This window comes from Pseudochaenichthys georgianus, chromosome 10 (assembly GCF_902827115.2).
Source record: "Pseudochaenichthys georgianus chromosome 10, fPseGeo1.2, whole genome shotgun sequence".
Taxonomy (NCBI): domain Eukaryota; kingdom Metazoa; phylum Chordata; class Actinopteri; order Perciformes; family Channichthyidae; genus Pseudochaenichthys; species Pseudochaenichthys georgianus.
The window spans coordinates 24,268,250-24,323,169 of record NC_047512.1 but is presented as its reverse complement, the minus strand read 5'-3'; the positions used below and the strand labels follow the sequence as shown (position 1 = coordinate 24,323,169).

Sequence of the window (54,920 nt, the reverse complement as noted above, 5' to 3'; positions counted from 1 at the left end):
AGGATTCAAACCAATTTAGAACTGTTTCCGAAAGTCCCACCCAGTTTTCCAGTCGGTCTAGTAATATGCTGTGGTCAACAGTGTCAAACGCAGCACTGAGATCTAGTGAAACTAACAGTAAGAACGTGTAACGTGTAAGAACGTGTAACGTTGCTGCCTTCTTGGCCAGGTCAGCATTGTAAATGAGATTTGTCTCAATGTTTTCATCTAGTTAAATAAAGGTTAAATAAATTAAAACAATGTGTTATAAAGCCATGGAAAGAGATGCTCGATGCAACTTAGAGACAAAATGAGCAAAGAGAGAGGAGAAAATAGACGCAACAAGTCCACAAAGAAATGCAAAATGATGAGAAAGAGGCATGGCGCCACAAAGAAGTGCTAAATTACTTCATAAAGATGCAAAACAACTACAAAGAGACCCAGACAGACTCTAGATTGTTATACAGGCCGACTGCAAAGCGATAAAGACTCACAAGACAACTTTGCTCCGATGAAGAAGGGACTTTTATGTCACTGTATCTCAGATTCTGTGCATGATGTGAAAGATTCAAATGTCTTTACCTACTCCTATGTCAACACAAGAGGGCAGCATTGTTGTTTTTTCATGCAGATGTAACACAGACAACTCTCAGAGAAGATTTGTTGGGCTTGATGCACAATTATCCAGTTTTTAAATAAGGTTACAGCTGGTACTGGTAGTCTACATCCAGGGTGAGATACTGATTTGAGTCTACAGAGAGTGCATTAACCAGCCTTTACAGAAATAGGGTTAGTTTAGTTTAATGTTCAAACTGTTCTTCATATAACATATTTTACATTCAGTAGCTATGTTTTATTTCTCTGTCTCTGAGCTGTAGTGGATTAGAAATGAAAGTCACTCCCACCACCAAGAGCTGAAGATGCATGAAGTGACTGCTGTATGGGAGCTAATGTGGGCCTCATTGAGTCATCCAAGAAACTCCCTCGTATGAAACAGCGTACGATGCTGAGCTGTGACCTGACCTGAGGTTCTGATACGCACCACCGGCACAGATGCACAGAAACTACATGAGCCCCAGTCAGAGGGGAAGTGAAACTCAAATGTTCCCCTTTCCTAACCCAGATGTTCAATTATATACATTTAATTGATTTATTTAAAACAAGGGACAGTGTACATTAATCAACATATTAAAAACATGTAAAAGTACTCGAATTAGCCAAAAGGCTAGTTTTCATCGATAGTCCCTTTGCCAGATGGTGATAGACATCCTAAAAGCAATAATAAAAATACCACAACATTGTTATACCATTGTACACATTTACAATAGATTACATCACTGAATACAGATAGAAGCAAGTTATGATAATAAATAAATAAAACATTTACAATACACACTCATACACACACCTACACCCACACATCAGTGCTGACACTGTTGATTATTAATGAGCCACTTTTTAACACTGTGCTTGAATGTGTAGTAGGATGAGGATTCTCTTATTGGTTGTGGTATTGAATTCCATTGATGGGATGCGTGGAATGAAAAGACAGCCTGGCTGAATGCGCTTTTCCTAAATGGGATGGTGCAGTCTCCCCTAGCCGCACCTCTAGTAACCCTGGTTGAGGTGGACTTTAGGCTGATAAAGCCAGCCAGAGGAGGAGGAGCCAACCCACGAGTGATCTTATAAACTAAGCAGATGTTTTTGTAAACTATGAGATTTTCCCAGCTGAACAGATTATACTTTTTAACTATGTGACAATGATGATACCGGAATGGCTTTTTGTCTAGTGTTTTGAGTGCTTGTTTATACAGCGATTCCAGTGGTTTTAGAGCTGTAGAGTGTGCATTAGACCAGCTGATGAGACAGTAGTTGATGTGGGAGAGGACCATTGAGTGAAAGTATAGCTTAGCTGCTGCAAATGATAGGAAGTTTCTAATGTATCTGTAATTTGACAGATTGAACTTTACTTTATTGCAGACCTTTTTGATATGGGTTTTGAAATTGAGGTTTGTGTCAATATGTACTCCTAAGTACTTGTACTCTGAGACAACCTGAAGTCTCCTCCCAGAAAAGAAAACATCTTGTTCTGTTATAATGCTGTGGCCCTTGGAGAAGAACATACACACTGTCTTTGAGACATTTGGTTGCAAACAATTATTGTTAAGCCAGGATGTAATATTCTTCAACACATCAGTGACCTTGGTAGCAGCCTCTTCTGCGGTTTTGCCATGAGTAAAAACAACTGTATCATCAGCATACATTAATACATCACAATCTCCACACACAGAAGGCAGATAATTTATGTACATACTAAACAGGATTGGGCCCAATATAGAGCCCTGCGGTACTCCAGTTGACAAACATAGTGCACTAGACTTATGGTTCTCAATTTGAACACATTGGGAGCGGGATGAAAGATACGAATGAAAGAGGTTGGTGAATTCTATAGAAAAATGTAAGTTGAATATTTTTTGCAATAGGATGTTGTGGTTAACAATGTCAAAAGCTTTCCGTAAGTCAAGGAACACGAACCCCACAACCCCACGCCTGTCCATTGATGCCTTAACTTTCTCCATGAAGAAGCATGTTGCTGTTTCTGTTGAGTGATTAGCTCTGAATCCAAATTGCATTGGATGCAGTGGAAAGGAGCTGTTGTTAAGATGATTGATGATTTGTTTGAAAATCAATTTCTCAAATACCTTGGATACTATGGGTAAGATACTGATGGGCCTATAGTTGGATGTCATGAGAGGGTCCCCACATGGTCACTCAGAAAAAAGGGCATCTCTGATGAGAGATTAATGTAAAACAGGGTCTACAGTGTGACACTATGTGACTAGTACTGTGTTGCACATTTATTAACCAGGCAATACATTACAATGCATAGATCAGGGCTGTCTTGTACATTTTTAATTGGCCCTCATCGAATTCTAAAAGTATAGTGGAATATGGCCCACACCTGAAACTTCAGCTTGTCTTATATTATACTTCTTAAATATATATGTTGACATATATTACATAGTAGTATTCATGTATTAATAAGCCCACTTTTCAAATACATTTAAGTTGAAAACATTTTCTAACAAATCTTACTTGATAAAAAAAAGCCCAATAACTTATTTGCATAACAAGCTTGAAATATATACTTCATATTTCCCTTATCTTAAGCAATCTGAGGCTTCTGTTTTAAGGAATGAGCTGCCAACACTTGTTATAACAAAATAAATGAAACTCTATCGAGAGCTGTGCGCTTTTTTTCTTAATTCATATTCAGGTAACAAACATGATTTACCTACATTTGATTGATTTAACTTGTAACTTAATTTATGAGGCAGAATACCTCACCTCTAGTGAGTGGCCCAGCCCTTTGTATGTGTTTCTCTGTGTGGCCCCTCATTGAGGTAACATCAACCAGTCTTGACTGACCTGTTAGATATTAGATGTCTCTGTTGCATGGCATGCTGTGTCTCTATTCAGTGGGTTTGATAACAAGAAGGGACATCCTAGAGAATCAAACACTCAGCGGATATTGAGTTCAATGCAGATCGATTTGCCAGCGGGGGAACTGTTAAACTGTTCATGAGATACTTCAGAAAGAAGTGGAAACAAGGAAAGATGTTTGCAGAGAAAAGAAAGTACCTCGAAGAGCATTACCCTCACATTTCAGAGTGACTCTGAATGACCAAATGATGTTCAAGAGATGTTAAACCGTAACTAAACTCACCTCAACTGCATTTTGGTTCCTCGAGGACAGGTGTCTGTGTGACGTGTGACATGTCATTTGCATGATTGTAATGCTTCACTGCTCCTCACAGCTTTAAGGTCTTGTGTCACGGAGAGTCTGAACCGTGTTCCTGCACTCATCCTGAGAACTGGAGATCATGTTGTCAGTAGCTCTGCTTGTCATGTTGGGCTTTCTGTGTCAGGGTGAGAGACTTTGAACATGTATCGTCTGAAATGATAGGAGTAATGTATGTGTGGTTCAATGTGTGTCTTTTCTTTTCATGTTTGCATCCAATGTGCTTTGTCTTTAACTCTTTCTGTTATCATTTAAACTGCTGCTCCATGTTGTTGGTTATCTAACATTTCACTTCTCGTTTCAGAGTCTTCTGCCAACAAGTTCCTGACTCAGACGGACACATCCAAGACTGCTAGTCCTGGAGGGACTGTGACCATCAGCGCTACAGGGAGCTCAGATATTGAAGATGATCTCAGTTGGTATCTTCAGAAACCTGGACAGGCTCCTAAACTTCTTATATACTCATCATCATCTCTGTTCTCTGGGACTGAGCCTAGATTCAGTGGTACTAGATCTGGTGCTCAGTACACTTTGACCATCAGTAACGTCAAGGATGTTGATGCAGGAGATTACTATTGTCTGGGCAACCATGGTGATGGCACGTTCACACAGTGATTTAGAGCCGTACAAAAACCCCCTTCAGTCTGAAGCAAAGCGTCCTGCTGCAGCTGCAGAGGTGAAGAGACTGAGAGGAGGAGAACTGGTCCAGTGAACACAAGAGTCATCAAGCAGAACCACCATGAATCCAAATCAAGCTGACACACACTCACAGACACTCTTCAACACCCTGTTTAAACTATATTAATGTCATTACATTCAGTCTCTTTATGAGTGAGCTGGGAAAGTTAGATTCTTGTTGAACTATAGCCACTGATATCAACATATATTAACAGTAACTTTATGAATGGCTGTACAAAACAATTAATGATATTACCTCAGTCCAAACATACGCAACACCATTTAAATCATTTGAAGTAGTAAACAGACAATGTTGTTGTTTACACTCCACTGTGTATTTTAACAGATTGAGTATTTAAAAAACTCAATCTATTAAAATGTATTGAGAGAGTAAAGCTTAAAACAGTACTGATTATGCACAACATTTTCCATAACAAAATGCCTCCTAACATTCAAAAGCAGCTCCAAACCACAGTCAGGAAATACCCAGCTAGGCACCCTGACTGGTTGTGCAGCAAGCCCTGTAGAACAACCATCAAGTCACAGCTGATCCATAAAGGAGTTAGAACGTGCAATGGACTTCACCCAGACCTTTCAACTATCACTTGTCATCAACAGTTCAAAACATTTAATTTTTTAATTCTATTTAGAGATTTCTCCAGCTAACAAATATTGGGTATTCCCGGAATCCTTTTTTACTTTTTATTATTATTATTTTTTTAGAACTAACACCTTCTCAGTTTGTTTATTTATTTAATATGGTCGACATGACTTTACATTTAGTGTGTCCATCTTATTTCTTTTCATCGTTATGGGGTTGAATTATTATTTCAGCCCTGGACATTGCCTTGCAATATTTGTATTGGTGTATATGAGTGCATGTGATGTGTGTACTTATACACTTGAACATGTGTATATGTTGTGTAAGTGTGAACATATGAATGTAAACAAAGTCACTTGAAAATAAGTGTTCATAATATTTATATGCATATATTATATATTAATTTGCCTAGTACATGTGTACATATGTATATATTTATTTATAGTATTTTCATTTTCAAAAATGGAAGTTTGACATGTGCAGAAAATGACCCTATAGTTTTTCTTATATATATGCATTTATTGTTTTCTTACCCTAACTTTTATTTATTTTTTCTCCAGTTGTCTTTATTTCTTTGTACTCCTTCATTTCTATAGGTTTTTGACGCAATAATGCCAATGTTATATTAGGATGATTCACAGGAGACCTTCTTCCCATAAGCTATGCTTCAGCCCTCCCGCTTCTACTAATTGTGTTCATCTTTGTGTGTTGGAATTATAATTCTTTTTTTTGTATGAATTTAGTAGAATAAAAGAATAAAAAAAACTGTCCCACAATCATAAATTATATCAATATAATACGAGGTTTCATACTGAAGGTATTAATACATCTGTCTCACAATGAACATATGAATTAAAGAAATACAAAGACACGGTCTGATTTTAATCAACATTTTTATTTAATGATGGTTTAAAGCTCACGCCACATTTGAGATGAATGATGAGTTTCTGTTGGAGTGAAACAAATGAAATCCAGTTGAATTGTGAGCTGATGAACAAACAGGAGAATATGCAGGAAGTGAGGATTAGAGAGCAACACTAAAAACTGAACAGAGACAGCAGCAACATGTGAGCAGAGGAGATGTGTGTCTTCATGAAGATCTCTAGCAAAGCAGCTGCTTCCTCTCCAGACAGGAAGTGACGCTCTACTCCGAGCAGCGGGCAGGGTCCAGGCTTTGAGTGACAGTGCTCTGTCCACTCAGACTGGCCTCACAGCTCACTGAGCACGCCCCCCTCCAGCGCTCTGCAGAGAGGCTCAGGGTGCTGCTCCAGCTGTAGCGGCCGTCGCTCCCCAGGACCTCCGGGCTGTGGGACCCCTCTGAGGAGCTGCTGCTGTCCCCCAGCTTCCAGCCCAGCTTCCAGGCGGAGGGGAAGCCCCCGCTGGCCAGACACACCACGGTGGCACTGCCCTGCTGCAGCTCCTCTTTGGAGGGGGGGAGGACGCTCAGGGTGGGCTGCTGCACACCCACTGCAGCAGGGAGGGAGGGGGGAGGAAAAGGGAGGAATTAGAGTGAACACTTGATTATAAGGTCCTTTTTTGATGTTGTCATTTAGCTGCTGTCAAACCCTTGAGTCATACTTTACGATACCAGTCACCTCTGTGGAAACATTGGTATCACTGCCTTTTTTTATTTACATTTGAGTGTTGTACGTCTTTTAAAAATGGACCTTGAGTCTCTTCAATAAAGATGATGATGATGATGATGATGATGATGATGATGATGATGATGATGATGATGATGAGGAAAAGTAAAACTTGTGTTTTCTTTTGAAAGAACATCCATAACATTCATCTGTTTGCAACGTACACATTATTTATATATTAAATCATATTCCAATTACTTGTATCTAACTCTCCTTGCTCTCTTGTATCTGTGTTATTGTGCTGCTCTGTTGGAGGAGCCTGTGACCTCAGATGCTCATTGAAGTATCCGCACTGGAGCTATGTACACATGACAAGAAAAGCCTTGAATCCTTGAATCCTTATATTTCATCAAATGAAACAGAACAAGTTGTGCTGCTGTTACTCTCACAAATCACTCAGGATCAGACCCCCACGTGATTCAAGTGAATGACTGACTTTGTGTAAAGTGTGCAAGCTAAAGATTCATTGATAATAATGATTGAATATCTTCACGTGTGATGTTCTTTAAACTGACGGAGCTGAACGTCTCAAGTGAAAACAGTTCAAACATTTATCATCTGTCTCTTTCACTTCCTTTTCACTGCATGTCAAATCAATGAACCGTGAACACGACGACAAGCTGCATTAACTGATACAATCACAAGTTTAACATGAATCCGTATTTAACTTGAATTCAACAAAATAGTTGATATTTTAATAGACAATAGATAAATAATGTAAATAAATACAATATTGTGAACTACAAATGTAAAACTGAATGTGGCGGAGACGTCACGCTTTAACAAATCTTAATGAATACAAAAATTGATATAAATTTGTTATGATAATAAAATATAATATAGAAAATAAACAAGTTATTTGCGTTAAAAAATGTATTTGTACGAAACGAACAATTGATATAGAAGTCTGCAAAGGTTCCTTTCCGATTACAAGAGGAGCTTAATAAAAAAATATAACAATGGAATCTAAGAAAATGTGAAGTTGAGTCTCATTTAATAATGAATGAAAGTTATATATTTGCTATAAGTTGTATACAATACAAATCTCTGGTACTTACAGTCAACGATGAGTTTGGTTCCTCCACCAAAAGTGTACCACAGTGATACAAACTCATTGAGTGGCCGTACAAAAACCTCCTGCACTGTCAGCAAGCATGTATCAGTGAGAAAGCTCCCTGATCTCACTGATAACAGAGACACACATACAGGTTTCAAATCAACAAAGCTTTTCTAAAGATATGGATTACATCTCTGGAAGAATTAAGATGATTTATGTCATTTCTCATCACTTTTCTACACCTGCCAGAGAAGCCATTACAGTCTTCTACACAACTAACTTTGTCAGTTTTATATTAGTTTCTACACGGTTAAATGAACACGAGGCTTTTCAATAATAGTTATTAACACATGCTTTGAAACAGAACTGAAACATGTTATTTATCGACAGTGAATCTCTGCATGTATGTTAATGTCAGACAGACAGACATATCATACCAACCACAGTGGACACAAACTCAAATCCTCATCTCCACTCCTGATATAAATATGTTCTTCCATTCAGATGATAGACGGTGTAAATCCAGACAGTGTTCCTCCTGGTTTCGTGTCCCACGTTGCCTTCAGTGTGCTGAGAGCAGAGACATCATTTCCATAGAGAGGAGGCTTTGCATGGTCAGCTGATCCTCCAGTGAACTGAGAAGGTTTATAGTCCTGTGAGTTCAACACTGCAGGACTCACATGTGTCAGTCAGCAGAAAGCACCATGACTCTCATCACCATCCTCATCTGGACGCTGGCCTGCTGCTGTTTCACAGGTTCATTCACTCAGCAACATTTCAGACATCATGTTCTGCCTTTCCTCTCCTTTCTTTCTGCTGAGAAATCAATGATCTGTTTCTGTGTGCAGGATGCAGCGGTCAGACTGTGACTGTGACTCAGCCTGCAGTCGAGACGTCTGCTCCAGGATCCACCGTCACTCTCACCTGTAAAACCAGCACAGATATTCCTAATGTTTATTGTATGTTCTGGTATCAACAGAAATCTGGACAGCCTCCAAAGCTCCTGATAAGATATACGAGCACACGTGAATCAGGAACAGAACCTCGGTTTAGTGGCAGTGGAAGCAAATCTGACTTCTCTATGACCATCACTGGACTGAAGGCTGAAGATGCAGCAGTTTATTACTGTCAGAGTTACCACTACATCAACAGTGCTTATGTGTTCACACAGTGATTTGTCGTCGTACAAAAACCTCCCTCAGTCAGACTGCAGAGACTCTGAGCTGTTACAGCAGGAACCACCTGCAGCTGCTGAAGAGGAAGAGACTGACACAGCCCACTGAACTCAGAGCTGACAGGAACCCACCCAGCACTACTCACTTCTTATTCTTAAATACACATATGTTAATGGATTAATGAGATTAAACCCAGTCCAAAACACATTATATGTAAAAGGAGCATTACACACAAACCTTATTGTGATCTCTGCTTCCCCGAATTAAAACAACAAACGCTCTTCAGCTTTCCCCCACATGTCTCCACTCGGTGTGCTTCACAGCAGGAGCATCTCTGGCCTCTCTGGAGTTATTATTTCATCATTATTATAAAGATCCTGATTCAAAATGACAAAGATCAATCTAATGAAGTCTTTAAAATGTTAAACGGTGGCTGATTAAAACCCTCTTATTCACATCAATCAATGAACTTATCCATTAGTTAACCTCAAATTCACCTCTTAGTTAAAAACTTCAGGTTTTCTAACAAACAGTTTCATTGAAGTTTCTGAAATGTTTTTTTGTTCCATTATTGAAACCAAAAACAGCAGGAACATCCAAGAGACGTTGAGTTTGAACATGATTTGCCCCCTGACCCCCCCTGAGACCACCAGTGCAAAGCAGAGGCTTTAGGACGAGCAGACGTACATCACAATCAGAATCAAGTTTATTACCGGATACTTTGACACATACAAGGAATTAGCTTTGGTGTCCGGTGGTACGAACATAAACAATCCAAGAAGACAAGTTGCCATCGTAGGTAAAAAATATAAAGATAATTAAAAGAAGTATTTACACCAAATTTAAAAAGACCTGAAAAGCTAAAAAACTAAAACACTTAGGACGATGAATATATGACAATATATGGCAAACTACAGTGAATTATATTTAAAGTGGAGGGCTGTGCAGACATGTGAGCAGACATGTGTAAAATGCAGTCAGAGTTGAGCACGAACATGGCTCTCAGAATTAAGAAAGAAGAAAGAACAAGATGTTGTTCACATGATGTGCAATAATGTAACTCTGTGTGACTGGCGAAGCCACACACAGGCTACTGTTCGACATACTTATGAGTGCGAATGCTGTTCAACTATTGTTCTTCAAATCTTTATTCTTCCGCATCTTATTATTGTGCTTTCTTCCTGTATGTTCCTGCCTGTGGACATGACATAAGCTGCTCACAACCAATTGCCCCTTGCGGGGTTAATACAGTTGCTGATTGATTGATTATTTCAACCAGATTTCGCCGTCTAACTACTTCAGCATACTTTCAGCTACAGACTTCATTCCAACTTTGAAACGGTCACAAAACATTCAGCTATTACATTTGCATTCAGCTTTTTGATATCTTTTAGAGTTTTTGACTCATCAACAATTAAGTTTTGGTAAATGTTCAGGCCGTTGTAGATTATATAATGGACTCTTCAGGGCTAGAGAGCGTGACATCATCACTTAGAGCGTAGAGGGTGGTGCAGCTGCCTGGTTTGGCACCCCGACTATAACTTCGTCAAGGGTGGTCGTACTCCCACCAAAATCACACTGGTGTTTGCTGTCCCCGTGTAGTTTGTGCACACTAAAGCATTTTAGACCAGGTGTTGGTGCTTCCGGAGTTGGCAACCCCCACTATAACTTTGTCCAAGATAGTTGTACTGTCACCAAATTTACACCGTTATTGGTTCTTTCCATCTTATCTGACAAGGTTTTCCATCTTCTGTCTAATGTTATGTTTGTGTCTCCTTTCGGTCATAACGCCATTTGCTGGTTTCAGAGTTTTCTAACTGACCGTACTCAATGCGTCAGGTTGGGTAGTACTGTCTCTGAGCCTGTCAACTTGGAAAAGGGAGTTCCACTGGGCTCTATTTTGGGGCCCTTGCTCATTTTATCATATGTAAACGATATTTGTAATCAGATGCAATTTTTCACCAATCATATTATTAAATGTCACTTGTTAGAAGCTTTTTTCCAAATCGACTTACACAATACTGTGGGCAATCCCCACATGAACAATTTAGGGTGAAGTGTCATGTCCAAGGACACAGCTGAATATTGACCGCAGCAGGATTCAAACCAGTGGCCCTGTGCCCCCGTGATCCGAAGATCAGCACACTATCCACTGAGCCACAACCTCCCTATGTATGCTGACGACACTATTTTATACTCATGTGCTCCTTCTCTGGATATGGCCGTTTCCACTTTTAAATCAGATTTTATCATGCTGCAGCATGCGCTTCTTGATTCTAAACGGCTATTGAACGGTAAGAAAACCAAAGCAATGCTTTTTGCTCCCAAGTTAGCGTCCTCTTGCCTCTCCATTGACACCCTTGCTGGCGTCTCTGTTGAGTTTGTTGATACATACAAATATCTGGGCTTTTGGTTGGACAGAAATCGAAACTTTAAACACCACATTGAAGTTTTAACTAAGAAATTGAAATTCACTCTTGGCTTCCTTTACAGACTTAAGACTGTCCCAGCTTGACTACAGTGATACAATCTATAGATTTGCCTGTCCCACTGTTTTGGCCAAACTTGACCCACTCTACCATGCTGCACTGCATACATATCAAATGCACCCTAGAGGACTCATCATTGCACACCGTATAGCCTAACTGGATGGTCCTCACTTATATGCGTAGGATACAGCATTGGTTTGTATTATTGTATAAAGCCATTTTAGGTAAGCTTCCACTGTATACACTGAAAAAAAGGACTTTTTGGCTTTGTAAATATTACTTTGATTATATGTTTAAATTCTACAATACATTACTATTTCAGTAATTTTACTCAAAATGTCTCCTTTTATTTAATGTGTTACTTGTGTTTCTAAGTAATTTTGAATCTTCATTTTCATAAGTGAATTTTAACAATAGCACTAAGTAAATATTACCTAAATTATTGTATTACTGTACAACCTGTTAAAGCTATTGAAATGTACATGGGAAATGCGAGTTAACTGTGGGTGACGTCAGGGGAGAGTATTTCCCGCGCACATTGTCCCCGCAGTCAAGCACGGACAGTCCACTCAGAAGGTTGACATTTGAGTGGAACTTGAAGACTGCTTGGTCGACCATTTCATTTGAATATTCATCGAGGTGGAGACATGTGAGTATGTTTATGTGCTTGGTTAACTTGTTACATTCCTATTAGCTTGTCAGCTGAAGTCAGTATTTGGTTATTAAAAATGTAAAGCCAAGTTAGCTAACATTAGCCGACAGAATAGCTGGCTAACTAGCTCGTTATCGTGCTAGCAAACTTAGCCCGGTGTCATGCAAGTTCCACACATCAGATGTAATATATTTTTTTTTAAAGGCTTATTTGAAACTTCAAAGTTCTCGACTCCGACAACATTCGCCGTTTATAATGGAAACTATGGCACTGGCGCACTTCTTAAACATTTGAATAGTTTTTTATTTCGGGAGAGGGGGGTGTTCATGGCTCCAGCTCAACAAAAGAAATACTCAACAGTATGTGCGACGCTACGTGATGCAGTCAGTTTCACTGCAGCCTAGAGAAGGACAAAGTGGTCAAGGAATATTATATTTGCAATGACATGAACAGCGCGATTTAAAAGGTGAGTGTGTTTGCCTCCATGGATTCACTGTTGGCGCTTTTCCAGTGCAGCACGTAGCGCAGTTTGGTTTGTCCCGGCCCGTAACAACATACTGATACCGGTTAGTAAAAACCATGAATTAATGCTTTGACAAGTCTGTGGTTTGTACTAGTTTCACTTTTGTCTAGTTTCTGAACAGATCTGAGGAGCTGTGAGCGCTGAGACTCCGTTTACACGAGAGCTACTGTCAGTGCTACTGCTAACGCTACTGCTACTGACCATTCTACAGATGTTAGTACACCATCTACAGCTCGACCGTGCTACCGATGTTAGTGAACAATCTACAGCTCCTCTACCACAACCACCAGCAACAAGTGGACATGGAGAATTACATGAACTAGTACATGTTGCTAAATCCACCGCGGGGCATAAACAGAAGGGCAACCATGCTCCGGGTCTTCTTCACTGTTTTTGGTATATTTTGTGGCGGCAGCAGCGCCACTTACAGGCCTGGCATATGTACTACAGCGGGTCGAGCGGTCTCGTCTGAACAGACACGTTAAATTAAACAAATGCGTGTGAACGGAAGACTTTTTAGAACACGCGTACTGTGCATAAACGCAAACGTTCCCGTGTAGAGGCAGGTCTGTCAATGTATTGAACGGTTGTATTTTGGATAAAAGTATTATTACGTTATTATTACTTTGAGTATTGATTAGCCTTGAATGCAGTGACAAGTTGTATGTGAGTTCCTGTTAGAATATTTTTTCGCCGGTCAACATGTCCGTTAAAGTTTAAATCTTCCAGACAAAATGAGTGCCGGTCAAAGGTCTTCTTTGTTATTTATTGAGCTTTAAAACAAATTGAAATGATTCGATATTAAACAAACTAATTATAGTAGATTAACTACATTATTCAAAAGTGAACAGAAATGTACAATAACACGGGAATAATAAATGGAGCGCTCTCCCTCTTCTGACAGCCCGCCAGTATCAGCAGCTCGAGGATCAGTAATGAGTGACCCGACAGTAAAACTAAACATATATATTACTATTTTAGGTAGTTTGAGAGGTCATTAAAATAGCTACGTATAATATTGTAACCTGAAGTGTGTGTTTTGTTCCGCTCACCGCTGCAGGTGATCATACAGAGCTGCGTGTCGACTCGTCAGCAGCAGCTGATCTCTCTCTCCCGTCAGAGTAGACTTCACTCGCGTTTATGTCCATATCGCTCAGATCCAGCTAGTTCTAGATAATGATAGACTACCTGCTTATTAAAATACCTAAACAATAAGCGTCGCTATGCAACCGGGTGAGGCCGCAAAGTATAGCGTAGCATTATGCATTTGTTTACATGCCCACCGGAACCCCGAGGCATTACCAACAGATCAACGCACAATCAACCCATACAGGACATCTCTTTCTCCACATTAAGTGTTAGACATTAGAGTTGACTATTAATTATTTTTTAAATAACATTTTACATGATAAAAATGGCTCTGAATGTATATTGTTGTGTTCATATTTAAGCAATAAATTGCAAGACAGTAAGTTCTGTCATTTACATAATTCATTTCTAATGTACTTTCTATATATTTCACAGGTTACCAAGGGAAATTGAGTCATTCAGCAATTTCGTCTTCGACAGCTAATGCAGAGTAAGTTCATCAACTCAGTACTGTTAGAAGTTTAAGTTGACATATAAATGTTTTTGTAACATGGTTTAGTTTCAAGAGGTTTAAAGATTGAATTCATTTGTGTTTTTTTCAGATTCCACTAGATGGGTGAGCAAAACATGTAGCTTTGAATCTAACAAAAGGACAGGATTGTTAAAGCACTACAGGCTAAAACATGTAAATGGTGGACGCTGCAACTCAGTCCCTTGTCTTTATACAGATTGCCCTTGTTCGTTTAAACATTTAATGTTTTTATCACCTTGTTGTTTCAGATCAAAGAGGAGTTCCAAAGGATTACAACAGTTCATCTCGAGTCAACCTTTTTGACCAAACTGGACTTTTACACCCCAAAACGGCAGGAGATCTTTGGGACAAAAGGCGGAGTTGCAGGCACAAAAATAAGACCCCTGCTGGATTCACTCAGTCAGGTAAAGTGTAAAATTCATACAATTGCAATCGATCAATGTATGTTGGGCTCTTATTCACTGAGAAAAGATAATAATAATAATAATAATGTAATGATCTGGCCGGCCTGACCAAGACCCAAAGCCAGCAGGGCATCTACCCAACTGACCCTGGGTTTCATTTGGCACATCATAGGATGTTTTAAGTTAAATGTGTATCAACTCATTTGTATGCACAGCTTGATCCTGCTTTGCATCCTTGCACCTAGTTGGTGCCTTATTTTGTAGCAGGTTCAATTGACCATTACGCAACATCTTTTGCTTTCTCTCTACAATAATGTACTTGTCTGTTTTAACAGCTACATGTAGACGATAGACGAGATGCCATCATCCGCTGCTTGATGGAGTTCCTTGGAGAGTCTCCAGAGGAACTCATCAAAGACTACCAGGTAAATGTTCTGATGATTGTTGTACATGGATATCTCTACAAGTTAGTGACTCATGCCAGTATGTGGAAAAGGCATGTCCTTTTAATTAAGTTAACATTTAGATGAAATAAATTGGTATTTAATATATTTAAAATAAAAGCAAACATTTTACTTTATTCCATTCATTCTTTTTTTCATTCTTTCTCTAATGATCTTTTTTTACATTCTGATTCATAATTTGGTTTTCAGTAGAATTGAAGATGTGAGCCTTTAAACCCCCGATCCCACCTCATTTTCGCTAAACTGAATCCAGTACTATACTAGCTTTTACTTCCTGCTTGGAACAGAGCAGCTTTTTTAAACCAAGAAATAAAAGTGACTACAAATTCCCTACATAACTTACCCCGTCTTTATCTACAAAAGGAAAGGAACTATAACATCAATAGTTGGTTAAATACTAGGGCTGAACGATAATATAAAAAAAAAATGTAATTGCAATTATTTTAACTGATATTGCAATTGCGATATCAGGAAATTATCATCATTATTCTCATTTTCATTGAAACATTTTTAAATGATCATGGTGTGATTTTTGCGAGGATTTGTAGCAAACAAAAAGGTTTTCTTTACATTTTTCCTTTTACAAATATCGCACCTGCTGCGATTTGAAAATTGTTGTAGGCAATATTGCAGTTTCGATAACATTTTGATTGGTAGTTCAGCCCTATTAAATGGCCACTTTAACCTAATGAATGACCTTTTGCATATTCAGTCACTTCAAATAAAACATGTACAGTATAGTGTATCTCATCACCGATTCACATGTTTTGACAGGATGTGAGCAAAGAATTCGTCAGAGAGGACTATGCTGAGCACGTCATGAAAATAGTTGTCCTCCGTGGAAGTGCAGCACACGAAGGCCCTGCCGATGTGTCCATCATCATCGAGGGAAGTGAGGTTCTTGATGACTGCAGATGTGTGTGTCAAAGGCTTGCCTTCTGCTCACAGGCTTCATATATGCAATGAACTTAAGTTATCCACCGAAGATGAAATACACTTTTGAAGTATTTCAGAAGCTCTTTCTTGAGCTAAATGTCCTGAAGATGTCTCCAAAAGTCCATGCATTGTGCAACAAACTTGTAGCCTAAGTGTATACAAAGGTGTTTCTTCAACTTGCAGTTCAGAGGAAATACTTGGTAGTTATGGTGCCTAGCAACAGTGACCTTTTTCATATGTTTTGCCTGAGCCCACTTTGTACAACTACATGTTTTGTATATTGTTAAGATAATGTTTCAAAACCTTGTTGAGGGGGTTCTTGACACAGCACTTTTTTAGTTTCCCCTGGAAACAGTTTCATTTGTTGTGCTTTGACATGTGCAGCTCAATGCTGCACATGTCAAATTGGTGAAGATGTTTTCTTCATTTGATTGTGTTTTGTATGTTTTCTTGTGTGCGTTGAATTCTCAGGGCCACTGTACAACTAGATATTGTGTAATTATTCTCTATAACACTAAAAGCAAGGGATGTCAGGGATGAGTGATTGCACTTAGTTTTCTTGCAAAGTCATGTGCTGAATATGATATGAATGTGATTTTTTGTTTTTTTTTAGCTCAGAATTCTACCAGTGTTTCAAAACATAAAGTTGCTGTTTTAAAGAGTACATTGTTTCATGTTTTTTATGCCCATATTTAACAGGGTATTGCTGTTAAAGGTAGAATACTATGTAAATATTACTTATATATTTAAGTAAAAAATACTATGCAATAGTGAGTACAATTAAATAGAAGAAGAAATGTTATGTAAATATTACTTGTATATTTAAGTAAAAAATACTATGCAATAGTGAGTACAATTAAATAGAAGAAGAAATGTTATGTAAATATTACTTGTATATTTAAGTAAAAAATACTATGCAATAGTGAGTACAATTAAATAGAAGAAGAAATATTATGTAAATATTACTTGTATATTTAAGTAAAAAATACTATGCAATAGTGAGTACAATTAAATAGAAGAAGAAATATTATGTAAATATTACTTGTATATTTAAGTAAAAAATACTATGCAATAGTGAGTACAATTAAATAGAAGAAGAAATATTATGTAAATATTACTTGTATATTTAAGTAAAAAATACTATGCAATAGTGAGTACAATTAAATAGAAGAAGAAATATTATGTAAATATTACTTGTATATTTAAGTAAAAAATACTATGCAATAGTGAGTACAATTAAATAGAAGAAGAAATATTACTTGTATATTTAAGTAAAAAATACTATGCAATAGTGAGTACACTCAAATAAGAAAAACAGAATGCACAGTAAAGTTTACTTGTGTACCTGTAGTTAGAAACACTTCTGAACTGTAAGTAGAATTTACTTGAAATGTAGGTTGTTAAATGTACTTAGAATTTCTGCGTGGAATATTGTTACCGAGGTTTTTCTAAGTAAATGTCACTCCACTTTTTTTTCAGTGTAAGATGTAGGCCTACACCTGACATTTGCAATGTTCACACTTTGGCATGGAACTTCTCAAGTTGAAGGTCAACTGGTTTCTTTATACTGATTCAGTCCTACCACCAGCTTTTCAAAGACCATTACTAATTGTGCCTTTTTCTTTGCAGGATAAATTCCTCTGCTTGGCTGAGATGGCTCTAGCAAGGATCAATGAGACAGAGTTGTTCAACAAAACAGACAAACTAATCCGTCAGTTGCTTCAATACAACCGGGTAAGGAGGAATTCAATGGGATTGATGTACTTTTTAATCATTAAATGAGAATTAGTGAATCAAGAGGCTCACAGTCTAACAACGAATATGCTTTTTGATGTCCAACATGTTGTTTATCACTTTACTTCGTATTTAGTTTTGTTCTGCGCTTGAAACTAAAATTGTCCTTAACATTTTCTTTCAGAATCACACCACCTCTTGTGTCCTGAACACGACAAGTGTTGAAATTACCCTGAAAGCTCTTCTGGAGATCAAGACCTGTGAAAAAAAATCTTGATTTTTGGGTGATCAAATGTATTATATTATTAACATGTCATATTTAAGGTATTTCTATTTATTGTAAGACTTGATATATTTATTTTCCTAAATATTTGGTTTTTGTCGTTGTGTATTTATATAAATAAATTATGGCACAGTGGTTTGTTGGTAAAGTAAATGTTTCCCAGCTTCTCTGTTTATAATGCTTTTGGTATTAGCAATTCATCTTCATCATTGAAGTAAAACTGTCCAGTCCACTTGTAATAGCTGTTTGAGCAAATGCATTAAAAAATGTATTTACATTCATAAACTTTTAAAAAGCACAATTAGGAATCAATGCAACCAAGAAGGAGTGACAAAGACCTGAGATGAAAGGTGTAAAATAATGTATGAAATAAAATATCCAGTGGTTTGATGGATGTAAACATTTGACATATATGATAGAAAATAAAAGTCAGTTATCAGGGGATCAGGGGAGACAAAGCAAACCATCTTGCCGGATCGCTGTGGACGCGGTAAAATGGCGCATCGAGACCGAAATCCTGTGCGTTTTCCTATTGGCTGAGCGCTCTCCCGCCCTGAGTGGCACAGGTTCAGCGGAACTCAGTGATTGGCTCAGCCCGACGAGGGAACGACTTCTCTGGGATGTAAAGTGCTGTTGGCTCTATATCCAACTCATTAATTTGCTGAAACAGTGGAATGCGCGCTGTTTTGCTTCTCTTATCCAAGCTCTTAAACACACACTTATGTCTTTCTATAAATTGTTATAGTTGAGTAAGGTTTTTCAAAAACGAGGTAGCAATAATTATTATTAGATTAAACTATATAATTAACAGATGTGGAATTGGTATTAAAAACATTTACGGAAGTAGGCTAAAGTAGGCTACCAACAACAAGAGGTTAACAGGGTTTAAAAGTCCTCTTTAAAATGCAGGTTGCTAAAGCACAGATTCAAGTATCAAGCTTGAAAGTGTCTATGACTGATAGAAGGTAACTAAGTAGGGGAGACCATGGGACAGTTGCAACACTTTTTGGGTTTTTCCCCAATAAGTAAAAAACCATTTACAATAGGATAGCCATTTTGCTATATTATACATTATCAATATGTCAGCTACTGAAACAATGTATTTAAGATGTTTTTATGAAATAAGTACAGGTTGGAAAATGTATTTTTTTTTTAAAACTCAACTGTTACAACTGTCCTTGTGTACAGGAACAGTTGTAGCACATGCCAGGCACGGTTGTAACATGTTAATAACGGTTACCTTTTTTCACACTACATGACAAAAAATAGGGGAAAGCTGTCAAATTAGATAACAAGATTTTAATGGGGTTTCAAGGTTTCACACATCCTCCATCAAATAATGAACAATGAACAGAACTTAAAACAGAACACCAGAATTAATCAGATTCACAGTTGTGGCAGGTGTAAAAGGCACTTCCATCTGTGCAGTCCTTGTGTGCCCAGGCTTTACAGGAGCAACACTGCAGCCAGATCTCCTTGGACCTGGAGTAGCTCTCCAGGCACACAATGCAGTATTGGGCCTCATCTTCATCAGATGAGTCCTGCATCTTCTGCTTCTTGTTGGGCTTTTTTTTGTTGCAGAAATAGATTTTTGTCTTTGCTTTAGACTTCTTTGCATTAGATCTTTTTTTCTCAGCCTCGAGTAGATTTTTCATAGGAGTGTCTGTGAGGACAGCGGTTTCTCTTCTTTTTCTCCCCTTTGTGGTCTGCTTCCTTGGTCCAGCTTTTGGATGTGGACGGATGGACATGGGTGAGAAAGGCGTTGCAGAGGATGATGTCCCAGGCTCCGAGTAGAGGAAAGGAGGCTGTGAGTGGAGGAGAGGAGGCTGCGAGTGGAGGAGAGGAGGCTGCCACAGTTAGTGTTGGAGCTGCACTGGTAGAAGGCTCTGGTGGTGGGCGGTCTGTGACTTGGGATGGCATAAAGTCGATGTCACTGAAAATATCTCTATTAAAAGGCCAAATTCCAGTGCACGCGAACCCTGCCTGGATATTTGATGGCGTTGCAGCATGAGCAAGGGCACTCTTCACAATGCCCGGCAGATCGTAAATGGTCATTGTGGATCCTGGATGAGTCTTCATCCAGTTGTCACAGCGGCTGTTGATGTGCTTCTTCAGTGGCCCGTATACAGTGCGATCTAAGGGCTGTAGTTTGTGAGAACAGTGGGGAGGAAAAATGAATATACATTGGAAAATATTTCACTTGTCTGTTCACTAGGCCTCAACATATTTGATCACTTACTTTTCTTTTGTTCAGTATAGATAGCCTATTATTCTACCTTAATGATGTAGACCTACCTCCTTTGAGCTGAGACCATAATACAAATCAGCTGCCTCCATCAGGTAGTCTCTCAAAATCATCTCCTGCTCTGTTGAGAACACCTTCTTTGGTGTCTAGTAGCCTACTCTTGGGGGTGTTTGTGATCCCTGACTCTCCAACCTCAGCCTCTTTGTATGGAACCGGTACAGGGTGACATGGCATATATCCAGGGACTTTGCCACTTCCCTGAATGATTTGCCCTTCTCAACTTCATTTGAGGCCCCCTGCAGCAGAGCAAGTGGCACTCCCCTGTCTGTCTTCCTCTTTCTGACATTTGGCATACTGTAAACACACACACACACACACACACACACACACACACACACACACACACACACACACACACACACACACACACACACACACACACACACACACACACACACACACACACACACACACACACACACACACACACACACACACACACTTTAGGCCTACTGTACAGTATTATATTTTGTTTATTTCTACAGGGACAATGCACACCAATCAACAATACAACTGTATGCTTGAATAAACAATTGATCATTCAAGCAAATGAGCCATCATTGTAAAAGTGCCATGTTACAACCGTCCCGTTACAACCGTCCCAGGACCACCAGTCTGGCTTCCACCCCCTGTGAACCTGCCTGGTTGTTAGCTTGACCCAGAGCCATATAATAGAAGAGTTATGACATCTCCGTTCACTCCAATGGACCACTTTTTTACAGCAATGGCGGATCGTGGAGCCTCTCAATCGTTCCCCGGAAGTTAGCGCCAAGGCTAGCAGAGCTGTAGAGTTGCAGCATAATACACCATTCGTGACGGACTTTTAAAGGTAAGAAGAAGTTTAAAGATTTTTATTGCGGATATTATCAGTACATCTGATTCAAATGAACATGTGTATTAAAGGATGTCAGTGGATTATCCCTAAATTAGTAGATTTAGGGAACGTTTACAGATAACAGATCAAGCTAGGATACTGAAGCAAGTTAGCACACACGTTGAACAGCCTTTCAATTGTAAATTCCGTTCTCTTAATGTCATTTGGTCCAACATTGTTGAATTATAGAAGAGGGTTTTCTAAACGGGATTGTATGCGGGGGTGGAGGGAGTTAAATATTAGATAAATATAACTTTGGTGCGTGTAAGAGTGAGTGTTTTTAGCAGAGCCATATTGTGTCCTTGTGATTCTGTTGATTATTACCTGTCTGTATAATGTTGCAGCTCAGCTGATTTTGGATTGATGGCAAAGGGAGAGGGACTTAAGTGAGAGTGAAAACACAAGGTAAGTTTAATACTACTGTTTTATATAAGTAAGCATACTAAACATGTATTCTATGATCACTGTATTATATAAGTAATCTTGTTAGTAACCTACTGTATGGCAGGTGGAGGGGCAGTGATGTTACAGGTGGAGGAGCAAAACTGCAAGACTGCAAACTCACAAGACAGAGAAATCAAAGTTTGTTCTCCAGAGAAGAGGTTGATTTCACTTCAATTTTTTCATATTTTCTAAAGATGTGGAAATGGCACAAAAAAAAACTTGAGAGCTGTAACCAAGACAACTGTAACAACATGAGTAGAGAGCCACCAAGGTTTTTCAAGTCCCTCTCTTACTCCATTTTGCCAACCCAAACTTCCAGGTACATGACACTAGCACTAGCACATAGCACTTCAGGATTTGAATTCAAATATGAAGTGCTTTATAAATGGAACCCATTATTATTATTATTATGACGGGACACCTTGCTTGTTTTTGTTGTTTGCGCTCCTCTGGCTGGGTGCTGGCAGGTGGAGGGCAGTGATCCCTTCCCTTCTTCCTTCAATCTTTGAGACTAATGTAAGTAGAAGACATGGCACTGTAAATGTTTGAACATTTAAAATATTATACCACTTACAAATAATAAATATTACTTTTGTTACTAAGAGTTCATACTTATTATACCTGTGTCACCTTTCACACTATCGCTGTGATCATGAGCTATGGGCTTTGTAGATACAGGTCCCGGGGTGAATTGTGGTGCAGGGGCCCTTCTCTTTTTGACCACAGGGCGATGCACGAAGATGGTGGGTATAGCCTCTGCTCTCAGCCTAGTCTTGCCCTTTTTTGTCTTGACAAACGAGTGACTTGAGGTTACTTCACACACAGAACAACTCAGTTTTGTCTGCCCACATACATATTCCATAGTGGTTGAATACACAGTATTAGGAAACACTTTATACTTACTGGACATGTTATACTCATTACATACTGTATATAAAATATGACCAAGAATGTGAGACAACTTTATAGAAATTCATATCACATCTGTTACTGATGCCATTTGTCATACTTTGTTAAACTCACAAATAATAAAGTTCCATAACTTCAGTTGGGAACAGAGACCACACCTTATCTGCCCAAGGCAATTTCCCATCCAATAGGTGTGCTATATAGGTGTGTATAACCCTTTCTCCCGTCTGTTACTCCCTCTTTCAGCACAAGAACCAGAGGGGGATTCAATGGAGCCTGAATACCTGCACTGAGACCCTCACCCTGCACCCTGAGTCTCAACTCTGTGTTTTTCAAGCCTTTCCCTGTTTTTTTTGTATTAAACAAAACATTAAGCTTTCCCAATGGTGTGGTTTTCGTTTTGTGAAAAAGTGCAAATGCAGTGTTTGTATATAAATCACATATTTTTTTGCTGTTGGTCGTGAAATTGCTCCTGCTTCCTCCGCTCTGTGTCAGTGGGGAAGTCGTACATTCGTACTCCTTTCTCTGAGCGATTGGAGCATCCCCAGGCAGCACAGCAAACCATGGTGGCGACTAGGAGGCAGCACAGCAAACCAGGACAACACGGAGGAAAATGCACCGACAAACGGCATGATATGCTATTCAATGTTTATTGAATTCCATGTATTTGCAATGGATGTTCCTAAAACAACACATTTAACATCATCATCATCATCATCATGCTGCTGCTGCTGCTGCTGCTAGTCCTTTGATAGTCACCTGTCGGTCTCCTGTCCTTTCTGAAAGCCATAAAGATGACATTAGTCATTTAGATAACCTGTGTCCTCAATTACCAGAGGATTACTGAAACTACCATGAATTTAAGAAAATGGTAGAAATGAATCCAATCTGAATTTTAAAGCATTACTTTAGATCCCCTCCCTCTAAATGTATCAATAAACATTAGAAAGTGATGCTCCTGACTACCATACAAGTTTAAGAAGATAATATTGGTTTGAAAGAATTCAAAGCTATAAATAAACAGCAACAGGCTCTTTAACCAAGGCACTGTTAGTAACATGTAAACTAGTTGTTCACACTAATCCTAATATTATCACTTAATATTAGCAAATTCTATTTTATTTTTTAAAACATATTGATGTAAATACATACACATATCGATTTGTTGTATAAATATTGCCAATCAAAACCTTTATTCACTAATAATTACCAAAAATCGTAGTTCTATCTCCTGTTATCAATGCATTCACATTGCCCGCCATGAACTTCCGGGGAACGATCCTCGTCTACATGAACCACGTGACGATAACCGTTTTTGGACTTCCGTTGTCGTAACTCTTCTATTATATGGCTCTGGCTTGACCCATATTTAGCTAGTTATATTTGTAGCTTACAAAACAGTGATTCTAATAATACTAGTTTGGATTCCTAGACATTTGAACTCAAGACAGTATCCAAAAAATACATCATATCATTGTAGTTAATATTTTACCTCAGAAACACACTTTTTATGGAAGCCCATTTCCGCCACTTGAAAAAAATAAAATCCCCATGAAAAGTCATAATTATGAGATAAAAAAGTCGAAATAATGAGATAAAAAGTCATAATTATGAGATAAGAAGTGTGCATGCGCTGCAGTGGCGCTGTCTTTAAAGGTCCCTTCATCACCTTGCTGCTCTTTTGTAAATGTTGTAAATGTTAGATGTTACATATAGCCTATATTGCAGCTAAACTACAACAATGCAGTTCATAGCTGTCTATGATTGCACTTAGTTTTCTTGCAAAGTCATGTGCTGAATATGATATGAATGTGATTTTTTGTTTTTTTTTAGCTCAGAATTCTACCAGTGTTTCAAAACATAAAGTTGCTGTTTTAAAGAGTACATTGTTTCATGTTTTTTATGCCCATATTTAACAGGGTATTGCTGTTAAAGGTAGAATACTATGTAAATATTACTTATATATTTAAGTAAAAAATACTATGCAATAGTGAGTACAATTAAATAGAAGAAGAAATGTTATGTAAATATTACTTGTATATTTAAGTAAAAAATACTATGCAATAGTGAGTACAATTAAATAGAAGAAGAAATGTTATGTAAATATTACTTGTATATTTAAGTAAAAAATACTATGCAATAGTGAGTACAATTAAATAGAAGAAGAAATATTATGTAAATATTACTTGTATATTTAAGTAAAAAATACTATGCAATAGTGAGTACAATTAAATAGAAGAAGAAATATTATGTAAATATTACTTGTATATTTAAGTAAAAAATACTATGCAATAGTGAGTACAATTAAATAGAAGAAGAAATATTATGTAAATATTACTTGTATATTTAAGTAAAAAATACTATGCAATAGTGAGTACAATTAAATAGAAGAAGAAATATTATGTAAATATTACTTGTATATTTAAGTAAAAAATACTATGCAATAGTGAGTACAATTAAATAGAAGAAGAAATATTACTTGTATATTTAAGTAAAAAATACTATGCAATAGTGAGTACACTCAAATAAGAAAAACAGAATGCACAGTAAAGTTTACTTGTGTACCTGTAGTTAGAAACACTTCTGAACTGTAAGTAGAATTTACTTGAAATGTAGGTTGTTAAATGTACTTAGAATTTCTGCGTGGAATATTGTTACCGAGGTTTTTCTAAGTAAATGTCACTCCACTTTTTTTTCAGTGTAAGATGTAGGCCTACACCTGACATTTGCAATGTTCACACTTTGGCATGGAACTTCTCAAGTTGAAGGTCAACTGGTTTCTTTATACTGATTCAGTCCTACCACCAGCTTTTCAAAGACCATTACTAATTGTGCCTTTTTCTTTGCAGGATAAATTCCTCTGCTTGGCTGAGATGGCTCTAGCAAGGATCAATGAGACAGAGTTGTTCAACAAAACAGACAAACTAATCCGTCAGTTGCTTCAATACAACCGGGTAAGGAGGAATTCAATGGGATTGATGTACTTTTTAATCATTAAATGAGAATTAGTGAATCAAGAGGCTCACAGTCTAACAACGAATATGCTTTTTGATGTCCAACATGTTGTTTATCACTTTACTTCGTATTTAGTTTTGTTCTGCGCTTGAAACTAAAATTGTCCTTAACATTTTCTTTCAGAATCACACCACCTCTTGTGTCCTGAACACGACAAGTGTTGAAATTACCCTGAAAGCTCTTCTGGAGATCAAGACCTGTGAAAAAAAATCTTGATTTTTGGGTGATCAAATGTATTATATTATTAACATGTCATATTTAAGGTATTTCTATTTATTGTAAGACTTGATATATTTATTTTCCTAAATATTTGGTTTTTGTCGTTGTGTATTTATATAAATAAATTATGGCACAGTGGTTTGTTGGTAAAGTAAATGTTTCCCAGCTTCTCTGTTTATAATGCTTTTGGTATTAGCAATTCATCTTCATCATTGAAGTAAAACTGTCCAGTCCACTTGTAATAGCTGTTTGAGCAAATGCATTAAAAAATGTATTTACATTCATAAACTTTTAAAAAGCACAATTAGGAATCAATGCAACCAAGAAGGAGTGACAAAGACCTGAGATGAAAGGTGTAAAATAATGTATGAAATAAAATATCCAGTGGTTTGATGGATGTAAACATTTGACATATATGATAGAAAATAAAAGTCAGTTATCAGGGGATCAGGGGAGACAAAGCAAACCATCTTGCCGGATCGCTGTGGACGCGGTAAAATGGCGCATCGAGACCGAAATCCTGTGCGTTTTCCTATTGGCTGAGCGCTCTCCCGCCCTGAGTGGCACAGGTTCAGCGGAACTCAGTGATTGGCTCAGCCCGACGAGGGAACGACTTCTCTGGGATGTAAAGTGCTGTTGGCTCTATATCCAACTCATTAATTTGCTGAAACAGTGGAATGCGCGCTGTTTTGCTTCTCTTATCCAAGCTCTTAAACACACACTTATGTCTTTCTATAAATTGTTATAGTTGAGTAAGGTTTTTCAAAAACGAGGTAGCAATAATTATTATTAGATTAAACTATATAATTAACAGATGTGGAATTGGTATTAAAAACATTTACGGAAGTAGGCTAAAGTAGGCTACCAACAACAAGAGGTTAACAGGGTTTAAAAGTCCTCTTTAAAATGCAGGTTGCTAAAGCACAGATTCAAGTATCAAGCTTGAAAGTGTCTATGACTGATAGAAGGTAACTAAGTAGGGGAGACCATGGGACAGTTGCAACACTTTTTGGGTTTTTCCCCAATAAGTAAAAAACCATTTACAATAGGATAGCCATTTTGCTATATTATACATTATCAATATGTCAGCTACTGAAACAATGTATTTAAGATGTTTTTATGAAATAAGTACAGGTTGGAAAATGTATTTTTTTTTTAAAACTCAACTGTTACAACTGTCCTTGTGTACAGGAACAGTTGTAGCACATGCCAGGCACGGTTGTAACATGTTAATAACGGTTACCTTTTTTCACACTACATGACAAAAAATAGGGGAAAGCTGTCAAATTAGATAACAAGATTTTAATGGGGTTTCAAGGTTTCACACATCCTCCATCAAATAATGAACAATGAACAGAACTTAAAACAGAACACCAGAATTAATCAGATTCACAGTTGTGGCAGGTGTAAAAGGCACTTCCATCTGTGCAGTCCTTGTGTGCCCAGGCTTTACAGGAGCAACACTGCAGCCAGATCTCCTTGGACCTGGAGTAGCTCTCCAGGCACACAATGCAGTATTGGGCCTCATCTTCATCAGATGAGTCCTGCATCTTCTGCTTCTTGTTGGGCTTTTTTTTGTTGCAGAAATAGATTTTTGTCTTTGCTTTAGACTTCTTTGCATTAGATCTTTTTTTCTCAGCCTCGAGTAGATTTTTCATAGGAGTGTCTGTGAGGACAGCGGTTTCTCTTCTTTTTCTCCCCTTTGTGGTCTGCTTCCTTGGTCCAGCTTTTGGATGTGGACGGATGGACATGGGTGAGAAAGGCGTTGCAGAGGATGATGTCCCAGGCTCCGAGTAGAGGAAAGGAGGCTGTGAGTGGAGGAGAGGAGGCTGCGAGTGGAGGAGAGGAGGCTGCCACAGTTAGTGTTGGAGCTGCACTGGTAGAAGGCTCTGGTGGTGGGCGGTCTGTGACTTGGGATGGCATAAAGTCGATGTCACTGAAAATATCTCTATTAAAAGGCCAAATTCCAGTGCACGCGAACCCTGCCTGGATATTTGATGGCGTTGCAGCATGAGCAAGGGCACTCTTCACAATGCCCGGCAGATCGTAAATGGTCATTGTGGATCCTGGATGAGTCTTCATCCAGTTGTCACAGCGGCTGTTGATGTGCTTCTTCAGTGGCCCGTATACAGTGCGATCTAAGGGCTGTAGTTTGTGAGAACAGTGGGGAGGAAAAATGAATATACATTGGAAAATATTTCACTTGTCTGTTCACTAGGCCTCAACATATTTGATCACTTACTTTTCTTTTGTTCAGTATAGATAGCCTATTATTCTACCTTAATGATGTAGACCTACCTCCTTTGAGCTGAGACCATAATACAAATCAGCTGCCTCCATCAGGTAGTCTCTCAAAATCATCTCCTGCTCTGTTGAGAACACCTTCTTTGGTGTCTAGTAGCCTACTCTTGGGGGTGTTTGTGATCCCTGACTCTCCAACCTCAGCCTCTTTGTATGGAACCGGTACAGGGTGACATGGCATATATCCAGGGACTTTGCCACTTCCCTGAATGATTTGCCCTTCTCAACTTCATTTGAGGCCCCCTGCAGCAGAGCAAGTGGCACTCCCCTGTCTGTCTTCCTCTTTCTGACATTTGGCATACTGTAAACACACACACACACACACACACACACACACACACACACACACACACACACACACACACACACACACACACACACACACACACACACACACACACACACACACACACACACACACACACACACACACACACACACACACACACACTTTAGGCCTACTGTACAGTATTATATTTTGTTTATTTCTACAGGGACAATGCACACCAATCAACAATACAACTGTATGCTTGAATAAACAATTGATCATTCAAGCAAATGAGCCATCATTGTAAAAGTGCCATGTTACAACCGTCCCGTTACAACCGTCCCAGGACCACCAGTCTGGCTTCCACCCCCTGTGAACCTGCCTGGTTGTTAGCTTGACCCAGAGCCATATAATAGAAGAGTTATGACATCTCCGTTCACTCCAATGGACCACTTTTTTACAGCAATGGCGGATCGTGGAGCCTCTCAATCGTTCCCCGGAAGTTAGCGCCAAGGCTAGCAGAGCTGTAGAGTTGCAGCATAATACACCATTCGTGACGGACTTTTAAAGGTAAGAAGAAGTTTAAAGATTTTTATTGCGGATATTATCAGTACATCTGATTCAAATGAACATGTGTATTAAAGGATGTCAGTGGATTATCCCTAAATTAGTAGATTTAGGGAACGTTTACAGATAACAGATCAAGCTAGGATACTGAAGCAAGTTAGCAACACACGTTGAACAGCCTTTCAATTGTAAATTCCGTTCTCTTAATGTCATTTGGTCCAACATTGTTGAATTATAGAAGAGGGTTTTCTAAACGGGATTGTATGCGGGGGTGGAGGGAGTTAAATATTAGATAAATATAACTTTGGTGCGTGTAAGAGTGAGTGTTTTTAGCAGAGCCATATTGTGTCCTTGTGATTCTGTTGATTATTACCTGTCTGTATAATGTTGCAGCTCAGCTGATTTTGGATTGATGGCAAAGGGAGAGGGACTTAAGTGAGAGTGAAAACACAAGGTAAGTTTAATACTACTGTTTTATATAAGTAAGCATACTAAACATGTATTCTATGATCACTGTATTATATAAGTAATCTTGTTAGTAACCTACTGTATGGCAGGTGGAGGGGCAGTGATGTTACAGGTGGAGGAGCAAAACTGCAAGACTGCAAACTCACAAGACAGAGAAATCAAAGTTTGTTCTCCAGAGAAGAGGTTGATTTCACTTCAATTTTTTCATATTTTCTAAAGATGTGGAAATGGCACAAAAAAAAACTTGAGAGCTGTAACCAAGACAACTGTAACAACATGAGTAGAGAGCCACCAAGGTTTTTCAAGTCCCTCTCTTACTCCATTTTGCCAACCCAAACTTCCAGGTACATGACACTAGCACTAGCACATAGCACTTCAGGATTTGAATTCAAATATGAAGTGCTTTATAAATGGAACCCATTATTATTATTATTATGACGGGACACCTTGCTTGTTTTTGTTGTTTGCGCTCCTCTGGCTGGGTGCTGGCAGGTGGAGGGCAGTGATCCCTTCCCTTCTTCCTTCAATCTTTGAGACTAATGTAAGTAGAAGACATGGCACTGTAAATGTTTGAACATTTAAAATATTATACCACTTACAAATAATAAATATTACTTTTGTTACTAAGAGTTCATACTTATTATACCTGTGTCACCTTTCACACTATCGCTGTGATCATGAGCTATGGGCTTTGTAGATACAGGTCCCGGGGTGAATTGTGGTGCAGGGGCCCTTCTCTTTTTGACCACAGGGCGATGCACGAAGATGGTGGGTATAGCCTCTGCTCTCAGCCTAGTCTTGCCCTTTTTTGTCTTGACAAACGAGTGACTTGAGGTTACTTCACACACAGAACAACTCAGTTTTGTCTGCCCACATACATATTCCATAGTGGTTGAATACACAGTATTAGGAAACACTTTATACTTACTGGACATGTTATACTCATTACATACTGTATATAAAATATGACCAAGAATGTGAGACAACTTTATAGAAATTCATATCACATCTGTTACTGATGCCATTTGTCATACTTTGTTAAACTCACAAATAATAAAGTTCCATAACTTCAGTTGGGAACAGAGACCACACCTTATCTGCCCAAGGCAATTTCCCATCCAATAGGTGTGCTATATAGGTGTGTATAACCCTTTCTCCCGTCTGTTACTCCCTCTTTCAGCACAAGAACCAGAGGGGGATTCAATGGAGCCTGAATACCTGCACTGAGACCCTCACCCTGCACCCTGAGTCTCAACTCTGTGTTTTTCAAGCCTTTCCCTGTTTTTTTTGTATTAAACAAAACATTAAGCTTTCCCAATGGTGTGGTTTTCGTTTTGTGAAAAAGTGCAAATGCAGTGTTTGTATATAAATCACATATTTTTTTGCTGTTGGTCGTGAAATTGCTCCTGCTTCCTCCGCTCTGTGTCAGTGGGGAAGTCGTACATTCGTACTCCTTTCTCTGAGCGATTGGAGCATCCCCAGGCAGCACAGCAAACCATGGTGGCGACTAGGAGGCAGCACAGCAAACCAGGACAACACGGAGGAAAATGCACCGACAAACGGCATGATATGCTATTCAATGTTTATTGAATTCCATGTATTTGCAATGGATGTTCCTAAAACAACACATTTAACATCATCATCATCATCATCATGCTGCTGCTGCTGCTGCTGCTAGTCCTTTGATAGTCACCTGTCGGTCTCCTGTCCTTTCTGAAAGCCATAAAGATGACATTAGTCATTTAGATAACCTGTGTCCTCAATTACCAGAGGATTACTGAAACTACCATGAATTTAAGAAAATGGTAGAAATGAATCCAATCTGAATTTTAAAGCATTACTTTAGATCCCCTCCCTCTAAATGTATCAATAAACATTAGAAAGTGATGCTCCTGACTACCATACAAGTTTAAGAAGATAATATTGGTTTGAAAGAATTCAAAGCTATAAATAAACAGCAACAGGCTCTTTAACCAAGGGACTGTTAGTAACATGTAAACTAGTTGTTCACACTAATCCTAATATTATCACTTAATATTAGCAAATTCTATTTTATTTTTTAAAACATATTGATGTAAATACATACACATATCGATTTGTTGTATAAATATTGCCAATCAAAACCTTTATTCACTAATAATTACCAAAAATCGTAGTTCTATCTCCTGTTATCAATGCATTCACATTGCCCGCCATGAACTTCCGGGGAACGATCCTCGTCTACATGAACCACGTGACGATAACCGTTTTTGGACTTCCGTTGTCGTAACTCTTCTATTATATGGCTCTGGCTTGACCCATATTTAGCTAGTTATATTTGTAGCTTACAAAACAGTGATTCTAATAATACTAGTTTGGATTCCTAGACATTTGAACTCAAGACAGTATCCAAAAAATACATCATATCATTGTAGTTAATATTTTACCTCAGAAACACACTTTTTATGGAAGCCCATTTCCGCCACTTGAAAAAAATAAAATCCCCATGAAAAGTCATAATTATGAGATAAAAAAGTCGAAATAATGAGATAAAAAGTCATAATTATGAGATAAGAAGTGTGCATGCGCTGCAGTGGCGCTGTCTTTAAAGGTCCCTTCATCACCTTGCTGCTCTTTTGTAAATGTTGTAAATGTTAGATGTTACATATAGCCTATATTGCAGCTAAACTACAACAATGCAGTTCATAGCTTTGACATTACCTGTTATGAACTATAATATATATGCCTATAGTTTTGTGGTAACGTTCACGCCACTAATGACAATAGTGTAGGCATACTGCTGCTGTGAGTTGCTCTAACTCTAACCCGTGAACGTTACCACAAAACTATAGGCATATATATGATATATATTATATTCATAACAGGTAATGTCAAAGCTATGAACTGCATTGTTGTAGTTTAGCTGCAATATAGGCTATATGTAACATCTAACATTTACAAAAGTCACCTGTAATAGTTACCTTATTTAGGACTAGATGCCGTTTGCATGGTGGAGAGCAGCAAGGTGATGAAGGGACCTTTGAAGACAGCGCCACTGCAGCGCATGCGCACTTCTTATCTCATAATTATGACTTTTTATCTCATTATTTCGACTTTTTTATCTCATAATTATGACTTTCTATCTCATTATTTCGACTTTTTTATCTCATAATTTCATGGGGATTTAATTTTTTTCAAGTGGCGGAAATGGGCTTCCATACTTTTGCTGATAACTCACACGAGAAATTCAAACGTGGCTCCTTTTTTTCTCAACGATCTTACCTTCTAACTGCGCATGTGCAGAGTGAGTTTCATCGCTCTAGCTTGTTTGTGATTGGAGATATTGAAGGTGTTACAACCAACCCGTGTTACAACTGTCCCTAGTCTCCCCTACACTTACTGAAGATCTGTAATTTTGAAGTAGGCCTACTCGTATTTTAGGCTACTTGAGTATGCCCCTTATATGTTTCTTTATACTCCCCTTCTTTAGGTCCTGTGCACATATTGAACTTCTTACTCCAATACATGTATTTCATGCCTTTGACTATCTTTCAGATACAGATTATTTACGCACAATATATAAACACATAACGTATGGATACAGATTGGAATTGACTCAGACCTGGCAGAGGATATAGTTAAAAAAAGAAAAGAAAAACACTTACAAGCTTTAATATTGGTGGTATAACAGATTAATGCATACTGTACACGAGTATAGGATATACACTCTGAAATGGACCATTCTGCATACTGAGTAATTTTACTTTCCTCTTTTTCTGTTAGGTATATTTTTGATACTTTGTAGCAGAGTATTTCTACTTGTGGTATTGCTATTTTTTAAAAGTAAAATATCTATTTACTCACACCACTGGTTAACAGAATTTTACTTTTGCTGGTTGACGTGGAGCTCCTTTTTCTACTTTTCATACAGTAGTGAGGTCCAGTCATTTGCAAATGTTATTGATTGGGCTTCACAACCCATATGGCTTTTTCTTGAGATGATTAACAGGGCAATACAGAGGAAAAATCATGCTGTAATGTATTGATTGTATTGTATTGAATCTTGACTACTTCGATTATTGTCTCTGCCTAGACTATGGCTCGGGTGCCTCTATAAATAAACTGCACTGCAATGTCCTTAAGCTTTGACTAAATATCACCTGAAGATGGGGCTCTTCCAGGCCCGGTTCTACAGGGGTGCATGGGCATGGATTTATAATATAATAATATAAAATCAATAATAGAATACAATACTGCGCGTGCATCATTTCCAAAGTGCTTCCACAGCAGTGACACACATCTGTGGATAATCACGAATATGTGAAAATGGTTAAAGCAACCATCCTTAAACGCCAGCAACACTGCATAGGCCGACTGCAGACAATAGCAACAGGTCTGATGGGGACGTTACGTTACCCTCCGTCGTGGACACTAGCTTACTCCCGCCCGACTCACCGCCCCCGGAGCAGCAGTCTTCGGCCCAATCCCAAACCACTCCCTCGACCCTACCCCTCCGTGATGGAGTGAACTCCGTCTGTAGCCACACTCGCAGCTCAACGAGGCTGCCTCCTGTCAGATGGAGGGAGTAAATTACCGCAGCAAGCTTTGGGACGGCCTCCCCTCTCTCCGGCAGAAACAGGAAATGCCGTAACTGTATGTAACAACGGTTTCAAATCAGCATCTCTTAGACCAAAAGTTTAAATGAATAACTCAAATAAAACTCCAAACATCTTTCATTGTGTTTCAAAGCTCTTTTAGTTTTAAACCTGATGTTTATAAGCTTCTTAGTTTTTGCAACGGTCTGTAAATATACACAACTTTATATTAAAATGCACACATTTACCTTTTTCTAGACTAAACACAGGTATGATCCTAAGTTAAAAACATATGAGGTTATCATGAGGTTGTTAACATCGCAGTTTATCAGTGGATGTTTGCTGGAACTACTTGTAAACAGCGTGTTTCCTGACGGACACACACAGCGTGACTCCGGTCAGGTAGAGACCGGTCTCAAGTCAGCACCGCTGCAGACTCGCTGTTTGAGGGCTTGATAGCCCACTCCCCCTCCACACTCGTTGCTTTGGAACAGCCCCCAATATGGCGGACCCTCCGCGTGAACGCGCAAACGGAGGGGTAGGGTGTAGGGGTAGGGTGTAGGGGGCGGTTTGGGAATGGGCCTTCGTCACCCGAAACAACGCCGGCCCTCGGTGGCCCGCAGGTGCCCCGCAGGTGCCTGCCCAGGTACAGTATATCTAAGCGTGCCCGCCTGTACAGTGGGGTGAGGCGGTCATTTTGCAGCTCGTGGTATAAAGATAGCCAATGGCTAGAATATTCATGTGAAAATAGTGCCATATTCTGCCATGCCTGTAGAAATGTTGCGTCAAATAATGTATACAATAGCACAGATGCCTTCACCACGAATGGCTACAAAACTATCTCATATCCCAAGCTTATCAGTAAGCTGATGTTGCAGCTGAAATGTTCTCCAGGTCACAAAGTCAACCTCACATGATGATGTGATACCAGTTTTCAAGCACAGTAAATGTTCTCTTCCCAGAGTATATGGGACCAAGGTGATGATGTAGCCTATGGTTTTAATAATACTTTTGCCTTTCAATGTTTGCCATTTCAAACCATGAGTTGGTTCAAATAATATTTGTATCAGTACAGTTTTGAAGCTTTTGTGCTTTTCTTTGCCATATTCCACTTTGGACTGGATGAATTATTTCAAGATTGCACTTTCAACACATGAAATGTTCTCACTTGCTTGGTTTCAAAACATACCATATTGCCATAATCTGTTCATTGGCTGAAATAACAAGGGGATGCAAATCCTGGCAGGTGGAAAAGCAGCGTTGCCAAATAATGCATCCATAGTAACTTTGTTCCTAAGGACACTTCAAATCAAACTGTGAATCAAATGGTGTTATCAGCACATACTTCATTTGACAGAGTGGACATTACATAATTTTTTTCACATTTCAAAACCTAATTTTAGAATAACAGTTTAGTAAAGCTGTCTGAAATGCTTAAATACACAGCGAAAAGAACACAAGAGAATTCGCCCTGAGAAATAATGAAAGATTAATCAAACAAACCTTGCAAACTTAGACCAATCATATCAAGGAAATGCTACTAAAATAAAAATATTAATGACTCTTAATGTTCATAAACTATAGACTTCACATTATTTATCACCATCGATGAACCAAAAAAGGAAATGATATCGTTTCCAAACTGTACTTTACCGTACAAGTCATTGAAATGTCTGGGACCAAGGTTGTCAGTGTTTGTAATATCTGGCACATTTTTTGTAATATGCAAATAACTCAAGATCAGTTTAGACTTCCAATCACTTTCCTACTCTGCAAAATGATGGTATGATCAATCAAAATCAGCCCTATTTTATTTAAATTATTTTTCATTTTTGGTAAAGTTCTATTTGTCAAACATGAGTTCATTTGTCTTAATTACATTATAACAACATAATCCTGTTGGCTATTTCAGGAATGAGAGTAAATAAGGATACTTTAACTGGCAGTAATTGTTTCTGTCAGTCACATGTTTTTTAATGCTTTACCCGACACATAAAGGGGATTTATGTGTCGGGTAAAGCATTAAAAAATATTTCGGTGCCCACCCACCATAGTAATTTTGTCATATCGAAACACACAAGTGTGTCTAATAATAATAATCTTATTAACAGTGGATGCCTTCTGCCTCTCTGTCCCACACTTTAGTGAAAACAAGTCACTCTCATTTATTTCATCAGCTCCACCTGTGCCGTTCTGTTGCAACAAGTCTAAATGTGAAGCGTGGAAAATGTCTGTGAGCATCTATTTCAAGAGGACAGTCATTATAAAAATACTTTTCATAAAATGATATGAAATTTGGAATAATAGTATCAGATTTTACGTCATTTTCCATTGACTTAAGGACATCCTTCTAAAGATGTTAAGACATAGTGATGACCTGCAATTCTTGCTGAGACATTTGATGATAAGGGATAAACAGGTAATTTCTTAGTAAGAGATGACTAAATAGTGGAAAGTGTGAAAGTAAAACAGATACAAATCTTCCTCTGATCCTTATTTGGTGTTTTCCGCTGACGTGTAGACTGTGGTCTATGGTGACAATATATAAGTAGCAACACAGAGCATGTAGTGTGTTCAACTTTTCTGTATGACCTAACAGTGATAACTCAAAGTCTCTTTCAAAAACGGCATGAAGAACTTTAATACTCAATATCTCACGGTGCTGATGATGGCCGTGATGGTCTACGCAGCATCACTACATTCAACAGCCGATCTGCTCAAAGATATTCGACAAGAGGCTGGAAAGCTTAACAAATCCCTGACTCAGGTATGATAACTGCACAAATAAATAGGATGGTTGTTTGTTTGTTGTTGTCCAATACTGACCTATTGATCTTATTCTTTCGTAGAGCGATTTGCATTTGTGTGTGACAAAGATTGAATGCAATCAAACAGATGTGGTAAGTTAGAACACTTTTCTAATTATTAAGAATATGTAGGCCTGACATTTGCAATGTTCACACTTTGGCATGGAGCTCCTCAAGTTGAAGGTCAACTGGTTTCTTTATACTGATTCAGTCCTAACACCAGCTTTTCAAAGACCATTACTAATTGTGCCTTTTTCTTTGCAGGATACGTTCCTCTGCTTTGCGAACAGGGCTCTAAACAGGACCAGACATATAAAGTCTTTCAACAAAACAGACAAACTAATCCGTCAGTTGAATCAATACAACTCGGTAAGGAGGAATTCAATGGGATTTATGTACTTTTTAAATAATACATTAAATGAGAATTAGTGAATCAAGAGGCTCACAGTCTAACAACGAATATGCTTTTTGATGTCCAACAGCTTTGTTCTGCGCTTGAAACTAAAATTGTCCTCAACATTTTCTTTCAGAATCACAACACCTCTTGTGGCGCGAACATGACAAATGTTGAAATTCCCCTGAAAGCTCTTCTGGACGATATCAAGACCTGTACACCAAGATTTTTTTAAATGTATTATATTATTAACATGTCATATTTAAGGTATTTCTATTTATTGTAAGACTTGATATATTTATTTTCCTAAATATTTTTTTTTTGTCTTGTATTTATATAAATAAATTCTAATGGCACAGTGGTTTGTTGGTAAAGTAAATTTTTCCCAGCTTCTCTGTTTATAATGCTTTTGGTATTAGCAATTCATCCTCATCATTGAAGTAAAACTGCCCAGTCCACCTGTAATAGCTGTTTGAGCAAATGCATTAAAAAATAATTTACATTTCATCATAAACTTTTAAATTAGGAATCAATGAAACTAAGAAGGAACGACAAAGACCTGAGATAAAAGGTGTAAAATAATTTAATAAATAAAATATCCAGGGGTTTGATGGATGTAAACATTTGACATACAATATGATACAAAATAAAAGTCAGTTATCCTGCACTACAGAACATTATTAAATCAAATTATTTTCACAAAAACATCCTACTAGTGCATTTACCTAAGGCATACAATATGTAAAGTGTATTTCAATATAACACAAAGGGTTTTGAAATTTGTTAATAAACAAAAAGATGACTTGCTTGGATACGCAAATGGCACTAACAAAAGAGCTGGCATGCATGCCCCTTTCCTTTAATCCAAAGGAAAATGTATAGAATGCACGTTTTAGTTTCATGATGCTTCACTATTAGTGTTAATATAAGTTTCTCTCCATGTTTATGATTTCTTGTAGTCAATGGGAAAAAACGCTAACGCTACAGCTTGTGCTAAGAGCAGAATCATTGCTTTACTTTAAGTGAAAATACGCCCTGAATTAGCAGGAATTCAGTCTTTATCACAAAAAGCAAAGTATGTTAAATATATTCAGCAAATGTCAGAAGATATGAATGCAGTTTATAGTTTATGTCCAATAAGTGTTTTCAAAACCAATGATGATGCGAGTGAAAAATGTTTATGGTTATTAGTTTTTCTTTAATGTCGGAGGCTCTTAGGTAAAAGTTTTTTTATTGAGGCTGATGCCGCAAAAATGCATATCAAAGCGTGATTGAAATGTTTAACATCCATAAAGAAACCTTACAGTATAATACAAATAGCATGTCCTTTTGGCCAAGGGGTCTTAATCCTATCATTGGTGCTGCTTCGTCACATTTAAACCATACCAGCTATACAGTGTATTCAGATAATCTTTTAAATAATGTTCAACAATAAAATTCTTCAGACACTTGTTTTCCTAAGGTAACACGAAAGCTGCATGGAAACCAAGCTCCCCTCTGCTCCGTCTTCACTGCAGGAGGGATTCGATCACAGCGTCTGGCTTTGCAGATCTTTTCCTGTGTGAAGATAAGATTTATCAACAACTGCAGAGAGCTTTCAGCGCTCTCAATTCTCGGAATAACAGCGTATCATGATAACGGCAAATACCATTATGCTATTGCTTCGTATTGACATTCCATAAATGCACTAATTATACAGAGTGGGCAAACATCTGCCAACAAGGATTCTGTCTACTCAGGAGTAAATTGTGATAGAGTGTAATAGCTAGGTAAAGATGAAAAACGTTGTTAAACCAAGGGACTGAGTTTCACATGCAAATAAAGTTGCAGAAAACCAGCTGATCAACAGTTAAGACTGCAGTAAATTCCAATGAAGTATGAGAAGAAGAAATAGAGGTTTATTTAAATCTGGCATTGGAGTCATACTCTTGCCAGATGTTAAAAAGTGTTAAAGTGTCTAAAAAAGGCATTTACAGTCATTACACCTCCCTACTAAGCCTGTGACGGGTCTATGGAAGTTGAGGTTAACACAACCTTTTCCTGTGATAATGGAAGCTGAAGTGATAAAATGAAGCTGAAGTGATAAAATCTCTCTTGCTGTCACATGATAAGTAACAGCAAATTCCGCTCACTATTTTTATCTTGCACAGTCATACAGAAACCGATGAAGTGCTGTTTTTTTATATGAGCACTGATCTGAATGATCTGTAAGGGTCAGGGAGGGCCATCGACTCACTAAACGTTTATCAAAGTATATCAAATCAAATCAAAAATCCATGCGGGACACATGTTTGTGTTGGATGGATCATTATATTTAAAAAAAAAAAAAAAAAAAACAGTTTCAGTTTCAGGTTCCCAAGTTGTGGGAAGGCATGACATCATCTAACACATAGACTGAGGAAGTGGATTCAATCACGTAGGAAATCTGAACACGTGATGCATATATGCGGCTTAGTGTATATAAAAATGCATTAAATCACACCCGCATAAAAGATTAGTCGAAATTGTCAAGTAAAATGTCTGATGAAAGGAACAACCTATGAGAATCCTGACAGTTCACTGGAGTATCAGTTATTAGTAGATTACCTGCGCCCCGTCTTGGGTCGGCCACTCTTGCCACTTTTAGAGGTTCTGGGTCTCTCTAGCTTCATCAGTGACTGCCGCATGCTCTCCTCTGTGTAGGCCAGATACACATGGGACAGATCCACCTCGAACGGCTACAGGACACAGGGAGAAGTCAACAATACATTGTCAAGGAGGGAAATTAGAAACAATATCAGCAACATATTTCACAAGACAAAGACAATCTCAGGTAGGAGCAGAAAAGTGCGATAAACTCACATCTTTTTCTTTTTTGTCTGGAGCAGGGGTCTGTTTCCTCATGTTGTTGCCAGTGTATGCCACACATTTCTGAAAGACAAAAGAGACACACCTTACTATGGGTCTTTAACACAGGGTCTGCTTCTTTAAATGTATGTCCATCAAACCGCAAACCAGTGGGTGCATGAGTGAGCTCACCAGCTGCCATTCTCCAATGTCTTCATTCCAGTGCACATAATTCTCTATCATCTCCTACACAGGAAAGAGAGAACACGTAAGGACTAGAAGCGAGGACAGACATTGCTCCCTAAAGCAGCTCACTGATCTAACCACAGAGGCGCACTGCAAGCAGGTTTAGAAAGGTCTTACACTGGTGTCACCTGCAGGCATGACAAATCCAGTTTCTTTTTACATCTGCTGTTCCTGCAAAATCCCCAAAAGTATTTGTATACAACGCGTGCACCTGCTACTTTTGCATGATTTTGTGCGTTAATTAAGTTGTCAGCGATGTACAGGCCAGGTCCATGAGTTTTTTTTACATAAATGAAAATAAACCCATCGGCATATTTTAATCAGTTAATCTTATAATGCATTATTCTTTTACTGATTGTCATTGGTTTTTACTGTAATAGCTGCTTTTCAAGAGCAAGTTTGTTGCACACAGAACAGAAACAAAACATAATCATGGATATTAAGCAAAAGCTAAATACTGAAAATGAGACAAAGTCGTAGTGCTATAAATGTTAGAGTACAAACACAGACACACCTGGTACTCCTGGGGGATGAAGTTGTCTATGATGAGCATCTGGAGCCGCAGCTCTCGGCTGAGCTGCCGGATGTTCTCCAGGAGGCCCTCGATCTCTCTGTGATGCTCCTGCTGCAGATCTGCCATCTAACACACAAAACAGCCACCGTGGATCCATTTGCTTTGTTAAACTCAGCATTCAGTGTTTATGCTCCATTGATCTACATATTTCTTTAAATCAAGGATAAAGACTTTTCTATTTGCAATCAAATAATAATGTATATTTTACACAGCACTGTGAAATGTATTATGGTAGTGGAAACCTTCCTGATTTTAGCTTTTTTTTTTAATACATATATATTTTCTTGCCTGATGTATTTAAATGTATTTTGTATCATGTGTGTGTGCTATGTCCTGATGCTTTGATGTTGTAGAACACTTTCAATTGTCTTGTTGTTCAAATATGCTATATTTAAACGTGCCTTTCTTTGTCCCTAGTGTGACCAGGTACCCCGCTTTGTGCGGGACTGCAGAGCATTTTTGATAATATTATCACACAAACTTCCCGCATGTCGGTGATAGTCGATCAGAAAGTTTAAACTGGCTTTTATCCAATGGCTGTTTAGAAAGCAAGAGAGGGCTATCAGCATTAGCGGTGTCAGATGTCAATCTTTTTTTCTTCTCTTGGTGGAGTTTGATTTCCACAGAGTTTTGTGTGACGCTTGCCAGAGTTTTTTTTCAATCTCGCATGAGGTGAATACGTTTTGAAGCGGCACTATATGAAAGACTCACAGGAAATGCCAGGCTCACAAAGAAAAACCAAAAGAGGATTACCAAACAGATAAGGCAGCAGCAGCTGGTTTAGAGTTCACCACACCGAGCAGCACTAGCAGTCACAGCATTGAGAGAACTATGGTGGTCAGCTTAGGTCAGACTCTGAGATTGCTTGGACGTGGACGATTGTTTGTGGGAAAAAAAGCCATTAACAATAAATAAATAAATGTAAGGTCTTCTTTGCATAGTTTTTGCAAACAAATCAACCTTTAGTAAAGCGTTGTAATTAATATTTATAGGCTATAGTTTAAATAGAATTTCTTATTTGTTAGGGTTGGATGGACATATTATATTGAAAACTAAACTACTTGTTAGCATCGCAGTAACATGTCCCGCATTGTCCCACCGAAACACACTCTTTTCCCACTTGCGACCTGGTCCCCCTACTTGTCCCCAAGACTTACTTTTACCATGCTTTGAGTTTCATGGTCGAATGTGCGCTCTGATTGAATTAGTTTTTTTATTTTGTATTCTGTCTCTCATGTTTGTTGGTCCCTACCCACACATGTATGATCTCATTTATGTTTAGCTTACTTCTGATTTGGCAGCCATCAGCATGGTCCAGACTTTCTTCAGCTTCTTGGTCTTTCCTTGAGCCTCCTCCTGCAGAGAGGTGTACTTCTCTTCTATGTCCAGACGTTCTTGCTGTTTTAAGAGAGAGAGAGAGGGATCAGTGATGGTGCAGTAGCAAACAAGCTGTAGTCTGTGGTCTTTGAAGAGGCTCCAAAGATAAAAGGGCCAATATCAAAATAATTTCCCATTTCTGTGAATTCTTATTACGTACACAAAGAAAATGAGGGGGCTTCCGACCTTATTCTCCAACCACAATGATGCAGTCACTTCAGTGATAATACAAATGACACTGAAATTGCCAACAATGTGGTCGTATTCTGCCGAGCAGGGTGGCAGAGATGTAGGCGTCAGATGTTTGGCTGAAGACGATACAACTCTAATAATCAGCTAAGACAGTGGGAGTGTTTTCATCTTGTTCGTCTGTGTGTGTGTGTGTGTGTGTGTGTGTGTGTGTGTGTGTGTGTGTGTGTGTGTGTGTGTGTGTGTGTCTCAATAACTGCACAACCATGAAAGTATGACAGATGTGGAGTAGAGATCGTAATACAGGCAGAGATTGAAGATACGTGTGGCGACAGCGAGAGGCCTCAAGTAGTGAGGAAGGAAGTGGGGGGGGGGCACTTTATGTACCTAGCCTGATTTGGCGTGTGTTCATATTGCAATATTTTCTTTATTTATGGAAGTAAAACCATTGTACCAGTAAAAAAAAAACACCATATTTTCTTTAGATATCTTAAGAGTCAACACGAGAGACTCTAACTTCAGCTTTACTCCAGTTACAGCAGGAAAGTGCAATATGACGAAACTGATGCACACATTGATGTCATAATTTCAGTTTATACTAACAAACGCATGGCGTGATCAGCTGATCTATACACTGTGTGAGGTATATGGCCGTGGAATCGTTTACGTTCCTTTACCTCTTTCTCCTCTAGCTCCCTCCGCAGCTTCTCCGCTCTCCTGCGACGTTCTTCCAGTTCGCTATTGGACTCCTGCAGAAGCTTCTCCTGCTCCTCAGCCTTGGCCAAGAGGTCCACCCCCCCCACGATCACCTTCTTCTCTAAGGCCGACAATTTATCCAGCAGAAGGTGATGCTCCTGCCTGAGGGATTAGAGGAGAATCATAGTATGTAATGAGCGGTTACCACATCCACATCATGAATACCACATTTCAAAAAGTAATACTTATAGTTGTCTTCTCATGGACTTACTGAGCTTTAAGAAGGTCCTTCTCCCTCTTCTCCAGCTCTGCTCTTGCCTTGTTCCTCTCCTCCTCCTCCATATCCAGCTTGGCCTCCAAGACCTTTCTTTCCTCTTCGATCTTTGCCTGCATCTCCACCATCTTGTCCGGGGAAACCTTCTTCTTCCCTTCAGAGACAAACAGAAAACCATAGTGTCTTTAATGAACAAGCTGTTTTAGATGCATCTTCCTATATCAAGTTAGTGCATGGGTCACAATGATTTAAGTGCAGATTCATTCTTTCTATACTGTGGGTTTTAATCAGTATTAGTTTATTATGTGAGGATTTGGGAAAAATCAAAAGTCCTAACAATAAGTGCCAGTGAGTTTGAGCTACACAAAGCTGTGACTTGCTAATGCACATATTTAATGATGCTGTTAGTGGAAGCAACATTTTAAATAAATAAAGGGGGAACTATATCAAGTGCACATTGCTCTTAATGACAGCGTGGCAATGGAGGTGGGGAGCATGAGACACATGGGTGGACATAAGGACGGACAGAAAAATGTTAACAGAGATTATGCAAAAACCTCCATTATTAGATTAGTCAGTTAGTGAAAAAGCTACTGAAACACACGGCAGCCATCTGGATAGTTTGTGCGAGGAGAAACACCATTGCTACCGTACAGTAGGACCGTAGATTCTTACACCAACCTCTTTCTTCTTCAATTAAGAGGTGTATAGCAAGTCACACAGGAGGCATTTGCACCCGGACGAAGAAAGAGAAAGAGAGAGAGAGAGAGAGAGAGCAACAGGTTACAGAGTGATCTCGAAAGTCTTATAACTCGAAGTGCAGTACACCACATGTGAGTCAAGGAGGGGGAGAAAGGCAGGTCAACAAGAGAAAGAGACGTTTCAGTAATAACAAAATATCATAGAGATGTGACAGTGACTAGACATGAGGAAAAAAAACTCAAAACCAAAAGCATCACTTTGCATCATGAAACATGATGTGGGTGAATTGCGTCTTTGAGGGACCTTTTTGTCAAATCATGATGCAGAACAAGACTTTGATGTACTGGAGATCAGTGGTTCTCAACTGATCAGGCCTCGGGACCCACTTTTTCCTTTGTCAATAGATCGCGACCCGACATTTTGAACCACTCTATTCAACACAAAAATCGTGCTGTAATATATACGCTTTTCAGCATACAATATTAATTAAAGTGAAGTACAGTGCATATATCCTTTATATCCCTTCACAGATATAAAGTATGCTTTGTAAAAAAAGGTTTAATGAGATGATGGAATCAAAGCTGAACTGTATAACATAAAAAGGCAGACATGCTGAAAACCCAACCCCAGACCCAGGAGATTTTTAGAAATACTAACAAATAAACTACGCATTCTGGTACTCTGAGAAGAAAATAAATAAATCTATTGCTACCCGACATATTAATAATATTTTATGCCATTGTTTGTTGTTCACTTTGTTCTGACAGCTGAACTTGCTGCTCCTCACAGAGAGGAGAGTAGAGAGGAGATAGTCTGTGTGAATTACTTGTTTTTAATTAAAAGAAAAATAATAATAATTACCCAATTAATTGTGGGTAAGGGTAGAAAGCCCCCATTGTTCTGTGACCTGTCAATCATCAAACCGGGGGTCATATTTCATTATGTGTTCATTTGTATCTGAAGTTGTACCCATGGATGTATAAAGAATAGTTCTACCGCAAAGTTATTCTCCGTGGGGACTTCCGGCAACAATCTTGATTCCGATTGGCCAGAAGACTCGAAAAAACACGTAAAAGATGTTTTATTGAGAAGATGAGCACTACATGACAGAAGTTTTCAAAACCGTTTATTTATTTTTTCTTCACTCACACATCTGCGACCCACTCGAAACGGACCACCAGTTGAGAACCACTGCTGTAGATCATCCATGGACATCAGATTGTGCCAATTCTTCTTTATCATCACGTGCACAAACACAATCATTTTCATGTAACATATTTGGAGGGAATCTGGGCTGTGAGCCGACAGGAGTGGCACAGACATGGGAAGGTAGAAAGCCCCTTTCACACATGCACTGCCGCAAAGTATGACCCAGAGAGAGATCGCATGCCTCGTTCTACCTAAGTGGCTCAACCTTTAAAAGTTGGTTATTTTAATAGAAAACGCAGAGCAATTTCAGTTTTCATTTGGATCTGTATTATAACACCAAGGGATACAATTAAAAAGGGAGACCTGGTGGTTTAGGGGTCTCTACTCATCTCTCTTCCCCTCATTTCGTGATGTAGATAATACATCAGGGAATCCATAAAATACTTCTTCAATGGCCAATAAGTTCCATATGGGCGTGTTGTACTATAATATGAATGTTTTGGGTAAAAAGCAGCCAAATTGATGTAAGCACTGTCTGTGGTCAGCAATCAGGTGATCAGCTTTCTAACCATTTAAACAGCCTGTTCATTATGAGAGCTGATATGCTCTTAATCTTTGTTGGAATTTTTATTTTTGAAACTTAATATTATTCTGCAGTGATTCCTCAAAGCTGTGAAGAAAATCTGGTCATGAGCGTTGCATGTTTACAAAAAGAGGAGCTTAGTTTACACACCAAAAGCAATTTATATTTAAAAAATTGCTATTTTCATGTGTGACAAGGGGCTCAAGTTTGTGGGCAGGGGGGTCGGTTGAGCAGACTACTGCTCCAACTCACTATTCGGAGGTTTCTCCTCAGTGGACAGGCGCACTGAGGACGAGCAGGCAGACTCTGAGCTGCTGCTGCTGCCTCTTTCTGGAAAACAAAAAGATGAAGCACCCCTCCAGCCAAAGTGAGGTTTAAAACAGGGAGAGGTAGGTAGCCGGTTTGCAGAGCTGAAAGCAAAATGTGGGGGCAGCACAGCAACATATAGAGGCTGAATGGTTTGGATATTAATAATTCAGAGTACCCCAATACTACAGTATTGGAAGGAAACTGGAACATTTTAAAGCATTGTGAAAGGTGACCTTAGAGGAACATTAGTGTCAGCACTGTGATGTTTTGAGATGACTAATGATCTGTATTTAACACTTTACGCTTAAAAGGAGGAGGAAGGTGAGAATATGAGGGAAACTCCTAAATGAGAGGGGTGTTATGTTTATAGAATCCTGTTCAAAGGTAGGACCTAAAAGCTGCTTCTGCTTGATTCTTATCTGATGAAGTGAATGCTGACTCATGTTACAGTTAATGACAAGAGATTAAACCACATACCCATTATACAGATGTTTATCTAACAATTTACAAACCCCCTAGATGAAAGAATAACCCTTCTCACAGGTTTATGAAGGTTGCATAATCAGGTTTCAGTCATGTTGCTCTATTGCACACAGAGAGCATTAATTACAACTTCTTACCTCTTCTTCTCCTGCGGCATTCTCCTTCCCCCCTTCCTTCGTCATCACCTTCATCCATCTCTTCTGATCCACTGCCCTCTGAGCCAGAGATCTCTTCACCTACAATCGCACAAAACAACATTTGAAAAAGTCAGATTGGAAAAAAAGACTGGAATTTAAATCCAAAAAGCTAGATATATTTTACTGGTTGGCTCGTTACCTTCCACTAGTTTCTTCTTTAGCTCCTCAATCTCCTTCTGAAACTGGCGCAACAGGGCATCTTTTGGATCCTCATTGATCCTGGCTTTGTTCTTAATGTTTTTAGCCCTGTTAGCGTAACGCAGGGTACTGATGGTCTCATCGTAGTTATAGTCCGCAGGGCCTATATTCGCACACTGGTGGGGAGAAGTGTGTCTTTTCAAAAGTGAGGCAACATCTGTTATGTATTTAAAACTTGATAGATTTACACTGAACAAAAATATAAACAGGGGGTAGGGGTAGGGTTAGGGTAATGTTGTGAATCGAGTGGCCCATGGTGGTGGTGGGGTTATGGTATGGGCAGGCGTTTGTTATGGACGACGAACACAGGCCACTCGATTCACAACATTACCCTAACCCTAACCCTACCACCAGATACTGACTGGTTTTCGGACCCCCCCAGACCCCCCCAATAAAGCAAAACTGCACGTTTCAGAGTGGCCTTTTATTGTGGCCAGCCAAAGGCACACCTGTGCAATAATCATGCTGTCTAATCAGCATCTTGATATGCCACACCTGTGAGATGGGATGGATTATCTCGGCAAAGGAGAAGTGCTCATTATCACAGATTGTTTCAGATTTGTGAACAATATTTGAGAGAAATGCTTATTTTGTGTATCTAGAAAATGTTTTAGATCTTTGAGTTCATCTCATGAAAAATGGGAGCAAAAACAAAAGTGTTGCGTTTATATTTTTGTTCAGTGTATGATAGATAGTTTTGTGTGCAACTCTAACGAACACATGCTTCAAACATTCACTCTACCATCATGGTCTTGGAGTTTCCTCCCAGGGAATCCTGCAGCAGACGGGTTAGTTTGGAGTTTCTGTAGGGCACGTGTGTGCTTTTGCCGTCCACCAGTGCAGAGATGACATTACCCAGCGTGGAGAGAGAGAGATTGATCTTTGTCGCTTCCTTTAAACGCTGACCTGTGGCTCCAGTCTTGCCCTGTCTCTCTGAACCCTGTAGGGGATGGAAGACAGATGAATTGGTGGTGTTCCGATGGATAATTGCCAATAAGGCATATCCTAGAGGCATCCGTATGATCTTATTTTCCAGGAAGTAGTTTATTTTTACTCAGAACATTTGGTTGGATGGTACATACTGCAAGATCAACCAGATGAAGTTTCCCCATGCGCACATGTTGGTTTCCATCTACTCCCTTCTCACTGCACTCGATGGTGATGGTGAAGATAGCGTGGGAGCGGGAGCTGTGTTCATTCATGTTGGTGGAACCGACAGACCCTGAACACAGTGAAATATTATTAAAACCAGACAAAATCATATACATATGTCGGTACCACTACAACAAGACTACCCTTATAAAAGGGTTTACGAATTGTTTGTAATTCATTTATTAATTAGGTTGTGAACACTTTATAAATCATTAATAAGCTTTTATGAGACATGAGATAAACAGGGCAACTGTGACTGGTTGCTTGCCAAATAGTGAGCCCACATTTATCTGTACTGCTAAGCCTTATATTGGCTACTTAGCTTACTTCGTCTCCTTCATAAGCCAGCATCCTTGGTATCTGTTGCTCACTGAGTTGATTCTCACTAAGTAGCCAATATAAGGCTTAGCCATCTTGCCAAATAGTGAGTCTGTGTTGATGTATGAAAATTATGTTAGAACTGGTTTATAAATGGTTCTTAATGATAAATAAAGTGTGTACAACCTAATTCATAACCTAATTATAAACCCTTTATGGATCCTTTATAAGGGTAGTCTTATTGTAAAGTAGTACCCATATGTCTGATACACGCTTTTGTACTTTCAAGCCTTTCATCTTTTTAATTATAATCCCTGCATTTTATGATTATTAACAGCATAAGCCCATTGCTAGATAGAATACATGTATTGCATTTTAAATAAAGAATGAATTGAAGAGATTTTATTTGATGTACATAAATTAGCTAAATCCACACAGCGACATGTATCTAATGCAAGACTGAAAGATTTCTCAAGCCTGTTTAATGTTCGTCTTTACTTCGAGGGCTCGTTATTATTTGTTCTTGTATATGAGGTTTTACTATACTAGCCCACAGATCAATATCTCTGTATTTCCGTTTAGGTATGTATTTCCTATTTCATGCTTTCAGTTATTTGCTTACGATTTTTGTGGCCCATAGTCATAATCCTGTCCATGTCGTCGGCATTGTTCACAACGTAACCAGAGAGGTCTTTTATGTACACGCCGACATCTGGTCTCTCTTTCACCTGTGATGAAATAATGTAGCATTATTATGAACTACTGATATTAAGTGTCAAACACTAGTACAAGCAAATCTATTCAGGCATCATCTTCGTTTCCTGTTTGGAAAAATTACTATTGTGCCCTTTAGTACAAATCTTCCAAGACAGTTTTAATATGAGTCACTGAACCTTTAATGTTTGTTTTGAATATCCGTTTACCTCGAGCCTCTGCAACTGATCCTTTCCCAACAAGTCTCGCACTTCCTCATTGTAGATCTCTAGGTACGAAACACGAACCAAAAACCTGTGGAAGTTGAATGTTTATTTTTATATTAATTCAGAACAATGCTTAAAGGGCCCATGTCATGGCCATTTCTACTGATCATAATTCCGTTGTTGAGGTCTACTAAAATAGATTTATATTGTGCAATTTTCCAAAATCACATTGGTTTCTCATACAGCATCTCTGTAAAGTATGTGTATTCACTCTCTGTCCTAAACGGCTTGTTGGAGCTCCTGCCCCCCCCCTCTCCCTGTGAGCCCAGTGTGCTCTGATTGGTCAGCTCGCCCACTCTGTTCTGATGAGTCCACCAGCGTTACAGCGGAACATCAGTGATTATGTGTTACAATGGCGTTAGCAACCAGAAAATGACACCAGTAAGGACAAACAGATGAGAATGCTGCGTGGGGTCTGGGTGCCGTGTTGGCGGGACGTTGCGCGGCTCGCTGCTGCGAGGAGCGGACAGTGTGAGCTGGCTTACTGGTGTGGTTTCCTGCTTGCTACGTGGCCGTCTGCGAGACACAGCGAAACCCAGCCCGAGCGCGCGCGCGCGCACACACACACACACACACACACACACACACACACACACACACACACACACACACACACACACACACACACACACACACACACACACACACACACACACACACACACACACACACACACACACACACACACACACACACACACACACACACACACACACACACACACACACACACACACACACACACACACACACACACACACACACACACACACACACACACACACACACACACACACACACACACACACACACACACACACACACACACACACACACACACACACACACACACACACACGCCCCGCCGTCTCAGGGAGGAGAAATCCGCGGAGCTGCAACTGAGACAAAATGTAGTGTGTGTGTCCGCGGACTTAACGTAACGGCTCCAATTGGTCCATGGGGTCGTCGTTACGTCATTTGGTTCCCGGAAGAAAAAAAGAGAAATCTCCAACGAGGCGTTCTGGGGCAGCATAGACAGGTCTTTTCTGTATTAGAGTTTTACTCGCTACAGGGTGTACTTTGAGGGTTTGTGACTGCAGACCGTTTACATGCAGAAAAACCTTCATAACACCCTTTAAAAGCTACAAATGGAAAAATAAAGCATGTTAATACATCTTTCACTATTAACACCTTTACAAGAACCTTTACTTACATAGAGCCTTTTTATTTCAATATAAGAACCAAATCATAAAATTAAAATAGTTCAATCCATGTTTAAGGCATGGGCTAAACTTTCATAATCAGTTTAGCTTAAAAGAGAATAAGTTGTTCATTAAATAATTTGTCTAAATACTTTGTATTTTCTGAGTATGCTACCACACTTGTTAGTCTTTTTCTATGAAAACCTCTTTGAATCAGATTTCATTCAAATAAAAATGATTGTTTCAGTACAAACCAAGACCAATAAAAGTATCTAGCTTGGACCACACTAAACTTTCTTTCAAAAATAAAGTCTTGTTGAGTGTGCTTATTAGAAAACTAAAAAAGACGCCAAGGTTTTGACCCAATTTGGCTCTGATGTTCAAAATTGTCAGATGGACTTATGTGTTTAGCCAAGATTTATTTTGCTGATTTTACTGAATGTCTGCCAAGAGAATGCTTTCCTACCTCGTGTCACCCTCTGCCTTGGCAATGTGACCAAAAACATGAGCAAAGGAGTTTGGGATTATCCCTCTGAGTTCTGGCACTGCTCTCACACCCTCCATGGTGAAGGTTTTTCCTGTGCCAGTTTGCCCATATGCGAAAATGGTGCCTGAAATGAATAGAAGAGCATAAAATCACAGTGTCAATTTAGAAATGAAAAATAAATGAAAAACAATGTTTATCATATCACATTACAGTTAATATTGAAAAAACGAATTCAAAATATACCATTGTAACCCTCTAATACCGAGTCAACGATGGGGCGTGCAGTGAGGTTGTAGACATCCAGCTGTTTGCTGTCCGGTCCAAACACAGTGTCAAATGTGAAAGTCTTAGGGGGCTCATGGGGGGTCTCCAGTTTGTTAACCTCTATGGTCCCACGGATCTCGTCAACAAGGACGGCCTGTTTGTGGTTCATCATCTTCTCTTTCTGGTTGAAGGGACGACATCGCACCACCACCTTGACATTATCATTGCCCTCAGGCTTGTCATGCTTATTGCTCTGAAAAAGAAACAACCCATGATGAGAGATGGTTATGGCATAAGATGTAACCATCAAATATTATGTAGTGGCAATTAAGGAAATCTACAATTTTGGTTCATATTGACATGGACATAAGGGCCTAGCTGTCAAGTTGATTACAGTATAATACAAAGCATAGCACCTAGCATTCTGCCAGGGTGTGGTATTTCAATCATTCGTGCGTGTGTGTTGTGTTTGTTAGCTCATTTATCTAACTTTGCCTATGACATGTGGATACAGTGTTACTTGCAGCTAATTGAAAAGTGTTAGTAGCTTTGGGAGGAGAGAATAATTTGAAGTATGTCTAACTTTAAGATTGAGTTGTACAGTACTGTATTTTCACAACAGCAAAGGGACACACATGAGGGGGTCCGCTGAATAGTCTCTTTCTTAACGTGTGTCCTTGGTTGAAAAATAAATGATAACCTCTGTCTAAGGTATGACTCGGTCAAAACGAAGCTAGCAAGCGTTAGCAACCGTTGATGGGTTGCTAGGCAGGCAAACGTTGATGACGTTAGCTAGTTAGCTGGCTAGCTTAATAAATGGACAATGGCAGATTTTGGAAACCGTTTTATCTAAAACCCCCACAATGTTAACAATTTGTGCTAATGGTACGGGCAAAACCCGGCGTTGAGAACAGTGTATCGTGTCCTTGTTACAGGAACGTAAGCTATCGGTGCTAGCCGGTTAGCATCACATCAGTGGGTCGGAGGAAGGGAGGAACCCCTTTGCAACAAAACAATACAATCGCAGTGCAAAGGCGTGTCGACTTACCGGCATGGTGAGAGGGCAGGGAAGCAACTATGGTGTACAGTTAATGACAATGAAATGTGCGTAGGTTTTGTTAATTTGCCTCTTAGTTAACCGAATCATTTAAATGCCAGCGCCGTGCCCATATCAAAGGCTCACATCCGATAGCTTGTTGTCAGGTCTGGGTCAGACTGCGCATGCGTTGCACGATTCAGGGGGGGGGGGGGTCTTTCTTCAGTTGTCTGGTTACACAAGTCTGACTTCTGCACTAACTAGCATGAACATAGCATCGTTGTGTACATAAAAGGAAATGGCGAATTGTTGGATTGGAAGTATCAATGTACATAAAGTGTAGCATTGAAGGTGATTCAGAGCAGTGCAGTGGCATAAAAGTACAGTAAGACCAGAAATTAGTTGCTGGGCCCCCATTAACTCCCCATTTATCCCACTCTTTGTGCATTGTATGACATTCCTGTGCTAGAATAGGCCTACTGATTGGCCAAAAGTTTTCTCTGTGTTAATTTGATTATAATCACATTCATTTGGCCTACTTCATGTGTACTAAAATATAGATGGTCTTTATAATTGGTCTTGGCAAACACTGGACTGAAATTAAAGAGCTAATACCTTGGTCGAGTCCGAATAAAGCTTAGGCCTACTGAAGATATTTTAGTATATTATTTTAAAGAAATGCTTGAGGTTTTTTGCTAAAAGTTATATTATTCAACATTATATTAAAAGATAATTTTTTATTTCAGCCAGAATAAGTCCATCTAAGTGCATGTAAACCCTTTAGTCGCCATATTCAAGGAATCCCTATCAAAAAAATATGTGAAAACCTTTCTTGACATAGTTCAAGAGTCTTAGGGGGGGAGTATTTGATTGTAGTTGGCGATTTGTTATTTTAGACTACCTCACAGGATGGCTGATGCACTGTAGTATATTTTTAACGATCTAAGATGCTGTAGATATGTGGGCTTTTGGCTTTGATAAACATATAAGGCTGTACAAATCCAAAATGTTGACTTTATGTTTTCAGGTAGTGTGGTTAAGGGGAATCTTAAAAATGCAAACAAAAAGTGAGAGTAATCAAATGTACCACTATTGCACCTTTCCTTCAATACATACAGTGGGGCAAAACAGTATTTAGTCAGCCACCAATTGTGCAAGTTCTCCCACTTAAAAAGATGAGAGAGGCCTGTAATTTTCATCCTAGGTATACCTCAACTATGAGAGACAAAATGAGGGGAAAGAAAATCCAGAAAATCACATTGTCTGATTTTTGAAGAATTTATTTGCAAATTATGGTGGAAAATAAGTATTTGGTCAATAACAAAAGTTCATCTCAATACTTTGTTATATACCCTTTGTTGGCAATGACAGAGGTCAAACGTTTTCTGTAAGTCTTCACAAGGTTTTCACACACTGTTGCTGGTATTTTGGCCCATTCCTCCATGCAGATCTCCTCTAGAGCAGTGATGTTTTGGGGCTGTTGCTGGGCAACACGGACTTTCGACTCCAGGACCTGGAGTCGAAAGACCTTACGAAGCCACTCCTTCGTTGCCCGGGCGGTGTGTTTTGGATCATTGTCATGCTGAAAGACCCAGCCACGTTTCATCTTCAATGCCCTTGCTGATGGAAGGAGGTTGTCACTCAAAATCTCACGATGCATGGCCCCATTCATTCTTTCCTTTACACGGATCAGTCGTCCTGGTCCCTTTGCAGAAAAACAGCCCCAAAGCATGATGTTTCCACCCCCATGTTTCACAGTAGGTATGGTGTTCTTTGGATGCAACTCAGCATTCTTTCTCCTCCAAACACGTCTAGTTGAGTTCTTACCAAAAAGTTCTATTTTGGTTTCATCTGACCATATGACATTCTCCCAATCCTCTTCTCGATCATCTAAATGCTCTCTAGCAAACTTCAGACGGGCCTGGACATGTACTGGCTTAAGCAGGGGGACACGTCTGGCACTGCAGGATTTGAGTCCCTGGCGGCGTAGTGTGTTACTGATGGTAGCCTTTGTTACTCTGGTCCCAGCTCTCTGCAGGTCATTGACTCGGTCCCCCCGTGTGGTTCTGGGATTTTTGCTCACCGTTCTTGTGATCATTTTGACCCCACGGGGTGAGATCTTGCGTGGAGCCCCAGATCGAGGGAGATTATCAGTGGTCTTGTATGTCTTCCATTTTCTAATAATTGCTCCCACAGTTGATTTCTTCACACCAAGCTGCTTACCTATTGCAGATTCAGTCTTCCCAGCCTGGTGCAGGTCTACCATTTTGTTTCTGGTGTCCTTTGACAACACATCCTCACTCCCAGGTCGGCCTATGTTGACGTTATGTCAAGTCCCCTGCCGGCTTTTTCCAACGCAAGGGGGGGGGCCTTAGCGTCCATTTTCAACGCAAGGGGGGGGGCCTTAGCGTCCATTTTCAACGCAAGGGGGGGGGCCTTAGCGTCCATTTTCAGCTTTCCGGGATGTCCATGTGCTTCTATGGACGCTCATGG

The 54,920-nt window shown here is 39.1% G+C and overlaps 1 protein-coding gene, 3 long non-coding RNA genes and 2 gene segments (V, D, J or C); 4 read left to right on the top strand and 2 right to left on the bottom strand.

The window, feature by feature from the left end:
* The first annotated feature begins 3,863 nt into the window (after nt 1-3,863).
* On the top strand, nt 3,864-4,396 carry LOC117454329 (Ig kappa chain V region 3381-like). The segment is given in 2 exon segments: nt 3,864-3,909; nt 4,086-4,396. Coding segments are annotated over 2 exon segments (357 nt in total).
* A 1,540-nt stretch (nt 4,397-5,936) lies between these two features.
* On the bottom strand, nt 5,937-8,487 carry LOC117453442 (Ig lambda-2 chain C region-like). The segment is given in 3 exon segments: nt 5,937-6,527; nt 7,762-7,933; nt 8,479-8,487. Coding segments are annotated over 3 exon segments (504 nt in total).
* Nucleotides 8,488-22,081: 13,594 nt separating this feature from the next.
* Nucleotides 22,082-22,952, top strand: LOC139434601 (uncharacterized). Its single transcript, XR_011643926.1, has 2 exons — nt 22,082-22,180; nt 22,820-22,952. It is a non-coding gene; the product is annotated as an uncharacterized lncRNA (long non-coding RNA).
* A 6,901-nt stretch (nt 22,953-29,853) lies between these two features.
* LOC139434600 (uncharacterized) lies at nt 29,854-30,724 on the top strand. The gene is made up of 2 exons (XR_011643925.1): nt 29,854-29,952; nt 30,592-30,724. It is a non-coding gene; the product is annotated as an uncharacterized lncRNA (long non-coding RNA).
* Nucleotides 30,725-36,061: 5,337 nt separating this feature from the next.
* LOC139434599 (uncharacterized) lies at nt 36,062-37,462 on the top strand. Its single transcript, XR_011643924.1, has 4 exons — nt 36,062-36,752; nt 36,835-36,885; nt 37,057-37,161; nt 37,323-37,462. It is a non-coding gene; the product is annotated as an uncharacterized lncRNA (long non-coding RNA).
* A 291-nt stretch (nt 37,463-37,753) lies between these two features.
* kif3a (kinesin family member 3A) lies at nt 37,754-52,601 on the bottom strand. Of its 2 annotated transcripts, XM_034092698.1 has the most exons (18): nt 52,440-52,601; nt 51,371-51,644; nt 51,107-51,251; nt 49,383-49,467; nt 49,082-49,187; nt 48,072-48,211; nt 47,732-47,929; nt 46,931-47,105; nt 46,732-46,830; nt 44,050-44,058; nt 43,366-43,522; nt 43,076-43,256; nt 42,120-42,230; nt 40,773-40,898; nt 40,205-40,258; nt 40,028-40,096; nt 39,773-39,903; nt 37,754-38,743 (listed from the first exon to the last, which is right to left on the bottom strand). In XM_034092698.1, exons 1-18 carry the CDS (start codon nt 52,443-52,445, stop codon nt 38,695-38,697), a joined length of 2,115 nt encoding a protein of 704 aa, XP_033948589.1. In that variant the 5' UTR covers nt 52,446-52,601; the 3' UTR covers nt 37,754-38,694. The 2 variants fall into 2 exon arrangements, with proteins under 2 accessions (XP_033948589.1, XP_033948591.1); XM_034092700.1 differs by lacking the exon at nt 44,050-44,058.
* Between the last annotated feature and the right edge of the window lie 2,319 nt (nt 52,602-54,920).

Bases quoted from the DNA above. Each gene is read 5' to 3' on its own strand.
- kif3a (XM_034092698.1), bottom strand. The intron at 49,468-51,106 runs GTAGGAAAGCAT...CAACTTCCACAG, and splicing joins AAGGCAGAGGGTGACACGAG to GTTTTTGGTTCGTGTTTCGT. The intron at 40,259-40,772 runs GTGTGTCTGTGT...TTTCCTGTGTAG, and splicing joins TCATCCCCCAGGAGTACCAG to GAGATGATAGAGAATTATGT.